The sequence below is a fragment of the Micropterus salmoides genome, unplaced genomic scaffold, assembly GCF_014851395.1.
Source record: "Micropterus salmoides isolate LMB-PRFRI ecotype aquatic unplaced genomic scaffold, ASM1485139v1 Ms_hic_scaffold_14, whole genome shotgun sequence".
Lineage (NCBI taxonomy): Eukaryota > Metazoa > Chordata > Actinopteri > Centrarchiformes > Centrarchidae > Micropterus > Micropterus salmoides.
The window spans coordinates 2,618,047-2,689,045 of record NW_024040485.1 but is presented as its reverse complement, the minus strand read 5'-3'; the positions used below and the strand labels follow the sequence as shown (position 1 = coordinate 2,689,045).

General features: G+C 41.2%; 1 protein-coding gene across 1 annotated transcript; it reads left to right on the top strand.

Moving 5' to 3' along the window:
* Positions 1-34,114: 34,114 nt before the first annotated feature.
* kcnq3 (potassium voltage-gated channel, KQT-like subfamily, member 3) lies at positions 34,115-66,900 on the top strand. Its single transcript, XM_038719350.1, has 15 exons — positions 34,115-34,173; positions 39,872-39,962; positions 41,689-41,815; positions 44,791-44,963; positions 45,180-45,353; positions 46,440-46,550; positions 47,070-47,165; positions 47,329-47,423; positions 48,089-48,115; positions 55,067-55,266; positions 55,431-55,536; positions 58,189-58,320; positions 58,409-58,504; positions 58,842-58,929; positions 59,646-66,900. Exons 1-15 carry the CDS (start codon positions 34,115-34,117, stop codon positions 60,348-60,350), a joined length of 2,280 nt encoding a protein of 759 aa, XP_038575278.1. The 3' UTR covers positions 60,351-66,900.
* Positions 66,901-70,999: the final 4,099 nt, after the last annotated feature.

Sequence of the window (70,999 nt, the reverse complement as noted above, 5' to 3'; positions counted from 1 at the left end):
ATTATTATTAAACCTTTATTTAACCAGGAAAATCCCATTGAGATTACTAATCTCTTTTTCAAGGGAGTCCTGGCCAAGACAGCGGCACAGATCACAACAATAAAAACACAATGTTTTTAGTTTCGATAAATCTTATATGCTGTTGCTGTCATCAGTTCCCAATTTCTCAGTGAGTATTTTATAATAAATGAAACAGCGCCCCTCTGAATGCTATGCATTGGATGTGTGGTAAAACACTATATTGCACCACTGTAGACTGGCCTGCAGTCTACCTACGCGGGGGAAGAAAGGCAGAGTTGGCATCCCTTTGTGAAAAAACTAACCTGACTAACCAATCATATTACGCCACTGTCATGCCACTGCTTACCTGTGATTAGTCAGGATGATGCCAAGGGAAGCCAGCCACTGTCTGGCTTCACGCCAATCAAATCACAGCATGCGCTCAACGTCATTCAGATGAAATAATGGGAGCTGTTAGCAACTTCAGCTGGCGCAGTTATGGAGGGTGGACATTTGTAGTTTTAATAAACTACCACTATAGCAGCAATTTAAGATTAAATCTGATGGAAGACCAACGCCTTCGGACGTTCAATGAGGAAAACTATATCCGTACAGAGTGGCTAGCTGGTAGCGGCAAACCTAAATTGACTGCTGTGGAGGACCTAAAAGCCAATGGGAAATTCTATAACTTGGTTATTGACCACTTTACCACCATGAAAGACAGGAGCATGGCCTACCTTTTCAAATAGGCTGAGTGAAATGTCACCTCCTTCTCTCTCTGAACTTAACTGAACTGCAGCTATTTGTGCGATTTTTGTGTGGTTATATTGTTTGTTTTGCTTTGCTTGCCTGGATTTAGCTGCGAATGAATAGTCGAATAATAGTTTTTACTGCGGTTGTGTACGTACAGATAATGAGCACCACAGACAGCATCTGCCACAGGGCACTGGGCCAGGTTACCTGACTAATTGTTTATACTCTGTTGGTCTGGTACTCTCGGTTGTTAGTCTTGAGTGATGGTGTGTTATGAACATTTGGCCAAGCAGTAAATAAGAAGTATGTAAGCTTATTTGATACATGCACCACTGGTATGCAAATGTAAAACTTCAAACTTCTTCTGATTGAGCTTGTGAATGATTCTTTTATTCTTAACCATAGCCAATTTGTACTGTGCACTATAAGCATTGGCATGGGGCTATGTATGCTATTTGGGGTGAGAGGGAGTGGGGGTGAGAGAGAGAGAGAGAGAGAGAGAGAGAGCGTACGTGTAGGTAAATGCAACTTTCAGCGTGTATATTGATAACAGTGTACATCTTTAAAGTGTGATTCAATTATTATGCACTGTAATAGCACAATGCATTAGATAATTGCCCTCCAAAAAGGACATCCCCTCTCACTTGTCTTCCCCAAAAATTTACCCCACCCCACGCCTCTGGTTGAAGGGATCAGAGATTGAGCCGGGGACAAGCGAGGCAAAGTGGAAGTCTAGATACATACAGAACCGGGTTGGTGGCTGCTGTGCAGAGGAGGGGGAACCATAGCTGAGGGTCCAGACTGTGACCCGAGAAGGTCCAATATTTTAGCCAGGCGGGGATCTAGGGAGAGAAGACGGGATGAGCGCCAATTCCAGTAGCGGAAAGTAACAACACCTTATTACGCAAAATTCACTTTTTGCTTATATTATAGCCTACTATGTGTTCTGCTTCTACAGTCGGCCTAATATAAATATTTAAATGTGTTCATTAGGGTGTTGTTTGTTTGTTGTAGCCTTCAGTTTACTGATTAACTTTTAAATGTAGGCTATTTGACTGTTTTGATTTGTAATGAAATTAATCAGTTGTAAAATTAATAAACTCCATAACTGCTGTTTTCATCACTCAGTTTAAAGTGCTCCCACACAGCGGAGAGCTTCATTTTGTTTTCCCTTTGATTTGAACTGGAGCGTTACGTCCACTGCTGTGAGCGGAGGCCAGAGGAAAAAAACCTTCAATATTCAAATCCAAAAATTGAAAATGAAATGCATACCCAACGTTCGTTCCAATATTCGAATAATCGAGTCCAGACCATTATTTCACTTGACAGCAGAAGGACATAACTCTTCAGGATCAGTACTTCTGCTATGGATAATTAAGTGTATTTACTACCAGCGCTTGCTGAGCTTGGTTATGAACATAACTGAATACAATGCTTTTACTGCTTTTACTCTGTAATAATGATAGTGATGAATTTTTCATTATTGTCTCATATGTACAAGCATGGACATACATGACACCACAAATGAATATTAACCAGATTCAGAATGTCCAAATACAAACATACATTTTAACATAACTTTTATAATCAGATTTTTGGACCTTCATGTCTACATCAAAATGTATTCACAAATCTTTTTATTATTTTGAACCATTCCTTAAAAACTTACTCTTAGTCACTCGTTAGTGTGCATACAATATAAACCAGGATTCACTGAGCACTCCCCAATTACACATTTGAGTTCTTCCTAAATGTTTTTAAATGTGAAAACTAAAAAAGAACAAGAGGAAGGTTTTTGGCTTCATCTCAGTACTCAGAGCCAGTGGTACTGCTACTTTTACTTCCAGTAAGTAGTTCTTACTGAGTACAGTACAAAAACAATTTTAGTGCTGCTTGAATTGCTCATGGTGACACAGACTCTCAGCACAGCGCTGAATTTAGAATGATTTCAAAACATAAACACATGTGTTTCCGTTTCCTCGGGGGAAGGAATTAGTGAAATGAGGAATAGGATGTTCTTCACGGGTTACACAGAAAAAGAAAGGTCTTCTTGGGTAAAAATGAGATGAGATTTAATAGGGACAAAGATGAAAGCAGGCTCTACATCTGATATAATTGAGTGCACTTGTACGAATAACTGTCCTCCTGTATGTCCCTTTCTCAGTCCTGTATGTCCCCTTTGTCACAGGCCTCTGTAACCATATCAGATATGTTTCTGAATGAACTGTGGATCTGGAAATCTGTTTGTTGTTTGTATTTTCTTGGGTTTCTTGAGTGACTTTATTCAAGTGTTTATCAGCACAGATGAGAGTTCTGAAAGTCCTGAAAGTCCTGCTTTTGGATTTTGGGTTAGAGAAGATTGGACTGTGTTTGATTAATAATATTAATATTTTGTTAGCTGTGGTAACAAAGTGGCAAAGTTTGGACCATCACTTTGGTCCATACTGAAATATCTCGACAGCTATTGGATGGATTATCGAGAAATTTGAAATATCATTTATATAGCTCCAAGTCATTGTGCCCTAATGACTTTGGAGATCTTCCGATTTTCCTGCAGTGGTATCAGCACGTCAACATTTTTATACTCTTCCAGTGATATATGTTAACTTCTAAGAGGACTGGTACAACATGTGGTAGAGATATTCATAGTTCCTAGGCAGAGTGTCCTAATGACTTTGACTTTGCTCCTCGAATGTCACAAGCAGTTGATATTTTCCCGACTGACCAAGTTGACAGTACTAGTAACAATCACAGACGACACAAGAAAATCATCTTCTGGACTCTAAAGAACCATGATGAAGCCAGGCATTGATGAAACCACTGACAATGTTTAAACTGTACAAAAATGGCAACCACTCCCACAAGACAGGACACGAGACAGAAGGGAAAACAGAGACTAGCAGGCAGGCAGATTACTGAGGGGGGAAAAGACAAAACACAAGTTACTCAACACTAAACATCAGAGTAATATAAACAAGCGGACAGATCACAACAACAAGGAACACAGACAGAAGCTAAGACTTGAACAGAACTCAGGACAGACATGGGCAAAACACAGAAGTACACAGACCAGGAGTAAACACTTAAGACATGAACTAAGGCACAGGACTAGGAACACAGACATGGAACAAAAACCCAGACTCCGCAACAAGACACACAGACTGAAACCCAGACACGCTCAGGACAGGATCGTGACATGCTTTGCATTGTATTTTGTTTAGTTTTACAGAAACGACCATCAGTAAAGCCTCAGTCTGTCTTACATATGGTTTTCTGGAGTTTTTGTTCACCATCTGTCTGGCATTGCTCAGGACGGCAGTCGTGAGGACAGGATAGTAAATGGAAATCTTACACATCGGGCAAAGTCAGCAGAATAACACCAGCACATAGCAGCTAAGCTCTTGAAGCAAGACAAAGCACGCAGATGCATTATGCATCAAGACAAGGAAGCAGACCAGACACAGAAAACTTATGAGACCAGGTCACAAGTCTCTAGCTCCAGGATCTCTGGAAGATCAAGCAGGTCTTAAGCCAGTGTTGCAGCGACTAAAGCAAGAGCTAAAGCTGAGGCTGCTCGCGTACAGGTCTCATATGCGGAGAAAGAAGCAGCTATGATGAGGGAAAAAGCTCAAATTGAGGCAGAGCACCAGAGAATGTTGGCAGAAGCAGTGCAGCGCAAAGCAGTGGTTGATGTGGAAGAGGAACTTTTTGAAGGCCTAGCGCCAATTACTTTGGAAGATCATACTCAACGAACCACTGAGTATGTGTAGACACACTCCCAGGTGCCATACATTCAACAGCAGGCTCCTGTCTCACACCAACCACCAGTCACCCTCCTGCAAGTGGGAAACCTGCATCGAAATGCAGGGCAAACTGATCCTCCTGTAAAGGATCAGAATATTACAGATCAGGCAGCTAACGACATGTGAAGAGCAGGGTATTTACGTGATTCTCCCCTGCCAAGGTCTCACATGTCCAGCCTTAAGGGCAAACACCCCAAGCAACGGATTTGACAAAGTACCTGGTCAGGAGAGAGATGGTAAGCGACCTACTCACTAAGTGGCTAGGCCCTGAGTCCTCTACACAAGCAATGCGGATAAGATCTGTTCATGTGCACAACCCAACAGCTGGTGTCAATATGATTTGGCAGCGACTAGAGGAGAGTTATGGCTGTCCAGAGATGATTGAGCATGCCTTGCTACAGAAACTGGAGAGTTTCATCCCAGTCTCCAATAAGGACAGTCAGGGGCTCAGAGAATTGGGAGACATACTTCTAGAGGTGGAGGCAGCAAAGTGTGGTGGACACATACCTGGCCTTGCATATCTCGACACTGCAAGGGGAGTCAATCCTATAATAGTCCTATAGTAGTAGGACCCCAGTGTCTGTTCCGAAGTGTCAGCCACACCTCTAGCTCACCAGAGCAGTGCACTTGAAAAGAAAAGAGATGAACCAAATAATCAGTGTCCTATTCACAACAAACCTCATCCTTTAGCAAGAGTGCCGGGTTAGGATTTAGAGGTCGACATCTAGAGGAAAGGAAGGCTTACCTGAAGGACATGTCCATCTGCTTCCGTTGTTGGGGATCTACAAAGCATATCGCTAAAGACTGCAAGGCAGCTGTGAAGTGCAAAGAGTGCAATAGTGACAGGCACATCTCCGCACTACACCCGGGTCCTACTCCTTGGACATTGGAGGCTCCGACAACGGAACAAGAGCATGGCGGGGAGCGACCGGTAGACTTGTTACATCCAAGTGCACAGAAGTTTGCAGCCAAACTGTTGGACCCAGGTCGTGTTCCAGAATCTGCCTAGTTCATGTGTACCCAGCCAACCATCCTGACAAGGCACAGAGGATGTATGCGGTGTTGGACGAGCAAAGCAATCGGTCACTGGTGAAATCAGAGATTTCAGCCTATTTGGCATCAGTGGAGATCTGCTCTCCTACTCTTTGAAGACGTGCTCAGGCATAAGGGATGCAGTGGGAAAGAAAGCCAACAATTTAATTGTTGCGTCGCTTGATGGGAAAACCCAGGTATCACTCCCACCACTTCTGGAATGCAACACCATGCCAGACGATAGATCTAAAATTCCCACTCCAGACATAATAAAGTACTTCCCTCATCTCTCACCAATTGCAGACAAAATTCCACCACTTGATCTCGATACTCCCATCCTTCTGCTGCTGGGGCGTGACATTTTGAGTGTACATAAGGTACGTGAACAGTACAATGGGCCGCATAACACACTGTTTGCCCAGCGCCTGGATTTAGGCTGGGTTGTTGTGGGTGAGGTATGCCTTGGAGGGGCTCACAAGCCATCCAAGGTGAATGTCTTCAGAACAAATGTGCTGCAAAATGGACGGACCTCATTTCTTGAGCTTCTAAAACTGGTAATCAGTTGTATGTATGTGTTCATTGGACTTTTGGACCATTCTTATAGAAGCGCATTTGTGAGGTCAGGGACAGATGTTGGATGAGAAGGCTTGGCTCGCAGTCTCCGCTCTAATTATTCCCAAAGGTTTTCTATTGGGTTGGGGTCAGGACTGTGCAGACCAGTCAAGTTCTCCACACCAAACTCGCTCATCCATGTCTTTATGGACCTTGCTTTGTGCACTGGTGCGCAGTCGTATTGGAAGAGGAAGGGGCCATTCCCAAACTGTTTCCACAAAGTTGGGAGCATGAAATTGTCCAAAATGTTTTGATATGCTGAAGCATTAACAGTTTCTTTCACTGGAACTAAGGGGCCAAGCCCAACCCCTGAAAAACACCCCCACATCAAACTTTACACACTTGGCACAATGCAGTCAGACCAGTACCATTCTCTTGGCAACTGCCAAACCCAGACTTATCCATCAGATTGCCAGACAGAGAAGCGTGATTCGTCACTCCAGAGAACACGTCGCCACTGCACTAGTGTTTAGTGGCGGCATGCTTTTCACCATGTATCCAACGCTTTGCATTGCACTTGGTGATGTAAGGCTTGGATGCAGCTGCTCAGCCATGGAAACCCATTCCATGAAGCGCTCTACGCACTGATCTTGAGCTAATCCGAAGGCCACACGACGTTTGGAGGTCTGGAGCTCTTGACTCTGCAGAAAGTTGGCAGCTTCTGCAGATGTGCCGACCCCACTCTGTGATTTTATGTTGCCTACCACTTCAAGGTTGAGTTTTTGTTACTCACACTTAATGGAAGAGCTGGTTGTGGAGGGGGAGTGGTTATCTGATCTCTCGTTTTTGCAGCCATGTAGCCACCAGACTTGAATTCTTCCCCAATTCTGTGGAGAGGGCTATGGACTAATACATCTCCAGAATTTGGTCACCATACTAATTATTAAGGAAAACTTACTTAATGTCTTGCTGACCTTGGATAGCTATACTGTTGATTTTGTTTGCCGTTGTTTATGTTTTCCAATTGAGCTAAGAACCCAAGTGGTTTCTTTAGGTCATCCAGAGGTGTTGTTGTGCAAAGTCAGTTGAATCTGAAAATGTACTTTTGGCTTGTATACCAAAAAATTGCAAACAAATGGATTCTTTCTACCTGTCGTGATCTCTGTTGTCTTTGCTGTTGTAGATGTCAAATGTTTTTGTAATTTCATGATGTCTTTGTCTGTGTTTCCTTCCATTTATTTGTTCTTTTGTTGTCTTTATTGTCCTTGGTTTCTATGACACTTCGTTTCTACTGTCTTCGTGTTTGTTGGCATTGTTGTGGGTGTCTTTGTCTTTGATGTCCTGATTTTCTTGGTTGTGACATGTTTGTCTTTTCACTGTTGTTGTTGAGTTGTAGTTGAAAAACTTGCAGAACAGAAATGTTATGGTTATTCACAGCTACAGGTTTTTAATGTTATTTTACATAGACATGTAAAAAACACAGTTTGTTTTTGTAATTTTTTATATTTTCATGTATTTCAAAAATACATGAAAATACAATCTGTGAAATAAAAAGGAATAAAACTGTCAAAGTACAGATTTTTTTACAGTGTGGCGTCCTGGGAGGCAACGTATTTCACTCAAGCTCAGACGATGACAGACCGGCTTTGTCTGTTGAAGACCGTATTTTCCTTGAGAGAATGGACAGACAATGGGCGGCTGTGGCTCAGGAGCTAGAGGCGGCTGTGGCTCAGGAGCTAGAGTGGGTTGGCTGTTCACAACTGCTGTTCACAGCTGTTCGGTGGTTCAATCCCGGCTCCCCCCGGCTGCATGTCGAAGTGTCCTTGGGCAAGATACTGAACCCCAAATTGCCCCTGTGTTTGAATGTTAGTTTCTGTTTGAGCACTTAGGCTCAGTGTATGAATGTGAGTGAATGGTGAAGATGTAGTGTAAAAGCGCTTTGAGTGGTCAAAAAGACTAGAAAGGTGCTATACAAGTATTTACAGAGAAGTCTATCTTGATGAAGAAAACCACTGGGTTTTCCAACTCACTCGCTCAGCACGTAGCTCTCTCCCAAACAACAGAGACCAGGCCTTGAAACAACTTGTTGCCCTGAAGCGGACACTTCAAAATAGGGCAGATATGAAACAGTTTGTCAATTTTATGCAGAAAAACGATCAAGCATTACCACTGAAGCAAGGCGAAGAGTGCTGGTATTTACCCATTTTTGGGGTGTATCACCCCCAAAAACCTGATAAGATTTGGGTGTGTCACCCCAAAAACCTGATAAGATTCGGGTTGTATTTGACTCAAGTGCACGGTTTGGTGGCATCTCTTTGAACGACACACTGCTCAGTGGACCAGATCTAAATAACACGCTACTTGGTGTACTGCTGTGCCTTCGTAGCGAACAAGTGGGCATTACTGTGGACATTGAGCAGATGTTTTACTGCTTCAGGTCCGGGAAGACCACCGCAATTATCTCAGGTTCCTGTGGTTCAAGGATAATGACCTCAGCAAGGAGGTCACAGAATTCCGCATGAAGGTCCACGTTTTTGGAAACAGCCCTTCTCTGGCCGTGGCCATATAAAGCCTAAGGCGAGCAGCTGAGGTTGGTGAGAGGGATTATGGCTCAGACGCGAAGCAGTTTGTCCTTCGAAACTTCTACGTGGATGATGGACTCACCTCTGTGTCCAGTGAAGATGAAGCCATCGACCTCCTGAAATGCACAAGATACATGATGGCAGAGTCAAACATAAGGCTTCATAAAATAGCCTCAAATAGTCAACAGGTAATGTATACATTCTTCCCAGAAGAGAGAGCAAATGACCTTAAGGATTTGGATTTGAGTATCGACCCTCTGCCTCTTCAGCAAAGCCTCGGTGTGAGTTGGAAACAGACAGAAAGTTTCACTTTCCAAGTGGCGCAACACATTAAGCCCTTCACTCGGAGAGGGATGCTTTCTATTGTGAATAGCCTGTACGACCCCTTGGGATTTGTTGCGCCAGTTACAATGCAGGGGGAGGCATTGTTTAGGGAACTCTCCTCGGAGCAGTGCGAATGGGATGAACCCCTACCCACAGAAGGAGAGGCACGATGGAGAATGTGAACTGACTCACTTATTGATCTTGAAAAACTTAGAATCCACAGGCCTTACATACCAATCACATTGTCGTGTGCTCAGAAGAGAGAGAGAGATGCGTTTTTTCAGACGCATCAACAATGGCCACCCTGAGGTAGAGAGACAGCGATGGTCAGTGTCATGTCGGTTTCATCATGGGCAAAACAAAGCTGACCCCATATTCTGCACACACCATTCCATGCTTGGAACTCTGTGCAGCTGTTTTAGCTGTTGATCTGGCTGAGCTGATTACAGAGGAGAGTGACATTGAAATACATGGAGTTAAGTTCTACACAGATAGTAGTAGAATAGTTCTAGGCTATATTCACCACTCTTCTTGGCGCTTCTATGTGTATGTTGCAAACAGAGTGACCCGGATCAGAAAGTCCACCAGAACAGTGGCACCATGTTAGTATAGACCAGAATCCAGCAGATCAGTGGCCTTATGTTTCTCTTGAATCAATGGTGGCACATTGAACAGAGGATTTATTGACACATCGACCATTCCACCCACTACCACTGCATCAAAAAGGACATATTGGCATTTTGCCAATGTGCATGGAAAGCATTTGGTCAGTCAGAGGCCTTGAAAGCTGATCGACAGGTTTTAAAATCACTCACAGACATCTTTACCTGCTGTTGTCCTTTAAAAGCTTACATTTGCACAAGCGGTTTGTTGACTTTTCAAAATCGACAGTTACACAGCTGTTTGCTAAGTTAGTCAATGTACAGCACTTAGCTCAGTGCTGGGATTCAGACTGAAGGACAGAAAAGGTCATTTGATAGACAGTTCAAACACGGACACAGGTCATTTTCACTGGAAACATGACAGTTGTGATGTATAGTCATGTTGTCCTTGTATCCCATTACATCAGTGTTGGTCTGGTTTTCATTAGTTCTTTGCTGCAGTGGTTCTGAGGAAACTTTCTGCATGATGAAGGCAAAACAAAACAGTTTTAGCATTTGTGCCTTCTTCACTTTGACCTGAAACACTGATGATGGAAACTGTTGTACAGAGTGACCCTGGGATGCTCAGGCCAGGGTCTTTCACCGAAATCAACCAACCTCCTCCCAGATGCCTAAATTGAATTTTTATCAACTGTTAACAAAATTGGGGAAACTAGAAAGAAGAGAGAAGTTGACTTTTATTGAAGTAACATAATCAAGACATATACATTGCATGTTTCATCTTACAGCGACAAGTCACCTTGTGATGTCTTTCTACCTGTCGTGATCTCTGTTGTCTTTGCTGTTCTAGATGTCAAATGTATTTGTAATTTCATGATATCTTTTTCTGTGTTTCCTTCCATTTATTTGTTCTTTTGTTGTCTTTGTTGTCCTTGGTTTCTATGACACTTCGTTTCTGCTGTCTTCGTGTTTGTTGGCATTGTTGTGGGTGTCTTTGTCTTTGATGTCCTGATTTTCTTGGTTGTGACATGTTTGTCTTTTCACTGTTGTTGTTGAGTTGTAGTTTGGTTTCACTCAAACATTTCACAGTCATAGGAAGAATGACACAACAGGATGAAAATGGTAAATCATACCAGCAGCAGTTATTTTAGCTGGGTGGCTAAACAGGTGGCAGTGTACTGACTTATAAAAGAAATGTAGCCATGTATTTTAAGACGCATAATAAACCTCAAACGTTCCTTAGCAACTCAAAGGTCACAGTAAATTTCTGTATGAGGATGGCAAACATGTAGGACACCTGTACGTCCTGCTCTGGGTGTACGCTTGTGTTATATTAGCTGCTGATCTCTCTCCCTCTCCGCACTGATCCTCTTGTAATCTGTGAATAAAGTGATCCTGATTCTCTGTCAACACTGTACAAACACAACTACAGTTGATTGATTTATTGATGATTGATGGATTATGAACAGCTCAGCTGCTCCATCAAGAAAACAGCAGAAACCTGAAAATAATTTTGAGAAATCTCAGCAGAAAACTATTAGGAAAGACAGCTGCACTGCTGTGATAGTGGTACTGATATTGATGCTTGCATTATTGCAGTGGGATGACCATCGATCGGGTTGACAGTGTGAGAGGAACTCATAAGGTTTGGTAATGCTTCCTCCTTTGAACCAGGGTTTCTCAATCTGAGGGGCAGGTGCTTCCTGTTGTCCAACAGGAATACAAAGGGTTAAATGTTTGGAGAGATAATTAGCTTTCTTTTTGTTCAGTTTAGTTTTCCAAAAGATGCAGTTGCATTATAGATTTTACATTTTTTATTATATATTCTGTTTTTTAAATGTCTTCAATTTGCTCATTTTGTCTGAACAAATGTGACAATTTGCAATAGATGCCTAATTTTACACTGAGATAAAATAGAAAACCTGCAAAGCTTTGAAGCTGGTCCCAGCAGATATTTTCACTTGATAAATTACTTAAACCCATCACACATCAGCTTTTAATTTTTTTCCAATTTGTTTTCAATCTATCAACTTAATGGATTAGTTGAGGAATTGTTTCATAGTTTGACGTCTGTTGTGAACTTCTAAATTGTGAATTACATAAATTACACATTAAGTCTCTCTCTCTCTCTCTCTCTCTCTCTCTCTCTCTCTATATATATATATATATATATATATCTCTATATATATATATATATATATATATATATATAGAGAGAGAGAGAGAGAGAGTATACTACTTACATACATTATGTATGAAGTTTTTGCGACTTGGCAGATACATTTATTAAAGCTGTGTTCTTGTTACATTGAGAGAAAACCTAATTTAGGCGTTATTTTTAGGAGGCGTTGTTCTCACCATAGTAATTAGTTTTTGCTCTAACATTTAAATATTTACTGAGTTTATTAAACTGTAATAGTCTAATTGTTCCAGTGCCAGTCTCCAGACTTCATAGATAACAGCCATATTTACTGATGTTGATTGTAACATCTGATTTAAAGTATCACCAACTGGACAAAGCAGTCAGGTGTGCAGGGGTTAAAGGTAACTACATAAACTGGTATCTAGCTGACAGCCATCACATATATAGTACAAAAAAAAGTACAACAGTCCTCTCCCTCAGTTATATATAGTGCTGTAGTAAATGTACTGAAGTACTGTACTTTCCTCTTGCAAACAAGTTGGGCCAAACTGTCTGTCTTCTTCTGTCTGGGCTACAAAGATAAAACCAATCTCTCCTCGCCTGTCTTTCTCCACCTGCCTGTACAGAAATATATTTCCTTCCAAAATATTCCACCCCCCACCCCCACCGACTCAGCGAGTGTGATATATGCGCGTGGTTATCATGGGAAATAAACTGTTAAAAGTGGCAGAAATAGCTTCTTCACAGACTGGATGGATAGTCATAAATCTGAGCGAGACGTGGCGTCTCCAGGTCATCAGCTGAGGTCTCAGCGAGGCAGACACTGTTGGGTTTATTTATGTGTGATTGCACCCAGAGTCCATCTGGCCAGAACCAGCCTGACTGACTCTCACTGAGGCTGCACTGTGAAGATCAGCATGGACATGTGATCTTTTACCATCTGATTGGAGTGTACAGAAGAATTTGACTTCACGTTTGTACATGTAGATGGAGGCTCAGATTATAGCTTCTGTACAGGCTGCTGCTAATATCACTCGCATAAAGGTTTCCTTGAAATATTTTATATATAATATTTAACTTTGGAGTGTGGTCAGTGTCAAAATTTGTGAGAAATTGTTTCGTTAAATTAGTATTTTCTTCCGTCAATGCTTGTCATTCACTCAGTTTAGCAATCTGTACCCTCAAATCTCTTAACTTGTTGAACATGTTGAAGATTTTTTGTGCAGTTATCATCTACATCTTGCATCCTTCATCAGAGGATATAATATCTATATAAACATTTGTTATCTGTAACCATATTTGGGTCATGTGAACTATTTCTATGACAAGTGAGGAAACTTTGTCTGCTGGTAAAGCCCAAAAGATGTGAATGAAATATAAAATAAATTAAAATATAATAACTGCTTTCACTGTGACCTAAAAGCTCATTTGTACTTTCTGCATCCATGTATGATATCGGCAAGCGTCGTTTCAGGGGATTTAATCTTAAAAAAAGACACAACATAGTACCAGTTGGAACATGAGAACTGTACTGCAGGTCACTGTGTTTTCTCAAAATTTAGAATATTTTTATTACTGTAAGAAAACAGATGTATAACAGTCCAGTGTACATACAGACAGAAGAGCAACAACACAACTGAGCAAAGAGGCTGAATTTTTCCTGGAAATGTAATGTTTCCTGCACAGCTGGTCAGCTGTTTAATGTAATTCCTCATATTATTGATAACACTCTGCCAGTGTCCCGGGATGACCTGAGGGGCGTGTTTACTAGCAAACAGGCTTCACATGTTGCAAAACAACAGCCATGCTGGTTGGATCATCACACTTTCAGGATACAAAATACGTGGTTTAATGTCTCCTCTCTCAAGCTGAATATAAATGGGGAATTTGTGTTGTGATGAATTGCCCCCCCCCCCCAGCAGAGGGAGATGGGCATTTCCCAGGATGACCTCGGGGTGGTGACTTCCCAGCAGAGAGCTCCCCCTCATATAGCGGAAAACAGATTCCTGCTGGTCACGTCACCGCGCCTGCAGGATAAATATGGAAAAATATACTCCCACACAGGGGAGATATAATATCCTCAGCATCTGGAAAGATGAAATGACAAGCTGAGAATTCTCTGAGTATTTCTGATGCAAATTGAAAAGCAAGCGTTTCTGGCTCGTATGAAGGAATTGACAAAGTCACCTTTATTTCAGTATTCTTCCTCACATCGGCTGATCCAGACCTCATCATCCTCAACGACCGCTGAAGGCAGAGCCGGGGGACAGATTCAGCACCTCTCACCTCATTTTCAAGAGTTCAATTCAACAACCTGCCGGATTGAGATGGAAGAGAAGCCATACTGCTTCTGACACAGCTGCAGATATGAACCACGTATGTGTCTGTCAGGACTCGGGGTTATCTTGTGCACCAACACCAATAGACATTTACAAGTTTGTACCAGTGTTGTGCTAACATTTTAACCTATTGGCAGCTAATACAGTTAGAAAATACAGCAGCATTTAAGTCACTTTGCAAGGACAGAACAGCAAAATAATATGTATCACACTATGGACAACATATGAGAAATATAATAAAAAGAACAATATAAAAAAGCGCTGTCTGTTGTCACTGCAGACCACTTGTTGAGGTTGAAGCACTTAGCGAAGCTGAAGGGTCAGTTGAAGCAGAAGCACTGAAACAATTTGTAGTTGTTGCTTAAAGTAGCTGGAGTTCCAGCTGAAGTAAAAGTGCTGAAAGGAGTTGAGTGGCAGTTGAGATGTGAGCACTGATGAAAAGTTGGGACGGCAATGGTTAGACTCCATACGTGATGTAATGATGCGCTGCTCTTTCACTGCGAGCCAATCAGAGAAGAGGATGTACCGCGGATTGGCTGGCATCATAGACTGCATCAGCCTCTGAGGATAGAGGATTAGATGGAGAATGTGGTGCAAAGACGAGCGCTGACAGAGTCAGAGGTTCAAAACCCGTCAGTCATGCCCTCAGTCTGTGGGCTGCTGTCGGCTCTCTGCAGGTCTACATCTGTTTTGACTGAAACCTGCTGGGGAGTTTCTTCCATCCATCAGGATATCAGCTGTGACATGGATGTTATGACTATCATATCACATATTTATCACACTTATCTTACTGTAATACATCAGTGTCTCAATTTAACATCATCATAATTTTCAAATTAAAGTTTATTTGTAGAGCACCTATCAAAACCAGCGATTCACAAAAGAAACCACAAAACAATAAAAACAGAGAAAAAAAGCTAGTGAACATTATGAAATTTAGAGCAAAAACAAAATAAGGAAAATAACAGCAACATAACACGTATAATTCCACATACATATATATATGAATATTTATACTCACTAAACTACTGTAATATTAAGTATTAAATAAAATGTCATTCCATAAATTAATATATTTAATAAAATAAATGTATTTTACATATTAATATCATATGGGTATATAGTAAATGTATTTTATGTATAATTTTATACATAATTACACTGACCTACAACTGCACTAATTGTTTTAGTTGTTATTTCTAACTGTCTGTATTCTGGCCACCAATAAAGTACGTCGGCCTCAGTTGGCGGCAGGCTGACACCGTGTTGGAGACTGGTGCTGGATTCTGTTGACTCTGTTCACCGGCTGCTGCAAACCTTAGAGGAAACGCTCTGACAACCAGCCACACCGGATCTGCCGCTCGGAAAACCAACCAGTCACGTCACACTGTACACAATATCTCGAACCGTTCGCCTCCAGTGCGGCTGCCATCGAACATCACCATGGAAACACACATAGACTAGGTATGACTGATGATCCCGGATGGGTGGGGGGTAGGAGAAAGGCTAGCAGGTGTCGCCATGGAGGTTTTGGAGACTCCAGCAAGAGTGGAATGAGCAGCTGTTGCCACGGAGACACACAATGCATGTCATCCAGTGCTGGTGTAATGAAGGGTGGGGGTGCAGTGATACAGCACCTTAATGTTCTGCATTTGACTACTCTGCAGTATAACTGTCAGACAAAAAGTACACATTTGCAACTTAAAGATAATAAGCTAAATTTTTTGGGGAAGTTCTTTTCTAATGAGTCCATGATGGTATAACACCACAGGAACGTTGCATTTTAGGTGGCTGAGGTTGAGTGATATTTCAAAATTATTTTGAAATATGTGGTACACTAAACATAGCAGCCATATGTGATAATTGAACATGTCATTCCAAAGCTGCAGGCATTAATACAGTGCTATAACAGCCTAGACTTCAGCCACATTCAATTACACGAGCACTAAGGTGCTCTCAAACAGCAAGTGGCTGCGGCTGTCGCCTAGCTGACATCAGGTCTCTGTCAATTAATTTCTTCCACACCAAACATTTCTTTATGGAGCTGCTTTGTGCACTGCGACATTGTCATGCTGAAACAGGGTAAGGGACAAACACAATCTGAAACACACAAAGTTAGAAGAACACTATTGGCTAGAATACCATTTTATGTAAGATTCCCATTCATTTGAACTAAACAGCCCAAAACACACAAAAAAAGCTTCAGACCAAAAAGACACAAAAAGCTGATTTGACCAACACAGTGGTTTCTGAGCATCAGCCTCAGTTCTCACAGCTCTGAGCAGACACGGTGGCTTTTTCTAGAGATAGTAAGAAATTGTATGGTAGTTCACAAACTTGAAATGCACAGCTTCATCGTTTATCTTCTGAGTGACCTCTGCAGCCGGGGTGCATTAGTTACACTTGCTGGGTGAACCTGTTTTCATGGTTTAATCTGCATTGAAGTGAAAGTTACCAAGCGTTGTTATGGAAATTGCAGATATAAAGATAAAGAATAGTTAACAGGGTTCTGATAAAGACACATCAGCTGTTCCACCAAATCAGTTTTATTTCTGTTTTATGATAATCTCTGATCATTTCCTTTGGGTCCTGCTGCTTCCTGTCCATCTGTGTCACCCGTCTCTACTCTACTCTACTGGGACTGGACTGCATGTCCACTATGTTCCAGGATTAATGAGTGTGCCCTGCAGCGTCACCACCCTGACTGGCCAAGGTCAGAGCGCAGTGATTTGCAGCGCTTTCAGGTGGAGTTCAGGAGGCTTCTTTCCTCTGTAATGAGCCTCTGCTTTGCTAGAGAAAAGACTGAGAGTGTGAGTGACAGTGGCCACCACTGGCAGAGGATCAAACTGTAGTGAACAGTCCGTTAATGAACAAGTCCGTGACGGCAGGCTGACCCTCACACTCCTCACAGGTGCACAGCTCACTGCTTCTTTTGTGTTATTTACTGCAATGAAGACATCATCCCACTTTAATGTTTATACTTGGCTACAAGCTCTGTGGATACGTGACAATCACAATTTACTTCAGCAGTTTTTTTTTTTGTTACTTTGGTTATTGTGAGAAGGGAGACACAATGAATTCATGGCTTATTTCCATAGTGGATCTTGATGTAAAGAGAGTAAAAATGCATTAATGTACAGCGGAGTGCTATAACAAAGTCTAACGTACCATTAATCATGGGCAAAATTGTCTTTATTTTTATATAAAAATATATATTTACAAAAAACATGGGAAGAATTTCAGACCTAATCCTGTGTTTTCTGTATTTTCTAACACTAACTTCTGTTTTACTTGGACCACTATGATTTCTTGCCTCCAGAACTGGACAAAATACATTCCATCAGTAATTTTTTCAACATCTTCAAATAGTCTGTGTGCTAAGCTAGACACATCTTGGATCTATTTCAGTACTGGACACACTGAGGTCACACTGATATCCATCTTCTCATCGGAATCTGGGGACATGGAGACGATTTTTCTTGCTTCAAGGAGTGATTTAAACAAACCCAAAATCTTTTTATATCAGGTCTGTAAACGGCACACAAACCAAGAGGGAAGAAAAATATGGCAAAAGTGTTTGCTTACTCCTGTGTGGATTTTGTGCTCTAGTGTTTTCTGATAAATTATTTCCTTTAAATTTCATTTGGTGAATCTGCAGCGTCTCAGTGGGGATGGGACTCTCTCCTGCTGCAGCACCACTGACACAAGCTGAAAACACAGATGCATATTTACAGAAATGATGTCAAGTTAACCTTTAAATAAATCAGTTCTGTAGTATTTAAGCTCCACATACACATTTAATTTCCATCTACAGGTCCAGGGTCCAAAAGGTACTCACAGATTGTGGTTGGTTTTAACCAATAAGAAACAGTTTGTCACAAACTAACTAAGCAAAGCGACCAAGATGAGGCTCTGATTTACCTTTGTAGGCCAACAGAAATCAATATTTAGTAGAAAACAGATCATTGTCTGTTCTGCTGCAGATGATCTGCTGCCCCTGGAAATCAAACAAGCCTGATTTGTTCTCCAGCCCTCCACATCTGTCTTTCAGAGTGGAGACATTTTCCTCAGACCTCCATCTTTACTTGTATTCATTCAATACAACTAATATAATTCACTTAACCACACGACATTTATACCCAGCAAAATAAAATAAACACCCTTTTGCTTTGTTTTCATTTGTCTCTGACGCATACAAGATAAATGAAAGCTTGAAATACTCCACTTTTTCACCAGCTTCACAGATTTCCAGCTCACACTTAAAGTGAGTCAGTTTTTTCTCTTTATCCTCAGTTTTTCATTCTACAGAACATATAAACCAGAGCTAGGTGGAGCATAAGGATTTGAAGCAGCTGTTTAGAGAAGGGTCTTGGTGTAGGACAAAATTCATCAGATGAAAAGGCGGCATTTGAAGAAGAAGACGATAACAACTAACGTAATGTTATTAACATGATGTTATTGGACAAATAAGTACAATTCATTTTAGCTGTTTAACATTGTTAATCTAAATAATCATATAATCTTTAAAAATAAGTATTTTATTAATGTTAGTCCAAAGTTTTATGTTTTATTAAGATCCTTACCCACATTTTTCATTGTTCTGTGTTTTTTAAATCTTATTTTATTACATTGTGGTATTTTATTCTGTTTTATTCATTTTATATGCAACATTTGTGGACATCCTCAATAAACAGATGCACCATCACGCTGGTTGTGTTATTGTCTTTGGTTTTCCATTTGTGCCTGCTTACTATGCCAACATGCAATGGCAATGTTGATACTGCTAGCCTTTAATATCCAGCTTTCACTGGTGTGGAAACATGCATATCAAGATCGGAGTTTAAGTTTGAAAATGTCTATGTAGTATTAATGGAGGTTAATATTAATATTTTTTGTCAATAGTACTATTGACAAGAAAAAATAATTAATATTGCATAAAGGTGCTGTGGCTACAGCCAATCATTACAGACTGTACCGTGAGGGGGCGTGGCTTGAGCGAGGGGCGATGCTACAGTCCGCAGCCAGATGTTATTGGCTGTTTAAGGCCCCTGACCACCAGGAGGCTCCCAAACCAGAAAGTTACAAATGGTGAAAACTTAATTTCAAAATGTCTGCCATTCAGGAGGACGAGAAATAGAAGCTTATCTGTAGTTGGAAGACATTTTGTCTTGTTATGCAGATGGTTTTGAAAGGCTTTTATGAGCATAACTGTGAGTATAGTAGAGGGATCCCTGTGCAACAAACACACACAAACACAACAATGAGATACGTATAATGTCACACATTACTCTTTTTAAAATGTAACTAAAACCACAATCATTCTTCAAATGAATTAAATACATGAACATCACTAAATCAAGAGATACACAGTTTTTACCAAATGTCGACTTGAATGATGATTTATTTATATATTTTGTGGGCATCTAATTGCACCGCTCTGCTCTTAAAAGACAGTTCATGAAAGCTGTTCATGCTCTGACATACTCTGGATGTGCGGCTTACTGTGATTGTACGTTTCCCTTGACTCCAGACAGACAGAGTCCGTCTCAGAGTCAGACAGGCAAACAAAGAGACAGTCAGATATCAGAGTTAGCGAGCCGAGGTGTATTTGCGCTAATGAACAGCACTGTCGGCAGGCTGACACTGATTGCCTGCATCTCCTCCTGCCAAGCCAGTAATGGCTTCCCTGGCCTCAAGGGCACTCAGGTGACAAATTACAGCCTTTGGCAGGCAAAACCCTTGGAGACCCAGTCAGGCTTTCTGTTGGTCACATGCGCTCAGTGAAAGGGTTCTGGCTTATTGGAGGCCCTGCTGAATTACACAGCTGTGGACTGTTGGATGTATGTATGTAGTATGTAGTATCCCAACATCTGATATCCAGCGGCTGACAAAAAAGAATTACTGGCCTGATAGTTCCTGAGCAGGATTTGATTTGCACAAAACACAACTATCAAGGACTCCTACTGTTTGTAAAAACCTAAGAGCCAAAATCCCAACCCTCCGCTCACTAGTAGTGCAGTTTCTCATAGACGTTTTTTTTCACTGGGTTTCTGTCATAAAAACAAATTAGTAGGATAAATGGACAGTAGAAGTGGAACACCCTCTTATTTTAACAGCAAAAGATACAACTAAGAGTCAGCCAATAGTTGGTTAAAAGTTAACTGTGTAAGATTTTGTGTATGTGACTGTTGTCACATACACAACATGTAACTGTTTCTCTCAATGACTGAAGCTAACGTTACTGAAGCTAACGTCAAAAAACTTACGAGAGAATGATATGATGAAAGGACCAAGTGTCGTTAGATTAAACACATCAGGTGAGATATATTTCTGCATGGAACATAGAGTTACGTAACTATTAGCAACCGAGCAATGAACGTTACCTAGCATTAACACGTTAACATGTCGCTGACATTTATTTTGCAGGACGAGAGATGTAGTTAATTTCAGTCAATAGATCTGCAGAAATATTAAACACTGGAACTTCAAAAGTAGGATAGGTAAGTTTGAGAAACTAGTGAGAAAGTGCTAGATTTTGAAAATATCCAACAGAAAAACTCCAAAGAAAAAACTTCCCACTCGACAACAACACAAAACACGGCAACACTTAACGTTACAGCTTCCAAGTTTTAAGTCATGTCACTTAGAGCCCATGGCGATCTGTCGTTACAGAACTAATTACGCTTAAACGCTATAAATTACTAATTTATTAATTTCACACGCACTGAAGAGTAAAGTACAAACATTGCGGTTGTTGTGGTACCTACCATCCTCTGCAGTTGGCCAATAGCGCAGTATTTCAATTTTGCGGTTATCGCGACAGCCCTATCGGTACAACTCCAACTCTGCAGCTGACCCGAGTGCACAGTAGACAAAAAATATGACTAAAAGTCTTTTAGAAAGACATTGCCTACCCTGCCTTTAATATGACCTTTACTAATTTGTTCATGGTGGAGATGAAACGAGGCTGTCTAGAACCTCCAGACCTTCCACAATGGCACTCTTCTATGACCATATACAAAACATTATAAAAGCATTATCGCTGTTAGTGTCTTTATTTTAGTGACATTTATTGTTTATGGTTCATTGAACAAGCATGGAAGACATTATTTACACACTTTACAATCAAGATCTGCTAAATTATTTGGAATTTTACAGAATTATCTTTAAAATTCAGGGGACGTTTCTTTTTTTGCTGAGTTTATATACCTACATACACGTATACACCCAGAACATTCTGAAGTGCATTTTTTGTATTTGCGTCTGGGGAGAATGTAAACTGCAGCAACAAGATGATACAATGGTTTCATCTTCACATAGAAAAGTCTGACATTTAGGAAACATAGTCCATCTTAATTGTGTTTGAGCACCAAGTATCATTGATGTAAACACAGAGTTCGCCTCCTCTAATTTTGCTATTTTGGCTCGGAACATCCAACGAGTGCTTGATCCGGGATGTTGATGAGCAGGTCTCTATAAAGATGTGGGCATAACAGTCTCTGATTGGCCAACATGTGTCCCATTTTGTCCAGACAAAATGAATAAAAGGGTTGTTTTTTTAATTGAAAAACATTATAGTTGGCCCCATGTGTATCAATCACAAAACACCACCCATCATCATTTAAATATCGGTATGAAACGTGATCACATTTATATTAATTTCCCTCACATCCACTCAGAGACATCTGGCTGTAGTGATGCTCGCTCCCCGTGGACGATGACAATAATTCATGGCTTTGGAATTGGGTTAATAACTCCAGTAAACAAACACAAATGGCTGCTCATTAAAAAGCTGCATGAACGGGTGAAAGCCTCTCCTGCTTCCCTACAGGACACTTAATGGTGCGATTTTTCATCATCACTCAACAATTTATCAGTTAATAACTTCAAAACAGGCCACGAGTGTGACAGCAAGCTGCGGCTGATTGATGAATGATACAGTGTCAGAGGAATGGTATTGATTGATGAGTGAGCGATGCCCTTTAGGAGCAATAGATCAAAAACATTACTCCACAGGTGGAAGTAACTGAGTACATTTACTCCAGTACTCCAAGGGCAATTGAACTCTGTTGAAGGTCCTTGAAGACGTTTTGCCTCCCATCCAAGAGACTTCTTCAGTTCTGACTGACTGGCAGGGAATCCTAGCTATTTAACAACTGTGGGGTCCTTACAAGGTGACCGATACTGCTTGGTTTGTTTGAGCTCCTGGCTGTTGTAACGATAGCCGTTGTGGTCGTGGGAGACACCTGAGGCCTAGTCTGGATAACTGGCATTGGCGTTGTTACATGAGGCCAGATGTGAGCGTTTGTTGTCTCCTGGAAGGACTGCAGGACTTCAACTTCTTCAACTCAGTAGATTAAGGGTTTATTTTGACCAAACCAGAGCTGGTGAACAGTGGAAAGACAAAGCAAGACAGTTGGTGGCTTTGATGAGTACGATAAAACCACTGGTTTCTGTATAAACAAAAAGGTCTGTCTCTGTATGGGTCCTTTCCATAATGTTGCCAGAAACCTATAATAACAACCTGAGCCTGATACTTTCTTTCTGTGTTTTTTTCCTTCTTCCTTTTTCTTTTCCTTCAGCACTTTCCATACCTTACCTGATATCAGTACCAATATCAGTACCCTTAAAGTACCATCCGATTCCCTTCATGGGAATTACAACTGCACGATATGGAGAAAAAGTCATATTGTGATTATTGTGACAATATTGTTATATTTGATTATAATATAACAAATGGTACTGTGACTGTACTTGCTTGTTTACCAAGGAAATTGTTCCTTCTTTGCTTTGGCTCCTCTGTCTTTTTTGTCCTTTCTTTCTGTCTTATTACTTCAAGTCTTCCTTCTTTCCTTTTAATCTGTCCTTTCTTCCTTTCTTTTCTCAGCTGATCTGAAAACGTGAACTGGAAATGGATGGTGAAACTAAACTCTACTTGTCTTTAATATTACTCCTTTTGATACCTGGTTAAAATTTAGTCCTCAAACTTTTAAAGTAAAATTTTACTTACATTTTTACTTCTACCAGAGTAATGTTTCACTGTTAGTACTTTTATTAAAGCAAAGGTTTCTGCCACTTAGGTCCAACCATTCTGCAGATTTGTGTCTTCGGTCGGCTTTAGTTCAGAAACATTAAGATTTTATTGAAGTATGACTGTAGCAGCCATATTTGTCTTCCACTCATCTTTCCGTCCATTACTGAAGGGGCAGAGAGGCGTTACTGAACCTCATTTCCTTTTGGAATGACCCTAATTATATGGTCAGGAAATCTAAGATAATTAGCACTCAGGATTTGAGATTTGGTCCTTAACTCCCCAAAGATGAGGTCATCCAAGTGCGTCAGTTTCCCCTGCAGAGGAAACTGGGGGAAAAGTCAAACTTATTTAAAATAGAGGACAGAAACAGCTGATAGACCGGCACCACTTTATCTGCTGAACGAATCTGAGCTTCACTCAATCATCAGGCTTTTGTCTGAAGTTTACAAAGCACTTAGCATTTAGAAATACAAGCCCTTCATTTCACAACAAAAAGCTTTGAGTAAAAATGACACCGCAGTGCATTGTGGTCTGTGTATGTTGGGACACGTCTTTTTGTTGATCTTCTCTGATGGATTTCTCCCTGTACATTTATGTTTTAGCCAAACAGTGACAAAACACCTGATTTCTTGAGTCATCTGAGTTTTGAAACAGACTGAAACACTTCCTGTGACGGTTATAATGAATTTCTGTTTTGAGTTATCAGATGGATTACAGGCAGGATGCTGTGCTAAAAATCAATGTTTTGAGGTATGTGTGTTCAGAAGCAGCTTCTGGCTGTTGATGTGTTGCTGTCATGGATTTGTTGTTTGATGGTTTACGGCTGTCAGAGGGACCCTAATCTGATTTTATTTGCTCATATGTGACTCGGATCAGATTTTTCTGTGAACAGCCCAGATCACATGAAACCTGATCTTTTGTAGTTCAGATTAGGGCCACTTTTCATATGTGGTCCAAATCAGATACAGGTCAGATTTTTAAAATGCGACCTCAGTCGGGACAGATTGGAATTCATGTCACTGTAGAGCAATCGTTTTCGCAATTCTGCGTCACATGGATGCTACTTGTCCGGGGGGGAAACAGCAGACAGAGAGGTGTAAGGCTTAGATGAGCTGTACGGCGGCAGAAACTGTAATGAATGCAATAAAAAGGACAAAAGTTCTGAACATTTGTCATAAATCAGGAGAAATGTGACCCTGGGAAGAAACCGGGTGAGGTAAAAACAGAAGTCTCTTGCGAAAATCGGGAGGGTTAGCTAGTATGAGCTAATTGGAGCTAACCTCTGTGGCCTCCCTGTTTACTTTTGTGACAGTGTGCGGTGTGTGATGCTGTATTATTCTTTTGCACATTTGGGACACTTTCAGGCCTTGACAAGTTCACACTAGAGTCTGATATGGACCACATTAAAAAAAAATAAGGTGAACTGTCAATCAAAAAGATCAGGCCTGGGATTAAATTGGAATTGAGTATTAAGGCCTGCAGTGGGACTGATTTTGTCCTAATTGACTTTAAGGTACAAAGCTGCGTTATTTCCATGGCATAATCCTAAATATGATTCTTGTTGACAATTATAGGAATTAATAATATATTTTTACAAAATTCTGTAGTATAATTCATTCACATTTTTGTGTAATCTCTTACAGCTCTTCTTGTGAATGATGAAATTATCCCGTGTGACCTTACTGATCAGCTCAGTTCATCTCATCAAAACCAAAAAACAAGAACAGCATGAAAACTTTAGTTTGTTACTAAAAACAAACTGCTGACTGACGTCCTTGTTCACATCACAGAGAAGTACACTGAACTCCCCTAAATCTTTATTGAGCAGACATAGAAGGAGAGATTAAAAGGGAGCTTCATTGATCTCTTCCAACCACTGAGTTTGGTCCCATGAGGCCACGGGGCCACAGATGACTTCATTGTGGGACTTAATTTTGATTGGCTCATACCAAGAACAAAATTCAAAACTCCTACTCGACTTCTAGTGATTTATCCACCAGGTAGATTTTTCAGCGAGCAGTCATCATTTTCTAAGAAGCTTCTTTGCTTCTCTTGAGGAAATTCTCTGATGTGAATTTGCTGCTGTGGCTTTTTTCCCCTGTGATGCCCAAATTAACAAATGTTCCATAATTAGCTCTAATGAATCAGATCAGTTCGACTAATTAACTTGTTTGTACTGTTCAATCATCAGTCAGGGAGTGAGTACACACAAAGTAAATGAATCAGAAAAGTCAAACGGAGCTGTTGTTTACCCTCTCCTTGGCAGGAGACTTTAATGTTTTTACATGAACTGTCACATAATTCACGTGTATGGATTATTTTCAAATGAGGAAAATTGTTATGTCTTTACAGTGGCAATTTGGTTTGAGGCACTTATTCACAATCACCAGTTAAGACAAACAGCTGTCAGTACTCAACAGTTATTGGGTGGATTGTCATGAACTTAGGGACATTCAGGGTCATCAGAGGATAAATCCACATGTTAGTGACTTTTTCCTTCTCCCAGGCTTTATTACACTAGATGTATTGGAGGGACATGTATTGACCCCACCCTCCACCAAGTATTTGTAATTGTTCCCAGTAGTTCTGTTCCCATTCAGATGGATCTGCATATGCAAATGAGGGAGCTGGAGGTGACAGACTTGTCAACAGACATGGCATGCTGCAGGAGAAGGGGTGTGATGCTGCTGACGGGCATCTTGAACTATGTTACGACCCCCTGTTGGTCTAGGGGTGTGGGGGCCATAAACATATAGGCACAACAGGTAGATCTTAACAAGGTAACTTATTGGTAACAGAAGAGATGTAGACAGGTAACAAAAAAACAAAGGAGGGTGGACGAGGGTGCTGCAAAAATAACAAACCAAGTTAAAATAAAAAGGTCCTCAAAAGGAGGCCTGTACCTATCTATCGTTTTGGGCAGAGTTGATTCTTCCTACAAAAGAACACAAAGAGCACATCACCCACTCCACCTGGTGAAAACTAACACAATAGTAAACAAAACAATAAGTGAATTTCTCCACTGCACCCAATGTGGAGCTAACATACAAAGGTATGCAAATGTTTCCCTAAACACAATGTACAGCTAATAAGCAAGGAAGGTGGATAGTTCCACTAAACACAAAGTACAACTAACAGACAGGCTATGCAGTCAATACCAGCGGCACACAAGTCAACAGGCGGTGACAAGCTGCCTGGAGCAACAGGTGGACTCTCCTTATGAGCCGGTGGTAATTAACGTGGTGACGAGCCATTGGTTGAATGGAACCAATGGGTCAGATGTCAGCACCCAGAAACCAGGAAGTAGGCGGGTCTTCATTCCCCAGGGACACAGCCTACTTGGTAGAGGTGAGACAGGGAAAAAAAAAAGGTGACAGCGACAGCCGTGACACTCCCCCCCATAAACACAAACTCCCCAGTTTGGGAATTAACCAGTTTAGACCTAACTACTTTCTGTTCTCTATTATGATTGCAGCCTAGACAAGGCATCGGCAATAATGTTCTCTGAACCTTTCTTGTGCCGTATCTCCAGATTGTATTCTTGTGCAATCAACGCCCCACCTCATGAGCCTCTGGTTATGGTTGTACATACGGGCTAAGAACACAAGTGGGTTGTGGTCTGTGTAAACTACCACGGGCAGAGAGGTGGAACCAACATAGACCTCAAAATGCTGTAAGGCCAACAACAAAGCAAGGGTCTCTTTTTCGATGGTTGAATAGTTAAGCTGATGGTGGTTATACTTCTTTGAGAAGTAACATACAGGATGGTCTATGCCCTCTACATCTTCCTGCAAAAGTACGGCACCAGCTCCCACGGCACTGGCATCCACCTCCAGCTTTGAATGGCTTGGACAAGTCGGGGGCAGCCAGGACGGGAGAGTGGCAGAGGAAAGACTTAGCACTGTCGAACGCGACTTGACATTCTGGGGACCACACAAAGTCTACTTTAGGGCTAAGTAACCTAGTTAACGGTTCGACCACGGATGAGAAGTTCCTACAAAAAGCTCGGTAATAACCAGCCAGGCCGAGGAACGAGCGCAACGCCTTACGAGTGGTTGGAACTGGACTCGAGGCAATAGCTTCCACTTTTGCCTCTACTGGCCGAACTTGACCTTGACCGACTTGACGGCCTAGATAGGTCAAAGTGTTAACTAACCTCTGGAAAGTAGCTGGAGCGTTACACATTCCAAAGGGCATTACAGTGTACTGTAAAAAGTCATCGGGAGTCACAAAGGCTGCGACCTCAGACGCACGCTCAGTAAGAGGGACCTGCCAGTATCCTTTTAAGAGATCTAGTTTGCTCACAAACACGGCAGTACCGAGGGTATCAACGCAATCCTCCAGCCGAGGTAAGGGATATGAATCACGCTCTGTGACCGCATTAACTTTCCTAAAGTCGGTGATAAATCTCAGTGAACCATCAGCCTTGCTTTCTACAAGACATGGTGAACTCCACGGACTGGAGCTAGGCTTGGCGAGGCCATGCTGAAGGAGGTACTCTACTTCTCCTTTCATTACATCACGCTTCATTACATTTGCGCGGTACGGGTGCTGCTTAACGGGTCGCGGGTTGGTAAGTTCGACATCATGTTTTAACACTTTGGTCCTACCTGGAACATCACTGAACAAACTCGGAAACTGAGTAACTAAACCTATCACATCCTGCCTTTGAGCAGGGGATAGATGTGGTAAGCAGGTAGGCAACTCCTCAATCGCCTCTGAATTGGGGAGACGAGAACCTGGGTAGACGGGACAACGCGGCCGCAAATCGTTGACGTCTGGTACAGGCGTAGGGTCAGTCGCAACTACAGCTACCACTCCAGGCTGAGGTTTTGCACCAGTTGTGTCTGGTTTGAACCCCACAGCAGTACCCTGAGAGTCTGAGTCCTTTTCCCTAACATGATAGAGTTTTAGCATATTAATGTGACAAACACGGGTTTTCCTACGCCGATCAGGAGTGCTTATCACATAATCTGTGTCACTGAGTCTTTTGTGAACCTCATAGGGCCCTGAAAATTTGGCGGACAACGTGGTACCTGGTACCGGAAGTAATGCCAAGACCTTGTCTCCTAGACTAAAGTCACGTTCTACAGTGGAGCGATTTGTGCGGTAGTCAACTTGTGCTTAGCGAGTGCATTAGCTCTGTGCAGTCGCTCGCGGAACTGACTTACATAATCGAGCATGTTGTGTGCAGGAACGGACTGCAACGACAGAAACTGGTCATGCAATGTTTGCAGAGGACCACGGAGAGTGTGTCCAAACACAAGCTGGGCAGGGCTGAATCCTAATGATTCCTGTACAGCGTCACGTGCAGCAAACAAAACGAAGGGGATGCTCTCATCCCAGTGAGTGCCATTGTCATGGCAATGTTTCTTAAGCATAGACTTTAACGTCTGGTGCCACCGTTCTAGCGCACCCTGTGACTCAGGATGGTAAGCAGATGAAACAATATGGCGCACATTTAGTGTCCCTAGTACCTGTTTAAACAGTCTGGACTGGAAATTAGACCCTTGGTCTGACTGTACTACCTGAGGTAAACCAAAAGTTGAAGAGAATTTAGTTAGAGCTCCAACTATGCTCCTTGCAGTGATGTTTCGGAGGGGGATAGCCTCAGGGAAGCGAGTAGCCGCACACATGATTGTAAACAGATACTGGTTACCGGTTTTCGTACGTGGCAACGGACCTACGCAGTCGATAATCACTCTGCCAAAAGGTGCTTCAATCACAGGTATGGGATGTAGAGGGACTGGGGAAAGTTTTTGGTTAGGCTTCCCTGTCACCTGACATACATGACAACTACGGCAAAACGTAGCTGTATCTGTCTTCAACCCAGGCCAGAAGAAATGTCTCAACACTGACTGGTAAGTCTTAGTGACTCCTAAGTGCGCTGACCATTTACTTTCGTGGGTGACAGATAAGACATGCTGTCTGTAAACTGAAGGCACTACAATCTGATACATGCGTTGCCAATCTGCATCAAAAGCTACACCAGGGGACCAACTCCGCATTAACACATCATTTTCTAAGTAATACACTACTTTTTCACCACTTGCTGCATTGATGTCACTCACCACATTCCTGAAGCAGGCCTGTAAGGTTGGATCCTCTCTGAGCCACAGCCAAGCGTTCTCTTGTAGCTGGCAGTGGTGGGGAGGAAGAGGACGGTTCCACCGCACTCTCCATAAACGCTGGTTCCTTCACCGGAGTTGAATCAGCAATCTGCAAAGGCTTACAAAACACTGCATCAGCTAGCGAAATATCTGACCCATCATCACATGTCATCTGGCGTGCCCGCGCACGAGTGACGACGCAGGCTGGAAATACCGTGGGCAACTCTGCGCTGCAGGCAGGGTCTCCTGGTACATCCAAGACTTCCAACGTTGGAGTCACTTTACTTTAAACTTCTGCAGTCTCACCACCTGGTCAGCCTCAATCTCCATTCTCCTCACTTCGAGTTGGAGTTGCCTCCGACGTTCTGTCCCCACATATGTGACCAGACACGTTTCAAGAGCTGAAGAAGCAGAGTGGTTTGTTTCTTCACCTGTCAAATGTAGATAACTGAGCATCTTGACGCATCCTGTGCTTCATACTGGAGACGGGCAAGGCGTACCTTGAGCCGCGCTTCTCCTAGCGATCGAGCACTGCTGGCAGAGGATGGATCAAACCTGGGCAGCGTGAATGGCGTTGCCGGCCTTCACCTACTTTGTCTGAGTCCGCTACGTCCGTGGCAGAGTCAGGGGTAGGCGTGACCTCCCCTTTGGCAGCTGAACCAGCAACTTGGAACATGGGCTCTTTCTCGGGCGGTTCTGGCACTACAAGTATCCCCCTCTCAACTAATGCTAACCATAGCATAGGCTTCAACTCCTTTTTAAGAATGGTTTTGGGAACCAAGATGCTTAAGTGGGCTGCTAACTGGAGCAACTCGTCTTTCCGAAACATATCAAGTTTCTCTACTGAGGGCTGTTTTAGAAAGACCTCAATCGCAAAACGGGCAGCGGCCATGATTCCCTGAATCAGGCAAGCTGTACCTCGTTACCGTCAAGCTAGTCACTCAACTGTTACCAAGAACCAATTAATGCCAATTGGGATTCCTCTAGAAGGAGTATCCCGGACGAGCCCCCATATATGTTACGACCCCCTGTTGGTCTAGGGATGTGGGGGCCATAAACATATAGGCACAACTGGTAGATCTTAACAAGGTAACTTATTGGTAACAGAAGAGATGTAGACAGGTAACAAAAAAACAAAGGAGGGTGGACGAGGGTGCTGCAAAAATAACAAACCAAGTTAAAGTAAAAAGGTCCTCAAAAGGAGGCCTGTACCTATCTATCGTTTTGGGCAGAGTTGATTCTTGCTACAAAAGAACACAGAGCACAGCACCCACTCCACCTGGTGAAAACTAACACAATAGTAAACAAAACAATAAGTGAATTTCTCCACTGCACCCAATGTGGAGCTAACATACAAAGGTATGCAAATGTTTCCCTAAACACAATGTACAGCTAATAAGCAAGGAAGGTGGATAGTTCCACTAAACACAAAGTACAACTAACAGACAGGCTATGCAGTCAATACCAGCGGCACACAAGTCAACAGGCGGTGACAAGCTGCCTGGAGCAACAGGTGGATTCTCCTTATGAGCCGGAGGTAATTAACGTGGTGACGAGCCATTGGTTGAATGGAACCAGAGGGAACCAATGGGCGGGACAGATGTCAGCACCCCAGAAACCAGGAAGTAGTATTCCCCAGGGACACAGCCTACTTGGTAGAGGTGAGACAGGGAAAAAAAGGTGACAGCGACAGCCGTGACAACTAGCAGGAGAGGAGTTACACGACCTTTCTACTTTTGACCTTCTTCAGAGCTTAATGTAACCAACCTGCACAGTCATTTACAGCTAGCTGACATCTTATCACAGTGTAAGCCAGACCTCCTGCAAAAGTGATCAGATTCAGATTTGTATTTGCATGTATCATTTTTTTTGTTATCCTGATAAGATATAGATCGCATGTGAAAACAACAAAAGTAACATTAAGGAGCATTACAGTGATCTAAAAATTTAAAAATACAAAACAACTGCATTTTCCCATCTCTAAAAGATCCATCCATCCATCCATCGTCAACCGCTTATCCTGTGTACAGGGTCGCGGGGGGCTGGAGTCAGTCCCAGCTGACAAAGGCAGGGTACACCCTGGACAGGTCGCCAGTCCATCACAGGTCTCTAAAAGATAATATACAAATAAATAGATATATGGCTTTATATGTTGAAATAATACCATGAAATAATTTAACCCTTCTGAATCTTAGTGGGAAGTTCCAGCAACACCCGCTATCATACACAGGCAAACACAAACAATGCCATCACATCCAGCGGTCAGGATATTCCTGGTTAAACAATAAACACCATGTTCTGCATGATCAGCAAAGCACAGCCTGAATATCCTTTTCTCTACTCCCACCTCTGAGCTGCCCGTCAGCAGGGGGGAGGTGCTGGAGGAGAAATCATCACTACCAACACGGTTTCGTGTTCGGATCACTGCAAACTCTGGCAAATCTGACCTCCTGCTGAGGTTGAGAGGCGGTGTTGGGGTCGTCTGAGTATCCCATCAGACTGAGGTCAGGGGGAAAATCCTGACTGTCCAGGTAAAAGCCAATATGAGGGTGTGCGGCGCTAACAGAGTCAAACAGAATGCAGGGCCGGAAGAAGAAGAGGTCTTCTTCATGGATGAGGGGGACTGTAGCTGACAGAAAAGAACAGGAAGTGAGATGAAGAGGACTTTCTTGATCTGTTTTCTTGTCTGTAAAAGGATAATTTGGTATTTTTAAATGTGGGCCCTATTCTCACATATTTTGATGTGGAAATGACTAAGTTTTAGAATCTGTGCAGTAGATGACTTCAGCTGACAGCCACAACATATTCCTTCGGTGCCATTGTGCCAGTCAAAATGACGTCCACAAAAAGTGGTTCTTTTTGCCAGTGACAGGCTCAGACTGTTAATAGGTGAAGGTAACAGGAAACTGAGGTCTCCCTCAAGGACAGTTCTCACTGAAATTTCATGGAAATGAGGGAGAAGAGTTTGTTTTGTTGGAGTAATGTTAGGAAATAAAGTCTTGCTAGAAGTTTCTTTATATATACATCAAACTCTTAATTACCTTTTAATTTGGATTTTTCAGTTTGATTTTTACAGAGATGTGAGAACCCTGTTGTCTCTGAAATAAGTTATAATTCCTTTTGGAAGAAGACAAATTTTGCTCTCAGAGATAGTGATATTTGTTGTAGTTTGTCTGACGGTAAAGTTTAGGTTGATGATGCTGATATTGACAGTAACAGTGATGCCTCTGTAGACTTTGGGTTCCTTTTATGGATTTCTGAGAACCTTTGTGTAAAATAAACATAAATGGCTGTAATGTGTTTTGAGGTCATTAGATAAATAAAATCAAACTTTTATATATATTATTATTTATATGTATTATATATATGATGATATGATATTAAACCAATGTGGATGATGTTATATCACTTTTCACATAAATCAGATTTTTCCTTGAGATATTTAAAAGAGTTGCAGACATGGGATCCGTCCCACCTTGACACTCTAAAAAACATTTCAGAAAACTGCAGCTGTCAAACTCTAGCTATTGTCCATGCCTGATCAGCTTGATTTTAACATGTCAGCAGGATGGTTTCAGTGCAGAGCGCCTCTTATTGTGGTATGAAGCTGCTTCCAACCTTCTTCTCAGAGATCCTCGGCTGAATAAAGATCACCGTCTCTCATCTCGTCCTTGTGACTGCAGTCAGTAACGGCGTGCTGCTGCTGTCCTTTCCCACCAGTGTTTGCATATCGCAGAACAAATTAACGGTCAGAATTGCATCGTCTGCACTCTCTTTATTGAATCACGCCGGCAGATTGGTTGTTAGGAATCCTCAGGGGTGGTATCAGCATCGGGGAGCCCAGCAGAGGCTCACCCTGCTGGGCCGATGGATATAAAGTGGATTAATGGAGCGAAGGAGGGAGAGCTGTACAGGTGGGCTGCTTTCATCATTACTGACACACAACCTTTCATAACAAATACAAAGCTTAAATAAACAAATCAACTAATAAATAACTAGTAAATAGTTTGAGTTGTTAACTTATTGAAGATCAGGGCCCATATTTATCACTCTGTCTCCTTTAGTTTTCAGTTGAGACTGGAACAGACAACAGACCTATGGAGGATCTCAAGGTACATGCTAGTGCGTATGCAACTGAAAGGTCGGAGAAATAACAGGGCGAGAGGCCATGAAAAGCTTTAAAATAGCATAGTTGAACCTCTTGACCTCATAGTGACGTTTTCATGAACTACTTCAACAACAAAATTTGAATTATTAGAGATGAAATTCAGCATGTCCTGCCCTCTATGGATGCCGACCTGCCTTTAGTCACAGAAACCTCAGTAGCACCTGTAAAACTCTTTGGACTGTTTTGCCACCATCAACTTTCACCAGCTTACTTGTAGTCCTTGTCACCTGGCTATGTACCTCAGTTTTTTTAAAGTAACTGTAATTGAACCACTTTTTTAATAGCCTGCTCTCGATCCAGGGGTTTTAGACAGCTACAGACCCATATCTAACTATCCAAGACCCTTGAAAAAGAAGTAGCACATCAACTCTGTGAATTTTTGTATAGCAACAACTTATTTGAAAAATTTCAGTCAGGTTTCAGAATGCATCATAGTACAGATCCTGGATTGGTAAAAATCTCTTACTGCATCAGATAAGGGACTAGTCTCTGTATTGGTCTTGTTAGGTCTAAGTGCGCCATTTGATACAATTGATCACCATATCATACAGAGACTTGAACATTTAACTGCCATAAAAGGAACTGCTCTAAGCTGGTTTAAATCATCAGATCGTCAGATGTACAGATTTGTACATGTAAACGCTGAGTCCTCTAGGCAGAGCAAAGTTACCCATGGAGTTCCGCAAGGTTCCGTCCTTGGACTTATTTTATTCACCTTATGCTTCCGCTAGGTAACATCATCAGAAACCATAGTATAAATTTTCATTGTTACACAGATGAGACATAGCGGGATTTCTATGACGACATAGGCAAGGACCAATCACAGATTTCCTTATTTAAGAATATTTTTAGATAAATCCACATTGAAAGGTGAATTTCTCAAGAGGAGTTTCAAGAGACTTGAAAGTAACCTCTTTCCTTATTAGATGACACCTGGTGGCACAAAGTGCCTTTCAAACTGCTGCGTCAGACCACTTTCATTCAATATCTGCACATCATGGGTAGACCCAGGCCATGTGGGTACCACATCTGAAATGCAGTAATAGTCTGCAACAAACACAACTTCCTGTTCACACAAACATTCTTGTTTATGCTGGGAGCAATGATCTTTATATGCCATTTGTATGCTTTAAGTGCTTTATATTCAAAAACATACTTTCTCTCCTGAAAGATTTACGCATGTGTCTGTCTCTTCAGTGCCATCACAAGCCCCTACTGGCAACTCCTAACCACTTCAGAGACCTCTCAAGCTGTCTTAAATAACTGGGAGAGTAAGAATGATTCTTAGCTTTAAGATATGCGATAACTTGCTTGTATTCTTAAGTTTGAAAGTAGGAGCAAATTTCATGAATTCTCGGAGTAAAATGGCACTTTGAGAAGTTTGATAAATACGGGTCCGGTTCTGAGATGTAGCCATTTCTTCTGACTTCTCTCTTTTCACTAACTGGTCCAATAAGTGTTAGCAAACATGATCCATAACCTACTCAAAACAATAACCACTTTCCACTGAGTGTCTCTCCACTGGAAATCTCCCACTTTAATAAAAAACTCCATTATCTTTACCCATTTCCAGCTGATACACCAGGTTCAGTCCCACTTACTGAAACTCTTCACTGTCACACTAAGAAAATAAATGGAAAGAAAATCCTCTCTGTGGTGTCTCTCCAGGTCAGGGTGGCTCTCTCTCAGAAACCCTTAACTGCCAGTCGCAACACAGATTGGATTCTATGCTTCACTTATTTGGCCAACAGCAGGAAATGTTACAGGAGTAATGCAATGTTGCACGAGTGTTACATCCAAAAGAATTACACCGTCGGACACAGTCACACTAATGTGGTGGTGATGGTGGGAGGTGTGGAGGTCGCCTCAGGACGTATTCATGTACATCACTTCCTCTTCTGTAACTGAATGAAAACCCTGGTGGATGTCTCAGAAACAACTGTATTATTAATTAATTTATTTGTATTTAACAAGTTTTTAGTTTGGTCACATTATCCTCAATTTCAGGTTCATAGTTTTATTTAAGTAAGTTGTACCAGAACAGGTTTACATGGCTTAATTTTCAAAAAAACATATTTTTGTCATACTGCACATTGCTGGAGCCCATCTTTCAACCCTGTGTTGAACTCCCTGTTTTAGCTATGGGGTGAAGCATTTCACTTCTATTTGATCTTTGTTGCACTTTTGGAGTTAAGGACTACTAGCCAATCCGAAGCAGAGTAGGGCGGGTCCTGACAAGTCCATAAATATGAGTTCAGTTCAACTGTACACGTTCCTGAACTGGCTTCACAACCTAGACTTGAGCAACAGGTTCAAAGTGGTAAGTTTTTAATTGTAATAAAAAGATCTTTCATACGTAAAGTTTTAACTGTGCACTGTCTCTACATCACAGTGACAACTTCTGTCCATGGAATGCCTGTAGGTTATCTAACATTTGGTAGGGAGGGTGGGGTTAAGGGGAGTCAGCAGGCGGATGTCTTGTCACAGTGTGCTGCAGCTCAGTGTGTTTTCCACCTGTGTTTTTGAGGGCATATCTGACTAGTCACTAGGCATCATGACGCTTGTTACAAAGTAACTCAGATAGTTTACAGAAGTAAAAGCTGGACTACCGTCAGGCTGTTCCGGCAGTTCAGGAGCATTGTTTTCTGTGGGAGATGGTAACTTCCTATAGGGTGGACTTTTTCACTTTGCAAACCTATCACACGAAAAGCTATATAACACAATAAATGAAAGGGAAAAAGGCACAAAGCAGAATATGACCTCTCTAATATATTTAAGAAATGCAGCAAAGAGGGCTTCAAACCTGTGCCACTAAAATTACTAAAAGACAAATTTTTGTTAAACTAACATAAAATAAGTTCAGAGGAATGATTGTGAAAGCTGTGTGGATACCATTTTTACTCATTGATATAATTTCCATTACATGATGTTTTATCTCTAATTGTTTTTACTGATAATGTTCCCCCCCTTAATGTGTCCAGTCTAATGGGCATCAACATCACTCTGTGTGACTTATGGTACTATCTGAAGCCGAATAGGAAGCCGACTGTGTGTGTGACTGTGTAGCAGTTCACTATCTTTTCGATTGTATCAAGTTTACATCGATCTCCTCCGCTCACTCCAGGATTATCTTCTGGACAACTTTGAGTAGAAATACTCAGATTAAATTTAGGGATCAGGAAGTATGGTAAAAACCACTCCAGAGCGCTCGGACGTCAATCAAGAAGCATCTGTTCTCTAAACTATCATTTCCTTCTGGTGAATTATGTAAAACTCTCCGGGCTGTTTGAATGTAAAATATTCATGTTGTTATGGTTGTGCAGCACTTCAGAAACTTTGCAGAGATGTCAACACTGCCTAATGGCAACACAACAGGCCATGAATGATTCAGGGCAGGTTTAGAGAAGGAGGCTAAAGGGCAGAGCAATCAATGATCCACTGTCTTTATGTATTTTTGTAGTTCTGTAAAGAATTTTTGAATAGCCAAACTTGGATACGTTCTTAATCGTAAGGAGTCTTGTAAAAGACATTAAGACATTTATAATACTTACACAGTTCCTTCAAAAAATGGAAACATGTTCAAGAAAAAATAGTATGTAAAATACAGGAGCTGCAAACCCCAAATTTATCCTGTGCTTTGTAGAGCTTGGCTTGATGGCACCAGGAGAGACTGGTAACCTTCTGAATCCTTCCAGACAACATGTGCACTGTGTGAGATACTGGTAATGGAAGTAAATAGAACTCAATATGTATATGCAAAATCACGTATTGCACATACATATTTTCCAAACATGTAATTTGTAATATGGTTATAACTGTTTGCTGAGCATGTAGAGTCTGTGTGTTCTTTATATGATATATGATAATATTAATCTTTGTAGTAGCGTCTATGTTGATTCCACATTCTGACTTAAGAGCACATGAACGCACACTGAAGTCAGAACAATGACTTTACAACTCGGGGAAAGAGACCATCCGAGGAGCTAGGTCCCTCATCGTTTTTCAACACGAAATAAAAAATGTCCAATTCAAGGTCATACGTGTGCGAGTAGTTGCAAAAAATACTTGCACTGTCTCACAAAATCTAAATCAAATCATTTTTTCTCATCATTTCTGATTCGTTTGCTCATCTGCTGAAAAACACCTCACTTCTCTCTCTGATTTCCAGAAAAGGGAGAAAAGCTTTTGTGATCTGGACATTAGTTGGATGCCAGTAGCAAAATAAATATCTCTTTATATAAAAACATCACAGATTATTATTCAATACTAAATAATAATAGAATATTGACACATTGACAATATGGACATCTTTCAGTCAGGCCTTTCTGCAGGTTAATACAGTGAAATAAGTGGATTGTAAAGTGTTCCCGTGCTTACTGTTGTGTCACTGCTCTGACACTGTAAACCTCTCACCACCAAACTCCTGTTTCCCAAAAAGAGTCGTGCTTCTTAGGGCTTTCACAGCCACATCAAGCTGGAGCTATAAGAGTGTGTGAGCTGAAAAGAGAAGAAAATAACCTTTTTCACAGAGGTGATGGTGGCCAGCTATGGACATGCAGCACTGGCTAAATGTTAATTGGCGGTGCTGCTGTGCAGTTCTGCAGCTGGTTGACTTTATTTAGTGTGGTTCCACGTGACATATCATAGCAGGGCAGTTAACTCCAGACTATCTGGAATATAGCCAGGGTGCGCTCTAGTGTACAGGGTGATTTAAATAGCCATTTGTATGTGTGTATCCAATTAATTTCTGCTCTGAAAGAGCTAAATATAGATGTTAGTGTATAAAAAGCAGGGCTTGAGTGGATCATTCAGCTTTTTAATATTGAGGATTAAGCTGTGTAAAACCTGATATTTGGGTTGGTGGATCATAGAGAATGAATAGGAAAATTAATGTTGTGAAACTAACCAATTCTTCATACTCATAGATACCTGAAGTGATGTGAAGTGGTGCAAACGTGTGTTGATGGCTCTTGATGTTACCAGGTGAACAAATGTGATGACAACAGGCCCAGATGTTCCCAAACGTGTTGTACTTTCTCACATACATATTCTGTAGATAATACATCAAAAATAATAGGCTCCAGGAAGGAATCCATTTGTTCTTTAATGTAAACACACTTAAGTTGTGCGCTCTCTAGATTGTACCTCTTGTAGAGGGTGGATGTTACTGGACAGGTGTTACTTTGCGAAATGAGCCTGCTGGCTAGTTAGCTATTTTGGTTAAAGGAAAACTGGATTTTTGGTCCAAGCCTGCTGGTGTGGAAGATATTTGTGCTTGAGTTCAGTCAGTTCCCCAGAGCTCCTCTATGATGATGCCCGACACAGTTTCTGGAGGCTTAAAGACGCAACAGGAAGACTGCAGAAAAATGATTCATACTAAACATTCATTGTATTCCCCATATTGCCATTAATAGCAGAGTGAAAACACTGAACAGAGAGGAAACAACTGTATAAGGCAATACCAAAGTCACATTTTAAACACTAGTTTGGTTAAAATCAGTTGTCCGCTCAGTACTTCACCCAACATACATGGACAGAGACACATTTTCTGAAAGGATCAAACAAACACCCATAAAGATAGAAAACATATGCATACAGAAATCTGTGACAGTATCGACGCTGTCATGTTATTTTAGAAAAATCAAATCAAGTACAGTTAGATGCTGAAAGTAAACTGTTTGCTATGTTGAAATTAGAGCTAATACAATTACAGAAACTTCAACATTTTAACATTACACAATATATACTTTGTGTCTATTAACATACTTGGCTTTGTGTTCTTCTGGATCCTCTGACAGGCCTCCTGTGTTAACAGCCAAAGGCCAGGACCACTGTCCAGTGAAATCTGATAAATAGCTTTTTGTTATCCTGCAGGGAGAAAAACTATAAAAAATAAAAAATAACAAGTAATAATATAAAATAATATATAAAATAATAATAATAAGTTTCCCTCAGCTGTGTAGATATTAAACCTTTGTAAATGAGAGCTCTTCTGTGCTCTCATTTAATCAAAACAGCTGACATGAAGTGGCAATTCATAAATGTGTGATTTTTTCAGCTGTGTCAAAATAATTTATTAAAAATAATAATTTTACTCTAATGTGTGCGAGTTGAAAGAGATAATGGAAGGGTTAATTTAAAAAAAGTTTTTCCCATAAGGGAGGGGCATACTTGTACATACAATACTTGTGACTGTTACTATTATTGTGCTGCAGCCGATATGTCCTAATTTAAAGTTAACAGTAGAGATGTTGCGCCCTCTAGTGGTAATATGGAGGCACTGCCTTGTGGTGGAACATGATCAGACAAAAAGTGAACATTCACATCTGTTTTCCAGTATTTATGACCTCATTTCATGTTGCTGTGTTATTGTAGTGAAGGTCACACTGCTTGATGTGCTGAACGCTTTGTTGATTTGTTTCTTTGCAGGTTTTTAATTGTCCTGGGCTGTTTGATTCTGGCCATACTGACAACATTCAGGGAACATGAGAAGGTCTCTGCACACTGGCTGGTTATACTGGTAAGATGACTGGGATTTCATTTGTTTTGTGTAGAAAACTTTCTGTGGGGTTTTGTACAGAGTTGTTCTCCCTTTATGTCCCTTTCTGTAGCTTTAAGGTTGTACACTGCCTGACAAGGTCATATAGTGTATGATTTGCTCCAGATCTTCATTATAGATGTATGATGTTGAAGATGTACACTTTGACTACATGTTTGGGAGTATCATTCCACCAAATGTTTAAGATGTCTGCTGCATCATGTTAGACACATTTCTGTCTGTAAAGTTCTGTGGGTTTGAACAGATCGGCTGCACAACATCCCTTTGCACGTACTGCTGAGTGTTGTTCAGGGTTGGCCGATAATTTAAGATGATAATTCAATCAATCTACTATCTGTTTAAATTCAGTTTTATGGACAAGAATTCTCATGGAGACAAAGTGTCTCAGAGGTTTGATGTATGACTAAATGATAACAGGACAAATACAACAAATCCGTCAACTGTTACTTTCAAATGGATATTTATAAGATTATCATTCTTATACACTAGCTGCTTATACTGGTAAAATGACTGGGATTTATTTCAATTAGTTTTTAGTTTATTATTTTCTCTAATTTTGTTGCCTTTTTTGTTGCCTTAATTTTGTTGCCTTACTTAAATATCTAAAAATCCAACTTTCCCCATATATTCCCTCTTTATATCCATACCATATTGTGCCAGACAGATTTTACTTTAACAAGAGAGTATTAATGTACTCCTTTGTCTGTTTTATTATTTATTTAATTATGTATTGATTTGTCACCAGGCCGGACAGGGGGGCAGACACGGGGATGGGGGGGCACAAACAGACAGCACAGAGAAAGGACAAGACCTGTAAGAGAAGGGGGAAAGGGGGATGGAAGGTGGGGACAACAGGGAAAAGCAGAGGGAAACACCAATTGCAGAAAGCAACGAAACCTGCAATAGAACAGAGAGGGGGGCTTGGGGAGGAGAAAAACAACAACAAACAAACAAATAATAATAATAATAATAAAAGACAACCAGCTGTTCAGCAGCAATAAACAGCTGACATAGTAAGACAACTAAGAGAAAAATGAAAACAAGAAACAGTCAAACACAAATAAGCAATACAGCACAGCCACGAGAGCTGGAATAATAACAATTAATTTAAATTTAACTGTACATTTAAAGTAACTGAAAGAAAAGCTTTAAGAATACTACCAGGGGCAACCTAAATTATATTATATTCCCTCTTTAAGACAACAACTTCTGTCTGTCTGACAGTATCTTGTATAAATGTAGTTTATAATGTTTTTGCAGCTCTTCTTTGAATCTTTATGATCTTTACCCTGAGTGAAATATTAAAAACACAATTTTACCAAATGGAAATATTTTAGATGTCCTATGCATCATTTTATACCCTTTCTTCCAAATATGTGGCATCTTTGGAAACTTTAGATACTGTGATGAGGTGGTCACACATTTTTGTGGGGATAACAAGGTAAATGTGACATTTGACAACCTGGGAGGAATGTGAGTTTAGTTTCCGCTTTTCTTGCAGCTCAAAAAACTTTACATCAAACAAACGCTTAAACAAATTAAAATGTAGATGATACAATCAATAACGTGGAAAAACCCTGGTAGAATAATAGGAACTAAAAAATAAAAAAATAATTAAACAGTAGGATGTTGATGTGACCTAACACCGACTGTCGCCTTCTGATCATGCTGCTTTATGATTTTCCAGGAAACCTTTGCCATCTTCATCTTCGGAGCAGAGTTTGCACTGAGGATCTGGGCGGCAGGATGCTGCTGTCGCTACAAAGGATGGAGGGGGAGGCTGAAGTTTGCTCGCAAACCTCTGTGTATTTTAGGTGAGGAGGTGGAATCATAAAAAAAATCCTAAATAAAAATACACGAACTGCCATGGCTAGACTTCCACTTCATCTGAGTCCAGTAAATATCACTGTTGTGTTCTAGGGAGTGTAGCATTCAAATATTAAGAGAATAGGTATGAGCCACTTTTAACAAGATGTAACTTCTGTAATGACGAACAGACAAAGGCAATTACAATGTCAGATTTTCACACGAGAGAAGTGGAACATTTGGAGTGGAACGTCTCGGGTTACGTATGTAACCCTTGTTCCCCGAGAAGGGGAACGAGACACTGCGTTGGTGACAACACTATGGGAACGCCCCTGGGCGTGGCAGGGCTGAACTATGAATGAAACTACTCCAATCCTATTGGTGTTACTAGAAAGGTAGTGTGTGACGGCGTAACCGCAGGGGGTATATAAGCACATAGGACACATTAGCCCTTTCTATGAAGCAAGGCACTCCAGGCGGGGTGAGGTGTGGTGGACCGACGCAGTGTCTCATTCCCCTTCTCGGGGAACAAGGGTTACATATGTAACCCGAGACGTTCCCCTTCGAGGGAACTCGAGACAGATCGGCGAGGGCCTGCCGGCGGCTAGCGCATCCCGAGCGCTGAAGCGGTGGGAGAAACAACGCCTGTTGCTGGAGCCATCATGAGAGAGGGGACCTCGATCGGCCTCTCTCAGGGGAAGGGAGGCGGGGGGTGGTGGTGGGTCCCCCTACTCGAGGTCTCAGGACCTCTTCCTCCGGGCCTGCCGAGACTGAATGACGGTCCTCAAATCCGTCTTCCCGGGGGGCTGTGGGCGAGAGCGCCATCTTGCGTCCCAGGTTGGTTGAGGGGGATCCCGCAAAGCGACGCTCTGCTTCTGGCTGTGGCGGTAGGTGCTGGATGAAGGCTGCGTCCGCCTTTCCTGAGCCGTCGCGGTCCTGGAGTCTGACCGGCGGGGGAGATATCTCTCAAATGCCTCTCCCTGAGATTTGGCGTGCTGGAACCTGTTGACGACAGCATCCACTGCTTCGCCAAACAGGCCAGAAGGCGAGAGGGGCGCATCCAGGAGAAAAGCCCTCTCCTTCCCCTGGATGCCTGATTTGAGGTTGAGGTTGAGCCACAGATGGCGCTCCGTAGCCACCAAAGCCGCCATGGATCGGCCGATGGAACGGGCCGTTTCTTTGGTCACAGGAGAGCCAAGTCTGTCGCTCTACGGAGCTCCTTCAGGTCCTCCTCAGAGGGACCTCCCCCTACGTCACAGTCCCGAAGAAGATCGGCCTGGTATGCCTGCAAGCTCGACCCGCTGCCATGTAGGCCTTGCCCACCAAATCGGACGTCATCCGACACGGCTTGGTGGGGAGCGCCGGTGTCCGGAGGGATGAGGCGAGGTTGGGAGAGAGGTAGCTAGCCAGTGCCTCCTCCACTCGTGGCATCGCTCCGTAGCCGTGCTGTCTGATTCCCGTCACGTTGCCGTAGTCCAGCCGGGGGGACGTAGACAGCCGTGCAGAGAAGGGTTTATTCCATGATCTACACAACTCGTTGTGCAGATCCGGAAAAAATGGTAGGGGCCGACGCGGGGGTGGCGCTCGGTGTTGCAGAAACCGCTCATCTAGTTTGCTGCCTGCCGATGGTTGCTGCACCGCCTGTGGCCAATCAATGTGCAGCTTGGCCACGGTCCCCGTCACCACTTCCAACAACTCCTCGTATCCTGGCGAGGGCTGATGTCGTTCCGTTCCCTCTATGCTAAGCACATCTAGCTCCTCAGAGCCAGATCGTGTCAGCCTTTCCGGACTCCCGATCGGGGACGAGGGGAGGAGGATTCCGCGGACGAGGACCGGAAAAAGGCCTCAGCCGTTCCGGCACCCTCGGCGATCTCGCGTTGTGATCCCCAGGATCGGAGCCGCCGCGACGCCTCAGCGACCGCAGGGCCTGTGCCACTAGGGGAGCGCATCCGACCATCCTCTAGGAAGAGAGCCGCTCGAGACCTCAGCACCCTCAGGGGCAGGGCCTCGCAATGGTCGCAGGCAGCCCCCTCGAGAGCCGCCTGAGCATGCGACATCCCCAGGCATGAGACGCACATCCCATGGGTATCACCTTCTGTGATGAAACGCTCACAAGGGAAGACACACTGTCGGAATTGCTTTGACATGATCTTCTGCTGCTTCGTCTCGATGTCAGGTAGGAAAATGGAGCCAGAGTGCCTGCTGAATAGAAAGCTAATGTGTCCTATGTGCTTATATACCCCCTCCGGTTACGCCATCACACACTACCGTTCTAGTAACACCAATAGGATTGGAGTAGTTTCATTCATAGTTCAGCCCTGCCACGCCCAGGGGCGTTCCCATAGTGTCGTCACCGACGCAGTTCGAGTTCCCTCGAAGGGGAACTGTTTATCGATCACAGGAGCCGCACTAGCTTCCGCTAATGTAGTTGTTGGTTTTCCTGTGCGCCATGAATACATACAAGACAAAAACTTACTAAAGAAGAATGAACACAAATAATGTTTAAAACAAATCTTATAACCTTATTTGAACTGAGAATCCAGCCCGAGATATTTACTGTCTTTTGGAACCTTGGGATTTCCACTAGAGTTTAAAGAGAGTCCAACAGAGTGTAAGAGCTTAAAGTGATTACTGTTATCAGACTACTGTACCTTGATTATTGCCCTAATGACATTATTAACATGCATAACACAGTGAGTGGGAATGAAAACATCAGTATGTGTTTTCTTATTTACTGTTAAAAAGTGTTCCAACATCCACAAAACTGCTCTTGATGTGTTACAACTAAATCTTATTAACGGCTTTTCAACATCTTTTATGTTCAGTCAGCTCCTGTTGTAGGAGCTAATTCCAGAGCTCTTCACAACGTATTCATCATTTCACAAAGACGACTTAATAACTGTGTCGGGTCAGACTCATTAAGTAAAATACTTACATAGAGAATCTTTTATGAATCTTTCTCTCACTGTGTCTCCTTTCTCAGACATCTTTGTGCTGATTGCCTCAGTGCCAGTGGTGGCAGTGCGTAATCAGGGTAATGTGTTGGCCACGTCCCTGCGCAGCCTGCGCTTCCTGCAGATCCTGCGGATGCTGCGCATGGACCGGAGAGGAGGAACCTGGAAACTGCTGGGGTCCGCCATCTACGCACACAGTAAGGTAGGAATGGATCCGACTCGGTTTGATTCCATGGTTTCTAACTAAGCAGAGAAACTACAGTGTGAGACATTGAAAGCTATTTCAAACAAAAAGGAGTTGAAGTGAAACCTTATTAATGTTACAACATGTGAACCACGTAAGATCTGAACCCTGTGTGAGGTAGAAGTAAATAAATCTGTTTTACTTAACTGTGCAATGACGCATATGTTTGTGTAGGAGCTGATCACGGCCTGGTACATCGGCTTCCTGTCTCTGATCCTGGCGTCTTTCCTGGTGTACCTGGTGGAAAAGGACGATGTCTCCATGGACGTATCCAACCATGATAACCCCACCGCTCAGCCCAAACCGCAGGACTTTGACACCTATGCCGACGCACTGTGGTGGGGACTGGTATGTACATTACATTATGTTTCTGTATGGTGTTCCCTTATACAGTAATCCACCTTTTTGAAGACGCACAGGCACAAATATATTATTCTAATAATAAATACTTGTTGTTTCTCCGTAAATTCACCTTAATTTGTAATCCTTAAGATTACAACGTGTCTGCTTACAATGTAAACTACTATATAGAGACCATATTGAGAGGTAATTACAAAATGTAAATATGTATTAATGGTAACAGGAAACATGCCAACAGTAAATAATATCAAAAATGGGGTCTGAGTTCATGAAAATCATCAAGATGATTGTACTTTAACTTTTTTTAAGAAGTCCTTGAATGCACTCCAGATGAACCTCTACCCTGGCTTTAGGGGACTAAATCACTTTGTTCAGACAGGTCTTTCTGCAAAACAGCGTGGGAATAAACAGTGCAAAAGAATCTCCATCTTAACCTGTCATTTAAAACCGGTTGCTGGGTCCTAAAATTCCTAATCTATTCTATAATCTAATAATTTCCGCCCAAAAAAGTTATCAGTTTTGAGCCACTAAAATTCTGCTGCATTTGTTTCTCATTGGGAATGTCCAACATTCACACCTTCAAAGTCAGCTGCTGATATTCTGTTGGAAAATCTGATCTGAAAGACAAAAACTAAAAACTGTAAATTATCCGGTGGCTTGTTGTACAATTTACCAGTCTTGGTAGAACTTCATGCTCTTTTATGCCTTCTAGTCAGGGAAGCACTACACATATTTACAGCAGCATGGCCTCATTAAGGAGACCGTCCTTCAACCACAAGGCCAGAGTTCAGGTTTTATGACACCAAGCATCTGCCCCCGCTGAAGTGTCCTTGAGCAAGATACTCAATCATCACCGACTGCATACTGTAGATGATGTTGTGACCCTTTGAAACACTGAACTGCCCTTTAGTGGATCGATACCGAGGTCACAGAGCAGAGCACGGCTCACAGCAAGGTTTATATTTCAAAATTATCTCCTGTCTCACTCTCTTAGTAGCTGGCCACCTCAGACATTTGACAGTAACATTGGAAACATTGAAAGAAAATGGTCATCTTTATTTGTCTCTTTTGCAGATCACACTGACCACCATCGGTTATGGGGACAAAACCCCAAAGACCTGGGCTGGGAGGCTGTTAGCCGGCACTTTTGCTCTGATTGGAGTGTCCTTCTTCGCTTTGCCTGCAGTGGGTATACTCTCCTGTATAGTTTATTAATCACAGCAGCACTGAATTCTGTACAATTGTAACCCACAGTGCTGCTGATGGTCAGATTAGTGTTGTTTTTACTTCACCTTTGTTGTTGCTGCTTGTTGTTTTCTATGTAACCCACACACTATTTCCTATTTCCGTACATGCTGACGCACCAGAAAAGCTGCATACCCATTTTGCTCCTCAGATCAGCTCATCTTTGCCGTTTTACAATGACTACTGCTTCTGTCTGTACAGAATCACATCTGGTGTATGCTTGGAACATGAAATGAGATACATAAAATCACAGCAGTGTCTTTTGACCTTTACGATAGGAACTGACACCTTGAACCTTGACAGATGAAACAATAAGAATCTTAATTAAGATAATTGTGTACGTGGCACACCAAAATGTTAAGCCTTTTTCAAATGAACTATGTTGGACAACCAGCCCCAGTGGTATTTAAACTTAGTCTGCAGAGGCAGCAGTATTGTTGATGGTGTTTGTGGCCACAGGGGATCCTGGGTTCGGGCTTGGCTCTGAAGGTCCAGGAGCAGCACAGACAGAAGCACTTTGAGAAGCGCAGACATCCAGCCGCCGGGCTCATCCAGGTCAGTCACTGCCTGACATCACGAACAACCTTCTCACATGAGTGGTCCAGCTGTGATATTCAGGTTTTCTACTGGATTCTGCTAAACTGAATCATACAGGTGATATTAAAGTGCCCATTTTTACTGTGACATTATTTGCTGTTCTGTCGCTGTTTCTTTTAAGTCTGCCTGGCGATATTATTCCACCAATCCAATTAGAGAGGACCTTATTGCTACTTGGAGATTTTATGAAACTGTCATCTCTCTTCCCTGTTTCAGGTAAATAAAAATCACAACAAAATGGCATGTGTCTCTTTCAAAAGCCTCCATGCACAACTGTACAATGTGCACAAAATACCTGACTGTGAATTATGTTGAGTTTGGAGTTTGGTTTTTAATTCCAGCATTAATTTCTGTTGTTACATTTCAAATTTTTGTTCAAACTGTTTAGTTTGCATGCTTATCATTAACCTGAAACAAAGTCTGTGGTTTCCATGGAAAGTTGGATACTGAACAGTGGTGATCATACATGGCTCAGGGTTTTCCGAAAACATCTGAGCACAAAGAAAATCCTGAAGGAATCTGAAATGACTTAATCATAATATTTTAGTTTGAACTAAAATCACTTTGGAAGGAGATTTGATCGTTTAAGATCTTATAAAACATCTTATAAAACAACACTCATTAAGATTTAGTAGAAATATTGATTCAAACTTGTACATGTAGATGCTGACAGTAAAACTATAGCTCTTTACTGATAAATACTAGCAAATGAAGCTCACATTGGCCATACATAGGAATAGCTAAAGATGTCATGTCTCACATTTAAGGCATTTCGTTCCTGTTTAGACAAACACAGCATTGGATTTGTCTTCTGCCTTTTAGTGATCATTAAAGGATGTTTAATGTGTTAACTTTATACTTTTCTCTCTCTCCATCCAAAGGAAGGACCACTTGGAGGCCATTGCGAGGTAGGGCACTGTTGTTTGTTCTCCAGCAGAGACACTATAAATCACACAGAGCTGTGCCCAGAGTCAGAAAGATGGGGCTTTAATTAGCCCTACATGCTGGAAAGACTAATGAAGGTTTCCTCAAATCCACCCCCCCTCCCATCCACTTTTTAAATAGCTTTCTATATTAATTCGCAAGTCGAATAAATCTCTGAGCTAATGGCTGTGGTAAATATGTGAATCGTGATATAAAACTCCCACTCGTCCCGCTCTTTAATAGCGCTGCCTTCTACATCAGCTACTTTCATGGCATTTATGCTGAGAGATTTTTTTTTTAGAAACCTATTACTGAGTCCATTAATTATGTTTCAATTATGAATGTCAGTTTAGATGGATAATTAGGACGCAAGATGGGGTCTTTGAGTTTGATGATTTTCTTTTTTCTCCCTCATGTGTAGGGAGAGTGGGATATTAGTGAGTCTCTACATCCAAAACCTGTCATGGAAATCTCACTAAGGGTGTTTGATTTGTGAAAGAAATAATCTGCTGAAATTATGTTTATTGCGGTAATCAACACAAAGTAATGTTTGGTGACTACTGACCTCAGGGTAACTACAAGCTACATCTGCCTCCATACTTTTATTAGCTGCTGTTCTTTAAAGACAGCCTGAAGCAGTGATAGGGGAGAGTCATTTTTATTGGGTTTCATGGGGATCACACCTGTGACCTGGGAGTTACAGGACAGTCTCTTTAAAACAAAACTTTACACTCAATCTTCTATTGCTTTCTGCATCTGGGAAAGGCTGGGAAGAAACACGTGAGGTATTTAATTTCTGTACTGTTGAAATTGAAAGGGAACATATAGCCTTTGAATAACGATTGCCTTCTCCACTTTGACAACTCATTATCTCCTCGTCTTAAAAGTGTTGTTTTGTCGACCAGAAAGGTTGGACATTGGACTTCTAATTTGTTTTACTTGGTAGGCCTGACAGAAAATCATTTTTGTCCTGTTTGGTTTTGCATCACTACAGAACAATACAAAACAAACAGCATACAGTGAAAATAGAAAAGGAAAAAACACCAGTGTGGTCCTGATATGGAGAAGGTATAAACTTCCCAGTCTGAGCTGTGGGTTTCTCTCCCTCCTCCTCTGTGCCGAACTGTTGGACTCTCCTGGTCACAACATAGCCTCATTACATTAGTGCGTTCTGCTCCGACGCCTCCTGGCCTCCACTGAGCCGCCATGTTCAACATGCTGGATTAAGTTACTGCTGCTAAAAGCTGCTAAGCAGCAACAACAGAAGGCTGATAGTGAGGAGGGGAATTCACTTCACTTTGACACTTAATGGGCAAAAGTCTGTAGACTGAACTTAAAGCGTCAGTTCACCCAAATGACCAAAGTAACATGAAATGGTCTCTATCATGCACATAGTTCTGTTATTTGTCCAGGTTTTGAGATATCTGTCTGAGATTTGTAGTTCTGATGGGGCATTCAATTTAGTGAGTGATGAAAACAGTGAAAGGCCATCTTGAGGCACGTTGAGATCAAAAATAGATGTGAGATTAGTAGAGAGATGGGGTGGTGATGGAGCGGTGATGGGGCAGTGGATAAGATACATTTGGTGTGAGAAACCCAGGTTCAATTTCCCACTGTGATGCGGGGTACCAATGTGTCCCTGAGCAAGACACTTAACCCCTAGTTCCTCCAGAGGCGTGCGATCTCTGATATATATAGATAGTGATTGTAAGTAGCTTTGGATAAAAAAACGTCAGCTAAATGATTAAATGTAATAACTAAGTAATGTAAGAGCCTCCCATTTCTGAATTCCCACAACTGTTATTATAAGCACCATACAGAGACCGTGCTTGTAGAATTTTGTGGAGAGAGGGAAAGAAAGAAAAGGAAGGAATAAAGATGTAGATACTGAAGGTAGAAACAAATTTAGAAAATAAAAACAGAGTGAGTTAGAGGGAGTATTGAGCCCTTTGTAGGATCAGTGGCTGGGAAATTAGCAGTCTGACATTATCTTGTTGCTCTGAGCAAAGAGGTGGACGACGGCCAGAAACTACAACAGTGCTGCCATGTCCAACAAGAGGCTGATAAGCCACTTACTGTGTGTGTGTGTGTGTGTGTGTGTGTGTGTGTGTGTGTGTTTCAGTGCACTGTGTGATTTAAGACCTTTTATCTGAGTTATCCAGTGGTATGGTGTGGTCTATTTAACACAGCACTGAAAGAAAATTATACCCCATCTGAGAGTCACTTTTGTCGGTGTGTGTGTGCGCTCTATTGTGCTGACTTGTTTTGCTTTCATTGTCAGTGTGACCTCATCTTGTCAGTGACAAGATGAGGTCAGTTTGGTCTGCTCTCCCTCTTATGCTGGCCACAAACTGGAGGATTACTGGGCCGATTGTGGGTCTAATTCGCCTCCCGACATCAGCAGGGGCGTTTCTGATCTGAGGCTGGTCAGAACTGATAATCAGCCCAAATGATCCAGTGGTGTGAGGGGTTTACAGACACAGGCCAAATCTTAAGGTCGCCGACTGGATCGCAGGCTCCCTGATTTTGAATTGTAAATATTAAACCTGTTTGTGTGTTTTCATCACACATTACATTTTATTTCCCATCACTGTACTGTATTGGGGTGGAAGTAGAAATCTCAAACAGGTTTGACATTTACGATTTGATCAGAAACCCTCAACAGCCAATGAGAGCTGACCGGGAAGCGTCACTAGCATGTTGTATATCTGCTCGCGCTATAAAATGTATAAACCTGCTGATTCCCTCTTCTCAGCCTCGAGTTCATCCACAGTTTTATTCTCTTTTTTGTTTTTCTGTGCAAAACACAGCACACAAAAGTTCAGCCAGCTGATGACTACAGTCTGCCTCAATGTTTGTTTCTGTCTTAAGTCACGTTTGATCACGCAGGTTTCTGTGAGAGCCCAAGTCCCTGAAACTGCCAATCTGAAATTGTTTAGTATAAACTCTGAGCAGGGGCAGCGCGGTGGTTTGCACTGTCGCCTCACAGCAAGAAGGCTGTGGGTTCAAACCCTGGTTGCCCCGGCCTTTCTGTGTGGAGTTTGCATGTTCTCCCCGTGTCTGCGTGGGTTCTCTCCGGGTGCTCCGGCTTCCTCCCACCATCCAAAGACATGCAGGCTAGGCTAATTGGTGTCTCCGAAATTGTCCTTAGGTGTGAGTGGTTGTCTGTCTATGTGTGGACCTGCAATGGACTGGTGGCCTGTCCAGGATGTACCCCGCCTTTCGCCAGATGTAAGCTGGGACCCTGTATGTAGGATAAGCGGTTAACGATGGATGGATGAAACTCTGAATATGCGGTCCTGCATCTGGACTGAACTGTCTGTCGGTGGAATCCCACGTTTTTAAAGGTTAACATTTGTACAGTACCAGGTGTAAAAGTTCTCACGCAGTGAAATACAAATGTAAAACTGATAATCAACTCCACCTGCTGAAACACAGGAGCTATTAAAGTGCAGGAGTTTCTAACTAAATTTAATAATTTATCATTGAAGTGAAAAGGTGACACATTTTAAAAGATTTTTTCCCAGAGACACAAAAGAGGAGGGAAGACTAAATCATGACTCAGCAGGGATGATATTACATGAGAAAAGTTGATCTACAGGAGAAACAGATCTGAAAGCAACACAGAATGACTTTTATTCTGTTAGAGTTAGGTTATAGATTTTGAATAGTCACCTGTCACCTGAATTATGTGTTTCTCTTTACATAAATAATGAAAAAATCACCATAAACTGGTGCAGAAAAAATCACCAGAATGCAGGAAATAAAGTATTCAATGCTCAAAAATTTCATATAATTCAGCATTAAAGATTGTCTCATGTTTCACAGATGTTGCAGATCTCAGCATTTAACATGGTGAGAAAAAACCTACGAAAGTAAGACCCAGGTTGTAATGGAGTGGAATTATCCTTTAATACTGTTGCTGCAGATTTGTGCAGGTATAGTAAACTAATATCTGTGTGTGTTTCTTGGGCAAGCAGAGCTGTGGGAGATAAGGAGCGTTATTTTTTCCTGTTGTGTTGCCGCGTTTGCAGAGAGCCACGAGATAATCACATGTAATTTTCGGTCTTTATTCGTCCGAGAAGTAGTCAGAAAGAGATTCTCTCTTCCTTTAAAGCTTCCTATTCTGCAGCCTCTCAGCGCCGTAATCTGCCATCCCTATTCTGCCCCGAGGCCACATAGAGGCTCATATTGTGTGTCTTCTGTGGGAGCAAAGTCGCTGAGAGCGCTCCACGTTTCAGGGGCCCTGTTCAGGATGTTGCCGGCTCCGGTTACCCCGCCTCTCTGCCTCTTCCAAGGCACACAGGAGTCTTATTTTACCCAGGGAGCTCTTGTCTTTGTGCTGCCAAATATTGTCAGCCAATGGACAATAAAAGGAGACCAATCTCCTCACAGCTCTTTGAGGCTTGCTTCTGCTGGGAGGGCAGCATTGTTACGCCGACAGCAGACCATGAAGATTTTAACTTCTCTGTGAGAGGAAAGTCAGACTCAAGAAAAGTTGTTGCTGACACTAGAAGTGGGATTCCTTTAGAAGATGCTTGTGTCATTTGGTCTGGCTTCAAAATGAGAGAACACAAAAAATCCCCTTTTAGATGGACAAAAGACTTATTTTGGTTAAATATAGGGTTCAGAGAAACGTTTTTAGATGTCTGGCTACGTATTATACATGATGAAATATAGTATTTTTCAGTGACTACATTTCAAGTCCTAACTACATCTGGAAATAGAGTCCCTGAAAAGCTGTCAAAAGCTTTTTTAGTCACTTTTTAACCTAGATGTCTAGATGCTTATTAATCAATAATTCCATGTTTACTGTACTGTAGTTTCACCATATTAAAATCTATTCAATGCTTAAAAATTTTATATAATTCAGCATTAAAGATTTCTTAAAAAGTGTTAAAATCTCGTCTCGTCTCAATCTCGTGGGTTAAGCGTCTCATCACTCCCCTACTAGCCACCGAACAAACCTGAAAAATAGGCCCACCAATGATTTACCATAATGCAATCCATGATAACCTTGATGAAGATTAAACTTAAGGTTCAGTTTTTGTTGATACTACAACAAGTTGATTTGACTTCATGGTCATTTTAGAGTTTGTAGTTAGTGGAGGGAGTGTTGTCTTGGAATGTATTGTGTTAAAATGTGTTTGTCCTCCAAAAAATATTAGTAAACAAGTTGGAAAGTTTTAGGAAGGCCCAAGCTCAAACCATTTCCTGTCTGTCACACAATACTTGTTAGTAGGATATATTACACGTGTGATTTGTTGTCAATCAGACTTGGCCTTTAAGAGTTGATATTTTATCAGGTCAAGGTTAAGCATTTGGTAATTTCTTTTGTAGTTTCCATAATCCATCAAGAATAACATTTTCCTCACCATATTAAAATCTAAGTTCTGGAAGCATGATGACGTCGGGTCAAAAAACATGAGTAGTAGGAAACAAGCCAACAGCTAGACTTTTTGGAAGACAATCATCCGTCACAATTTATAGACCACCTATCTGCTTCAACTTGACTTGAGGTTTGGCAAAAGAAGAACGTACTACTGCAGATGAAGAATCACACCAGAGATTTTTTTTTCATGTACTGACAACGAGGTGGAACTGTTGCTGAAAGTAACATGGGAGTACAAAGTGACTGCGGCAGCAGAAAACAGACTGGGAGTTGTCGCAAAATAAATACATGCAAAATTGTGTGTTATTTGCACAGTTCAAAATATTTTAAGAACAATACCAAAACTTTGTCCCAAGACCCAATCAGGACCCAATCAGGAAGCCATATATTTCATCATGTAAACTACATGATGAAATATAGTATTTTTCAGTGACTACATTTCAAGTCCTAACTACATCTGGAAATAGAGTCCCTGAAAAGCTGTCAAAAGCTTTTTTAGTCACTTTTTAACCTAGATGTCTAGATGCTTATTAATCAATAATTCCATGTTTACTAGAAAAATAACAGGGTTCAGTGAAGTCTTGCCAAATGTCTTTCTTATGTAAATTCACAGTTGATTAAAAAAATATATTGAGTTATAAGTATTTTGTTTGTGAGAAGTTGTAGGTGTATAGCAGCTTTCATACTCGTGAACCTCAAAGATTTTTAGCTGTAGAAAAATCTTCCTACAGACTATGAAAAAACATGAATGAACAGTCTGCAATTACACCTCTGTATAGATATTTGAAGCCTGGATTTTGGTTTATTGTTTGCAACCATCTTTGTCAAAATCTAAATTTGACAACTTCACCAAAGGTCTTGCACACAGTAAAGTTTAACAGATGCATAGTACAACTGTACATTCTAAACTATTGGTAAACTGTGGTGATGCATACTGTGGTGATGCAATGGATAAGATGCATGCCTTTGGTGTGAAAGACCCAGGTTCAGTCCCCCACTGTGACCCATCAAAGTGTCCCTGAGCAAGACACTTAACCCCCACATATCAATTGTAAGTCACTTTGGATAAAAGCGTCAGCTAAATGAATAAATGTAAACTTGTAATGACAAGTAAAGACATTTCAGTCTGTAGACCCTTAAGGGTTTTCTGATGTTTTGATGGACAGAGATGTCCTTAGGGAGTTTGAGTGAGAGCATGCAAGGTGCCTGGTTCCTTGGCATATCTAAATTTTGGAACCTGCGTACAACTGAAGTGGGATGAGGAATCAGTCCAGCAAACATCTCCCTAAAGCTGCACCTCTTTAACCCTTAGTATCTTCATGATAAAACATTGCCAGAGGACATACTTTTCAAGAAGTGACAATAACTGTCATAGAAAGTTGATCAATTTTGTTTTTTAAGAGAGAAGTTTGTAATTAGAAGAACTGTGTTGTAAAACTGAACACTCAGTCTTGCTGGTTGCCACTTGATATAGTGCTGTATATCACATGACTTTCTCATCCTCCATACGGTATCTGTTTTTCTCTTTTTTCTTCAATTTCAGCCAAAAACTGAGTTTACTCGAGCGTGTTCGCCTTCCCAATGCACGGCAATCAATTGGGACGGGCAAGAAGCTCACAGGAAATGCCGAATCCATCGAGGAAAGTCCCTCCAAGGAGCCCAAACCTGCTGGTTTCAGTAACCGGGAACGCTTCCGCACCGCCTTCCGCATGAAGGCCTACACGCTCCGTCAGAGCTCTGAAGGTATGAAAACAAAAGGCATAGTTTAGAAAATAAAAGATTGGGTTGAGTCTTTAAGATTCACTTTGCATCTGTAGGCACTGGGCCCGGACCATCATCATATTTACTATCTATGGTAAGGCACAATTCTTGTTCAGTCAGTGTTGTCCTGTTTTTTTCTGTGTCAGATGCCGGAGCTCTGGCAGACCCAGCCTTAGAGGAGCGGGGCTTCCCTCCAGACATCCTCATGGAGGAGATGATCCCCACACTGAAGCTGGTCATCAGGGCAGTCAGGTCAGAAACCTTAGCTGTGCTCCTTAATAGTCACAATGAAACAGCAGTCAGAGCTTTTTGTTTCCATAATAATTGAATATTTGAAAGTGTAATATGATGTTGTTTTATAAGAGAAAATTATACTTTTATGTGCTCGGTTGGGCTCTGTTGTTCATTGTAAACAGCACTTGTATTACAGCTGAAATAAAATACAGTATAAAACCAGACAGCATTCAGAAACCTCTTAGCAGAAGCTGATAATCTTGTTTACACACTGATTGCTTTAAACAATCAGTTTGTACACATGCATGCATGTACATCATCATGTAAGTACAGATTCTAACAAAAAGCTACTACGATTAGTCGATTAATCAATTACTAAAGTAATCGTCAACTGTTTTGATAATCGATTAATTACTTTGAGTTCTTTTTTTTATTTTAAAAAGTACACATTCTCTGATTCCAGCTTTTTAAATGTGAATATTTTCTGGTTTCTTTACACCTCTATGACAGAAAACTGAATATATTGTGGACCAAATAAGACATTTGAGGACATCACCTTGGGCTTTGGGAAACGCTGACTCACAATTTTCTGGACCTATTATTTGACTAATCAAGAAAATAATCGACAGATTAATCGATAATGAAAATAACTGCTAGTTGCAACCCTAAAGGTAACAATGCGCCAACAAAGGCAGGAAAGAAGAAGACTGCTAGCGATCAAACACAAAGTAAACAATCTAAGTTTTTAATTTTTTTTCCAAAATTCAGCTCTGCACTTGACACGTTAGTTGGGAGATACACTCACTTGTGTTGGTGATTAGCCAAACTGTTGAGTGTATTTTGTTTGCAGAACTTCACCAGTGTACCTTTTAAATTACTCTTGAATAAAAGAGAAAGTTCTATCAGTTCTACCTGGTCAGTGGCCTAACTTTCCACCAAATTTCACTTAAATCCATGTTTTATGTCCTGCTAAAAACAACAAACATGCAACATAGGATAGAAAACAGAACCTCCTTGTTGGTCATTTTTAAAATGGGTATTCAAATCAGGATATACAGTATCTGAGAAATTATCTGACCGAGCATTTCATGCCACCTTTCAGTACTTAACAGTTTAAAATGCTGCAGACATGGGTGTTGCCTCAGTCATTACAGCAGGAGTACAAGGGTGAGCAGTGGAAGCCAGAGTGTTTAGGCAGAACCCTCAAACATACAGTGTGTTGGTAAATCTATAGACCACACTGCTGACATAATGCAGGAATTGAATCTAGTGTGAGTGCCTGTGAGATGAGTGATTAACCCTGTGAAAGTGCTGCTTCACTCCACACCATTATTTCGGGGCTGAATGGGTCTCTGAATGGGATGCTTCAAACCTGGAGGGTTTTTAGGACCCAAGACTTTCTGCCAAACACTGGAGATCATGCAGCAGCCACTGACTCAGGTTCAAGTCATCCCAAAGTGGGAGTTCTGTGGGACAAAAGAAGGAGCTCAGTGGGTGGCTTGGATGACTTTCAAAGAAATGAAAGATACCAGGGTTGATCCCAGGTTCAAGCCTGTAGCAGGGAGTTTTCTGTTTGCCAGTTGATCTATGTTCCAATCCTCAACTGTGCTCATGACCGAAAGAGTTTGATCACATATACAAGCAGCCATAATAAGTGTCTGTCATAGGGTGGTTCGGCTCACCTTAGACATCTAGGAGAACCTTGGAGTGTCAAAATCAAAGTATTCATGAGCTCTCAGCTCTAGTCAGGATGAACCGTTGGACATGGCTAGGGAAAAGGATGTCAGGACTCGGGCAACCCGGCCCAGGATAAGCGGCCCTACCTGGATGGACAAAGATGTTGACTGTGGCTTAGATCAAACAATATAACAAGTTATAGAGTGAAATTGAGTTTTGTAACTCCCTTCTGCTACATTGCAGACAATGAGGATGAACTAGAGTTTAAGAGTCTGATAGTTTGGGGGGAAAAGCTGCTCTGCAGTCTGGTAGTGCGTCAATAGAAACCTCTATATCTCTTCCCAGAAGGCAGCAGGGTGAACAGGCTGTGGCTGGGTGGGTACTGTCCTTTAGTATCCTTTAGTATCCTTTGGGCTCTGCAGGCACCTCACCTCACCAATATCACTGATGCTCAGGGGATGGGTACCAATGATCTTCGGAGCAGAGCCCTCCCGGTCCTGGGCCGTGCACATCCCATGCCAGTTAGTGATGTTTCCAGTCAGGATGCTTTCTGTTGCTCCTCTGTAAAAGCTGACAAGAACTTGGCGTGGGAATTTGGCCTTCTTAAGCTTCCTCAAGAAATACAGGCATTTCTGAGCTTTCTTCACCAAGGTGTGCTAAATGCTCAGTTCTTGGGGCATGCCAACATAATTACAACATCATCGTCGTCAGACGATAAAACAGGGTATAACAACATTATACATTTATAAAAAAACATATATAAATGTATTATTTGTAGATGAAATGGTTAGCACACCTGAAATAATAATCCTTAATTGCTTAGCAAAACTTACAATGGTAAATACAGTAGGTCAAAGTTGAGCCAGAAAATCACTCTGCAACATCTAACAGATTTCAGCCACAGAGAGAATGCCATTGTTTTCCAAATTTGATCAAATTGATTCTGTAACTTTAATGTTCTGATAAACTGTTGAATTACTCTTTGTCTCACAGGATCATGCAGTTTCTCTTGAACAAGAAGCGGTTTAAGGAAACTCTGAGGCCTTACGACGTCAAAGACGTGATAGAGCAGTACTCTGCGGGACACCTGGACATGCTCTGTAGAATTAAATACCTCCAGACAAGGTCAGGAACTACACTACAGATGAAGGTCTGTTTGAGTGAAGCCAATATCTCCTTTTCATCAAGCTCGTGCTGTTTCTCTTCCTTTAAGGATCGACATGATTCTTGCCCCTGGACCACCCCTCACCCCCAAACAAAAGAAAACTCAGAAAACACCCTTTGCCTACCCACCCAATCAGTCACCCAGGTAATGTCAAGCAATTCCTAGAGCTTAACATAATGATCAGACAAGACAATGTTATATGATAATATTGCAGTATTAAACTGTCTGACTACTAACAACCATGCTATAATAATGCTAACTTAGTATTAAGGCTAGTATTTATTTTCTTTACATTCAACTATGAATTTATCTTGGCTATGTCTTTGTCTTGTTATTATATATTCTAGTAGTCTGTAAACAGTTTCAATATTAAGTAAGTTCTTTATTTCTAAAGCAGTCACTCTGCAGGTGAAGCTTTTATTCATTTCCCCCTAACAAATGTTTGTGCAGTCCGCGTCTACTCAGTGTCCCTGTGTTCCAGGCATGAGTCCTACCTAGCCAAATCCGCCTCCATGCCAGATGCCGAAGACCAAAGCATGATGGGTAGATTTGTCAGGGTGGAGAGACAGGTAAGGATGTGAAATGCTTAGACACATAATAGAGTTTACAGTATTTCAGATAATACAGACTAATACATGCTGAAAAACAAAAAAGGACGTTGACATTCATACCTGAAAGTGAGATAGGCATTTCAGCTTAGTTAAATTCAGATGCAAACCAATTGCAAACAGATACTGCATGTTCAATTCAATCACCTTCAAATGGTGCTTTTTAGAGGTGAATTCGTTGTCCCATCACTTTTGAAACCTTGATTGCTGATGAGGCAGAATTTAAAGGACTCTCAGTAATAAAACAGCCAAAGACAGTCTTTCAGCAATAGAACTTGGACACCCATCAGCAAATTTCCCAATAAAAAAAATCTATTCTTTTCAAGGGAATTGCTGCAACCAGTGTATTCAATCACAGAGGCAAAGTCATTGCAATGTACTTTCGTGTAGTACAATTTGAGCTTGACAGTGCTGACCTTTTAATAGCAGGGAGAACCGAAGAGTCCAAAATGGAGGAAGGTACAGTATCAGTTGTGCTTCACAATACACATCTACATCATCAAGCTTGCGAAAGTAAAATAAATGTTCTCATCTTCGTAAGAATAAATTTAACTGTGTAACTTGTTACCTCACTAGAAGTTCTCAGTTAACCTAACCCCTGCAGCAAATGCTTTTAATAGAAACAGTTCATCATCAGTCTGTGTTGCTGATGTAATGTTGTAATGTGTTTGTCTCAGGTGGAGGACATGGAGAAGAAGTTGGACTTCCTGGTGGACATGCACATCCAGCACACTGAGCACCTGCAGGTGGACTCTGCCGGCGCTGCCCACATGACCCTTGAGACGTGTGACCCTACGGGCAATGGTGAGATCCGTCGGGTTTTTTTCAACTACGCAGAGGCGTTCCCCCACATGTCGTACCAGGTGCCTGTCAGCAAGGTGAATCCGTATTATGGCAGAGAACGAGGAGGTGGAGAGGGGACCATGTTGGCTGGTGGAAGCCGCGTACCTTCAGACCATCAACCCCCAAAATCACACCCCCATCAACGCTACGCTCCACCTGCCATCCCCACCTATACCGAGCGTCCCACAGTGTTGCCCATCAGCTCCCTGCAGGACTTGTCAGCAGGGCTGGGCAGGACCACAAGGGGGCGGGGGGGAGACTCGCCACTTTCCATGCTATCGGTGAACCACGAGGAGCTTGAGCGCTCACCCAGCGGGTTCAGCATCTCTGGGGAGCGGGAGGGGGAGGAAGGGGAGGACTTGTCAATGGGGGCCGGGGTGGTGACCGGGGACGCCAGCTGGATGAAACCCAGACCGAGCTACTTGGCGGAGGGGGAGACAGACACAGACACAGACCCCTTTACACCTAGCGGGGGGCCCCTGCCGCTCTCCTCCACGGGGGAGGGATTTGGGGACACTGTGTGGAACACGCCACCCTGAGAGGTGTTCGTGTGACCACACAGAAATCTACAACTCTGAGTTCAGACCTTAAATCTAACCCATGCCTCTAAACCCAAATCAGTTTGGGTCAAGGCCACACCTCTGGACTAAACCATATGGAGGAAAGGTGGGTCTAATCTGTCTTGATGCTGCAAGGTCGTTAGTGAGGTCATTGACCTTCAGAGGCCACCGACCTTCAGAGGCCATCGCTGATCTCATCAACTGACTGCCGTCCAGACAGAGAGCCATGGCAACGAGACTGCCCCCCCAAAAAAGGGAAACAAACAGTTTGTAAAGTAAAACTCTGTACAGCGCACTCTTCGCAAAAATTTAGCTAAGATAAAAAAGAACATTGATATACTTACTATATACACCCAAAAGCTTTATCGCTGCAAAGCCAACCGCACTGCATGTAACGCATGCGATTTTTAGTGTAGACACTGCGAAGTTCAGGATATCAGGAAACGGAAAAGGCGATTGAATGGATACATATACTTGCTATGCCATTTTGTAACACTTATTTTTTATATGAATACATTTTCATTGTTTTTTGCATGGTTTGCATGATAATGCACCATTCTAGGGGTGATGGTTGGAGAGTGATACTGGAACCAAAAGTCTCCTGTCTCTGTTTTGTTTGTTGTTCGGTGAGTGCGTTTCTGTGTGAGTGTGTGTGAGAGACTGTGAATCCAAGAAAGAGGGACTTGGGTAACCAAACACTGGTTAGTTGCTGGCAGTCGTGTTTCACCATTTCTGCTTTTCTCACGTTGTGCTATAAATTCTTTGAGGATCTGTTCTGTCCAGAAACCAGAATTTCTGATCCTGTCACTTTGTTTCACACCACTGTGCTCTTGAGTTGTATGTCACCACTTTATGCATACAAACTTTCCAGTTGAAAAAATGAAAACTGTTGACAGAATTTGAAACACTAAATCTCGGCTGCTTTGTTGGCACATGAATTCAGGGATATAAATCACCTGTCTGTCTTTAATTTAAGGTCGTTGAGCATCTTGACTGCTGACAGTTCAGTTTATCACTGCTTCAAAAGGACAAGACCTGACGATTATTTAGATTAGCAAAGCAAGCTAAGATTCCTAACACTAGTACTTACATAAACATTTTTAATATTTTTTATTCTAATTATAAGGTATGGACTTGAGTCACATGACTTGGACTCGAGTCAGACTTGAGTGACAAATTTGATGACTTGAGACCTGAGATTTGCAACTTGACTGCGACTTTAACACCAACGACTCGTGACTTCACTTTGACTTGGGCCTCTCCAGTTGAAACTACTTCATACTTTCCCCCAAGCTCAAAGATTCACAAGTATGGTATTTAAAAAGTGTGTCACTTCATTTTCCTTCATTTTCTGAATCAACTAATGTTAACACACAAATTTCCCCAGATCCACTTTGTTTTAACCAATCCAACAGCATCCGATCAAGTCACAGGACAGAGCCATGAAGGAGTAACATTATTTTAATCAGTGCCAGTTTGTTTGACAAAAAACAAATTGCAATGTTCAAAAACATGTGGCTGGAAAATTAGCGTAACTGTTCAACGCTTGAAGAATGTATACTATAAATAAAGTCAGAGGAAGGAGGTGGTTGTGGTGGATGGATGGGTCACAAACCAGACTTTCACTCAGGAGACCGGTGTTTCCTGTGTGCAACAAAAACTCAACACTGATTCTTTTTAATCATGTTACTTAACTTACATAATTTAACTCACGTAAGTAAAGTAGTTATTATAACCCAAACTATGATCTTTTCCTAAACCTAACCAAATTGCGACATTTCACAACATTAACCTGTAGTTTTAATTTGAAAGTGTCAGGATTGGCTAAGTGTGTGTAGTTTAGCAGGTTAAGGACCCAAATACTGGACAAGGACAAGTTCAGCTACAGTTCACCAGATTTATTAAACACAGCTTCAGAAGCTCACGATACAACCTTTCGTGATAAGCAATAAGTCCAACAGAAGCAAAACAGGGCTGGTAATCCAAATGAAAAAGAGCAGATTGTCCAGAGACACTGAACAGGCAGAAACACTCAACATTAGAAGACGGCCGGACACAGACTGAAGATACCTGCAAACATTTAAGCACAAAGTAAGGAGCAGAGCAGGGCAGGACCAGGACCAGTGGCCTGTACTACGAAGGGACTTCAACCTATTTAGAGTTAACTCAGGGTTATCAAGCAAACTCAGGGTTGACAAACTCTCACTGCCTACACTAGTGTTAAACGGTACTACGATGGTGAATAAGATGTTGGTTAGTTAAGTCGGTGTTAACTAAATTGGAGTTTGTGCGTGTTTGCATAAAAGGGGCGTGTTCGGCCGAGCAGGCAGAGTTTTGTCGCAACAGCACATGCTCCGTATTTTCCCCTGACGAATGCACGTTGATTGTGTCAGGATATGAGGAGTTTAAAGACATGTTAACAGCTAAATCTAATATTGTGGCAGCCAACAAAGCCAGGGAGGCTTGTTGGCATTGCATTGAGTAAATTTGTTTATCTTCACAGTGTTCTTACTGTAGTGTAATTCTCTATTATGTAGGCTATTTTATGAACTCTTCTTTTATGTGTAATATGATTAAGATGTAAAGGTACAACTGCACATAAGGTCCGCTGTAATAAAAAATCCAAGACAGAAATGAATTTCCAAGATTAATCTACAAGTGAAAAACTTGAATATTCTTTGACATTAGCCTATAGTTAAAGTTAAAGTTTCGCTTTGCAAAGCTGCAACATCACACACACACATCTGCCGTGCCGTGCACTGGAAAGTTAGAATAGACTTCAAATCGGATTTAGCAGTGAGGAAATATAATTGTGAGTTTAGTCCACAATCACTATATTATCATCCACCTTAGAGACTTTGCCGTGGATTGGCCGAGTTATTTAGATTTTTTTGTGACTTTAATTTCAGGGAATTTCCGAGTTTTGTTCTAAAAAATTTGCCACTTTCATGAAGGATTTTTTTCGCGGTTTATAAACCCCCTCCCTGGCTCCGTATTTTTTTGTCACGTAAAATAGTCACTCTAAATAGGCTATGTGAAAACTCTATCTATATATCTATATTAAGATGGGCTACATCTGAGAAACTGTGCTGTTAATTAATTAGGTCTCCTCTCTAAAATCACACAGGCTGCAGGGTTTGCTGAATGAACATAGCCTAATGCTGTTGTGTTAAGAATAACTTCATTTCAGCTGCACTGGCAGTGGAGGACAAGTCAGGATGAAATCTAAATCCTAAAATATTTTATCAAGTTGTATGTATTAATAGTCTACTTCTCATCATTAAGACTAAGTATAGATGTTGTGTGAAGTCCGCATACACAGGGTAACCTCGAGATAACCACGAACAGAGCCTGCTCGGAACAGTTTAATGATGCAGCATAAATTGCCATGGCAACAGACCTCGGTTAACGCCTATCCACCTTTTGTAGTACGGGTTAATCAGGAAGTTACACCCGACGTCACAAAGTTACTCCTGAAGTTACCTGGATAAGCCAGTTACCCCGCTTCCTAGTACAGGCCACAGGATTACAGAACAGACTGACAAAAAAAACAACCAAAGGGAGAGATAAATAACTAAGACCAGGCAGACAGGCAGGATCGTGACAGAAAGTCTAACTGGATGTTGCATATTTGATTGCGGAGCCCTACCTGTGCAAAAACCAAGCATCCAAATATGACGCCCGTGGATGAGACGCACTTTGTTTAACAAACTTGTTTTAACAAATAAATAAAATAAAAATTCAATTTCATGATTTGTGCAAATTTAATATATTACTCATGAGTGGACACTTATGAGTGGAACTCGAAACTCAAAGTTTAGGACTTGGGACTTGACCTGGACTTGAGACTTACTTGTGAGTTGCAAAAGAATGACTCGGTCCCACCTCTACTAAATATTTTTTCCTTACACATATTACTGTGTTCAATGTGCCAAACTCCACCACCTGGCACCTGAATAGAATTATACAACCACAAAAACATTCTGCATTTGAATATAAAGTTCAAACTTGGCCCATAACAACTGGAATTGTAGTGATTTAAACATTCTTACTGCCGATAAAGACGTCATGAATAAAAAACTCATCAGTCTCCTCGAAAGTTGGTTGCAAATGTTAAGAGGTTCATAAATACAAGAACAAATGATAAAACACTATCTTCATTAAACTTTTGAAGGTTTTCTACTGCAAAGATACAATAAATTCACTATAGTACATGAAAACGTAAACATGTACGCTCTAAGGCTGCATTCACATTCTGCAGCTTAAAGAGTACTTATTATTTTTGTCACTGATCTGATGTTTTTCAACAATGCACTGAGCTGCTTTTTTCTATTTCAGTCTTGATCGCCTGGACATGTGCTTCGTACAAATGCCACAACGTTGTGTCATGATGTTGACACTCAAATTAAAATATTTGCACTGGAAGATTATACGGGATATTGTATGCTCAAAAGAGAGAGACAGAATTCCTAAATCACTCCAGATGATTATTTAGGACTATTAAAGTCCTGATGAAGTGGGGAATACAATAGACCATTTACCCACAAATCACTCATCTGAGATACTTGTGTCCATGAGCCAGTGATTGGATGTAACACTTGCCACAGCTCAACTCTGCTAAGTATCAGTATCAGATGACCAAAGCATGTGCTTTTTGTTGTCTGAATTTCTTTTCAACAAACACAAATTACTGTATAGTTCGCTGGTGCACTGAGAGCCACTCGAATGTCCAGTTATGAACACAAACTCACACGCTGTAAGCAACAACACCACATATTGGAAAGACTGACGGAACATGTAGAAATACTAGTGAGTGACTGGCTGCAGAGGCTGAGGTTCCTGATGTCGGTTCAAAGGTACAGACTTTTCTATTGAAGAAACAATACGAGCCTGAGCATAAAGAGAGCTTTACAGGAGATCACATAAAGGCCTAAACAGCATTTACTACTTTAGATTTAGGACGACACACATACTGAATGTAATATTTGACAACCTATATTTAAACACATGGATTATTACACAGTTATAGCATGTTAAAGCACCTTCAGACTCAAGTGAATGTTATAGAGGGGCGTCCACATCGGGCTTCAACAGGAAGGTCAAATGGTTTACGGCAACCTCCTGAGAGTGCAATCAAGCCTACTGAACAGTGTATTTAGTTTGTTTACGTTAAAGCCAAGGGTTTGCAACGGTAAATTGTTATTCAGCCAACAACAACTGGACTGCCATTTAATGACTATTTAACAAACCGCAGTGACAAGTACAAACCAGTCAACAAGTCTTTTTCAAATAAGCAAATCATAGCTTGAAACAAAAGTCACAAGAGTCACATGCAGGTTGTTCACTGTATAAACTTTTGGAACCCTGTCATGCTGCACGTTCAGAGATTTCAGCATCCTGGTCAAAACAGATTTAGTGAAAAAGATTTGTTCAAACGTTTTAAAATTGTTTGTAAATTGTAAAAATGTTTATAGTCATTTAAAGCCACCATTTGGTCACAGTTAGTTGCAGTATAACAGACCTTGAGGACTTATCTAAAACAGTGGTTAAAATGGTGCCTCAAGCAGGTTTAAACAAGCACTCCAACCTTGTTTGCGGCTCAGATTGAAGCCCGGTGTGGAGGCAGCTACAGTCTGTGAAATGAGCAAGGTGAACCAAACACTTATTATTATCTATTTATCTTATCGTATTACAGTTACTATTACTTATCTTCTGCTATGAAGCCCATTAAATTATATATTATATGGTTAATTAATAAATTATCTGGTAATGCAGACACAAATTGTCACCACATATAGATATGAAGCTAAGATAACATGACGATATATCCCTGTAGACGTTCATTCATCGTGCCTCTGAAGCAAGAAACATCATTCAGAATGACTCCACATCGTCATTCTGTATTTAGTGTTTCAGTGCCACTTCATCTCACCACACACCTAACACACACAGGATTTATGAATGTGAACTTGGTTTCCTTCTGTAGTACTTTGTCTTTTTGTTTAAACTAGCACACAGTGCAATCTTGCTTTTGTAAAATGCTATTTTGTAGCTTTGTGATGCTTTTGGCTCGTTTACAGAATTCAAACTCAACATGATTTCAGCTGCCCAGAAATGTAAAGGTTGTAATGTTTCACAATCGTTTATTTATTTATTTATTTTTATATCAACTTAAAGTTTAACTGTTGTGTCCATTCACAGTGGAATTTAACGTCTCTTCAAATTCATTTAACACAAGTGTTTTTGTTGCACATTCACAGAAAACTGTTGCTTCCATTCAAAAAATATTGCTTCCTTTCTAAATTCTAAATCAGTTTTAACTATATAACAACATTGTTATATTTATACATGGCAAATTACTGTTAAAATTACCATTTATTTTGTGAAAAAATTGTCTTCCAAGACAAAAACCCACTGGGGAAAAAGCAATGCTAGCAAACAAATTAAAGTGAAATATGTTTTTGATTATTTATGTAATAACTAAAACACATAAACCTGAAGTTCTTGTCACGAATAAAAGTAAAAACTGTGTGTTGCCATTGATCATTAATTTACACAGAACAACAGCACAATAAGTATACGACACACACTGCGTCTCCACTTTAACAAGTCATTTTGTGTAAAACCACATAATAATTTCATGTACTTTATTTCCTTAAAATCAATAAACAAAATCTGCCAGCTATATGAGATTATTTCTGTTTCCAATGAAAATCATCAATTTAAAAAATGTTATTTTATACCTATAAGCGAGGTAATCTCCCTTTTCTTGCAAGACACTGACACTCTTTTTTCCCCCCACAAGGTAAACTAAATTTACAAAACATTCCTCACCTCGTTGGTACTTAATTCTTTCTTGCTTTAAAACTATATGTGAGACCCAGTGACTTGTTAAGACAAGTGTGGGATGAGTGCAGACAATATTTTAAATGGAATTGCTAGCATTACTTTTTACAGTGTAATACTCATGCTAATTTAATAGAAGTTCCTGTCCACATGGTTTTTGTGAATTGAATGACATTTTGTGTGTTATGGGAAATATTCCCGGTGTTTATACTGTATTATTTTATTGTTAAGGCTTTGCGCTACGAGTGGCCACATGTTACTCCCAATTCTACTTTTGAAGATTTCCTCCAATAATGTCTTTAAATCAAACCTCTCCACTGCAGCCTAAAGTTAAACTGGTAAACTGGTAAAAGTTCAGACCGTGACAGAGAGTCACTTGTTTAAGCACAATTGTGCAACTTCACTTACGTCCAATGTAAACAAGGCTGGCTGTAGAGCGATCTGTCCACTTTGCCTTGTTTCCCAGATCTTTTGGGAATTTTGATCAGCTGATTTGGTCGCTAGAGGATTAAAACATTTACTGTCCTGCTCCTTAATTACTGTACTCATAGCTTTGTCTTATTTTTCTCAGTCAGTTGCTTTGTTAAGTGAGTGAGATGTCAAAACTCACTGAACTGGATGAAGAGTAACTCAAACATCTCCTGTAGAATAATGCCCATGTGATAACTTCAACGGCTCCAGTTCCAACTAGTACCGACTTTAGTTTGCCATTTACAGGCGATGTGAGTAATCAGTGTGTAAGGAAAATCAGTATAAAGACAGATACAACAGAGAAACTGTTCAAACATGATTGACCCTTCAGACCTGCATTCTTGTTTGACCTCCCCAGACATCAATAGCACATAATATAGTCTTGTTTAACTGAGAAAAAAAAACTTTTAACTGTTCATTTTGACAAACAGCAATTTGCTGTTTTTATTTCACAAAAAGTCAGAATCTGCTCTTATGATACATGCACTGGTGATGTTCTTTGGTTTGAACTATAGGAGGTGGTGCTGTATTAGTTATAAATGGAGACAGAAAGATTATTTCTATTTTTGGGATTGACAGACACTATTGTCCCCATTGTTGTTTCCTCTCCTTCTTTGTGTAATATTCTTTGATAATTAGGTCAATAGTTTGGTCTTGTCATGGTTATTGTACAACACCTTTTCTTTAATACTTATTGTAGGGTACTTTTTTCAGGAGCACACTCCTGATTGGGTTGTAGCACCCAAGGGCCCCTAATCCCCGATTGTTATCTATTTAAAGTTTAAATTGCATTGAGTTTCAATGATATGTCTGGCACAGTTTTCGGGCACTACATTAAAATCAGGGAGTGTATCTTTAATCTCTGGCACAGGTCAATTCAAACAAGGACAGTTTAACAAAATTACAATATTTAGTTAATTTCATATCATCTCTATCAGCAGAGGTTGTTCTTACAGTGGTGACTCTGGTGAATGAACACGGAGGACACACTGGTTTAGAGTTGTAGCAGTCATTCGCACTTTTTTATCATTGCAGTCTCTATTCTGAATGTAGAAACAACACACAAGAAGCTAAAAAATGCAGCAGTTGTTTAGTTAGCAGGGAAAATAATTTATAAAACACTAAGTACACACTTATGTTACTTCTACATACAGTATCACATGTCGGTACTGTTTTGTAAAATTCATATTTCTCTTGATGGATTAAATCAAAATCCTTCCTGTCTTTCAAAGCCATAATCTGATCCTTACTACACATGAAGCATGTACTTAAAACAAGCATTTTGACCATCACACCTATGTCATTTATGTATGTGCATTGATTCTGAATGAAAAGGAGCACTTTATGGCATCCATGTAGTCAAGAGGGCAATACTGCTAGCTGTGATTGTTCTGTTAAGTATTATTGTACTCACTGTAACTGCATACCAAGCAATGCACTGACTGACACATTCTACATAACATGTAATTTTATGAACATTTTAATTGCTACGAATTATTTGTGCCTTGGCCTTTTACAGTACAGTTCTTTTCAATGTAATTTTTATTTTTATTGTTTTGGTCATGCTTTTCTCGCTAGGGCTGTCAAAATGCAACACAAAGCTGTTGGTAACATCTATGTAGAAGGCTGCATTTACTCAGACAAAAAAAAACAAATGTTTACATTTTATAACACCTTTTCAAACTATTTTTGTAATGTGTGTTTTCTCTCTTTTGAAGGAGCTAGGCTAGCAGTTTCCCCTAGCATTCAGTCTTAGTGCTAAGCTAGGTTAAATACGTCGTAGACCTAACTCTGGACTGCACACACAGAGATGAAACTGATGTCCAAATTCTCATCTGACTCAGATGACAAAGCATTATATTTCCAGAAATGTAGTAATACCTTAAAAAGATCTTCATTAGAAAGGCCTCACAGGCTTTGGTTGTAACGCAAACACAGCTGGTGCCATAGAGATCCACAGGAGAACTCGGCTTTAGACAAAACATGCTGTCTGTCTGTGTGGAAAATGTTGATTGATAACATGAAAAGGCTAGCTGTGTTAGGCTGTGTTCAGACTGCAGGCCAAAGTGACTTAAATTGGATTTTATCTTCTCATATGTGACTCAGATCTGATTTTGTGCTAACAGCCTAAGTCACATGGAATCTGATCTTTTCCAGCTCAGATTTGGGGCATATGTGGTCATCCCAGTTCTGCACTAGATGGGGCCGCAGTGAAGGGGAAGCTCCACGAAAAGCTCCTTTTCTCCTCGTCCTCGTTATGATTGGCTCACAAATTCCCTTTCTTCCACCCAAAATCCACCGAATCACGAGTTCTCTTCTTGCATGCTACTTGTCTGGGCTGAGAGAGAGAGTTGTAAGGCTTATAGGTGCTGTACAGCGCCAGAAACTATAATGAATGCAATGAAAAGGACAGAAAGTTATGAACATTTTTCATTTGTCGGGAGAATTGTGAGCGGGAGGAACCTTGGAGAGGGCAATGAAAAACAGAAAAAAAATCGTGAGGGTTGGAAAGTTTGCTCTAACCTCTGTGGGCTCCATGTTTACTTCTGTTTACTTCTGTATTATTATTGTGAGCTGTGTGCAACATCATATAATTCTTTTGTGCATGCAGGTCACTTTCGGGCCGCGACCAGTTTACACTGGAGTCTGATTTGGGCCACATTTATAAAATGATTTAACTGTCAATCAAAAAAATCAGATCTGGGCAATAACTTGAATTGAGTATTGAGGCCGGCAGTGTGAACGCAGCTTAACAGAAATTAAAATAGGAAAATGTTTCCTCCCTGTCTAGACAATTGGATTTAACCAAATCACATGCTGCTGAGTAAGGTAATGTTGTAATATCACAAATTTCACTGAGGTTTTCTTTCTTTTGGAACATAACCCGTTCCAGTTTCACTTTATCTCTCTTTACTGTAGGAAGCTGTGCCAAAAAACTGTAAACTGAAAACAGACAGTGACTTAAACTGGCTCGATGCTATGAAAGCTAGCTAAATAACTGTCCCCTGTATGGCCCCCTGTTCAAACTCATATCTGTTGTTCTTGTGTAAATGCAGCTGTTATGCTTTGAGAAACAACAAAAGAAAATGTCTGTGTAACCCAGAGCTCAGGATATTACAGACAGCTTTGTGCGAGTTAACTGACAGCAGCTTTTTTGGGTCAGAAACAGTTTTTAGATGTTCTTAGGTTTCTTTTAAGGGAAGTTTGGACAACTTTACACTAGTGGCCTTCAGAGCTGTGCATCATTTTTCATTCCAGTTTTTAAAAAAACTTGCCATTTCTATTCTGTATTAGACCACTTTGAATATTTT

Coding starts and splice junctions, on each gene's coding strand:
- kcnq3 (XM_038719350.1), top strand. CDS start 34,115: ATGGAGTTCCGCAAGGTTCCGTCCTTGGACTTATTTTATTCACCTTAT. Junction 46,551..47,069: donor CCTTCTTCGCTTTGCCTGCA/GTGGGTATACTC, acceptor TTGTGGCCACAG/GGGATCCTGGGTTCGGGCTT. Junction 55,537..58,188: donor CTGGTCATCAGGGCAGTCAG/GTCAGAAACCTT, acceptor TTTGTCTCACAG/GATCATGCAGTTTCTCTTGA.